Here is a 72,089-nt window from a genome sequence, read left to right on the forward strand (position 1 = left end):
CAAAACATACCTCCACAAAATTAAGAAGAGAGAGATTGTATCAACAATCTTCTCAGACCATGATGTGCTGAAATTAGAAGTAAATCACACACAAAAACAGAAAACTAAATCAAACACCTGGAAACTAAACAGTGCTCTATTGAACAACGAGTGGCTTAGAAAGGACATCAAAGAGGAAATCAAAAGATTCCTAGAAACTAATGAAAATGAGGACACGAGTTACCAAAACTTATGGGACACAGAAAAAGCTGTGTTAAGAGGAAAGTTTATAGCTCAACAACATTCCTCAGGAAGGAGGAGCAAGCACACATAAATAACTTAACCTCACAACTTAAGAGCTTAGAGAAGGACCAACAAAAGGAGCACAATCCGAACAGGACAAAGGAGATAATAAGAGTCAGAGCAGAGATTAACAAGATGGAAACACAAAAAACAATCCGAAAGATCAATGAAACCAAGAGCTGGTTCTTCGAGAAAATTAACAAGATCAATAAGCGTCTAGCAAAACTCACAAAGAAAGGGAGAGAGAAAACTCTAATAAACCGAATCAGAAATGAAAAGAGGGTCATTACAACAGAAACTACAGAAATTCAAAGGATCCTCAGGGAGTACTTTGAGAAGCGTTATGCCACGGAACATCAAAACCTCAAGGAAATGGATAAATTCCTAGACTCCTACAGACTCCAAGGCTGAACCAAGAAGACCTGGAATACCTGAACAGACCTATCACCATCAAGGAAATTGAAATGGCAATAAAAAGTCTACCCAAGCACAAAAGTCCTGGCCCGGATGGATTCACTAGTGAATTCTTCCAAATCTTTAAAGAGGACTTACTCCCAGTCCTCTTTAAGCTTTTCCACAAAATTGAAATATCAAAAACACTTCCAAACAGTTTCTACGAAGCAAATATCACACTGATACCAAAAGCAGACAGAGATACCACAAAGAAAGAGAATTACAGGCCGATATCCCTGATGAACACAGATGCAAAGATCCTCAACAAACTACTAGCAAATAGAATCCAACTACTCATCAAAAAGATCATACACCATGACCAAGTAGGATTCATCCCAGGGATGCAAGGATGGTTTAATGTTCGGAAATCAATCAACATAATCCATCATATCAACAAAAGAAAAGATAAAAAGCATATGATTATATCAATAGATGCAGAGAAAGCATTTGACAAGATCCAGCACTCCTTTATGATGATAACCCTAGCCAAAATGAGTATAGAGAGGACTTTCCTCAACATAATTAAAGCCATCTACCACAGCCTACAGCAAGCATCATCCTCAATGGGGAAAAACTGAGAGCCTTCCCTCTAAGATCACGGACGAGACAAGGATGCCCACTCTCTCCACTGCTGTTCAATATAGTACTGGAAGTACTTGCAATAGCGATTAGGCAAGAAAAAGATATTAAGAGCATTCAGGTAGGAAAGGAAGAAATCAAGCTCTCACTATCGCAGATGATATGATACTATACTTAGAGAACTCAATAACCTCCACCAAAAAAACTCCTAGAAACAATAGACTTATATAGTAAAATTGCAGGCTATAAAATCAATACCCAAAAGTCCATGGCTTTCCTATATGCAAACAGTGAGAGAGAAGAAAGCTACATGAAAAAAACAATCCCGTTCACAATTGTGCCCCAGAAAATCAAGTACTTAGGAATCAGCTTAACTAGGGAAGTAAAGGACCCGTACAAAGAAAACTACAAAACGCCACTTCAGGAAATAAAAGAGGACATGAGGAAATGGAAAGATACCCCCTGCTCATGGGTCGGGAGACTTAACATTGTCAAAATGGCAATACTACCGAAAGCATTATATAAATTCAATGCAATCCCTATAAGGATGCCCATGACATTCTTCAAAGAAATGGAACAAAGACTCCTGAAATTTATATGGAACAATAAGCCCCCACGAATAGCTAAAGCAATTCTTGGGAAAAAGAAAATGGGAGGAATCAACCTCCCTAACTTCAAACTCTACTACAAAGCAGTAATAATTAAAACAGCCTGGTACTGGAACAAAGGCAGAACTGCAGACCAGTGGAACAGGGTTGAATACACTGACATCTCCCCTCAATCATATGATCATCTAATCTTTGATAAAGGTGCAAGAAATATGAAGCTGAGTAAGGAAAGCCTCTTTAACAAATTGTGCTGGCATCACTGGACGGCTACATGCAAAAAAATGGGCTCAGAACTCTGCCTAATACCATGTACAAAAGTAAGATGAAAATGAATTAAAGACCTCAACATCAAACCAGAAACATTGAAGACAAAGTTGGTAAAACCCTCCATGACATTGAAGCTAATGGTATTTTCAAAGATGCCACGCCACTGGCTGAGCAAGTAAAAACAGAGATAGATAAATGGGACTATCTTAAACTAAGAAGCTTCTGCACCTCCAAAGAAACAGTGACCAAAATACAAAGACAGTCTACAGAATGGGAAAGGATATTCGCCGAATACACATCTGATGAGGGATTGATATAAAGGATATACAAAGTACTCGTTGAACTCCACAAGAAGAAAACATCCAACCCCATCAAAAAATGGGGCAATGAAATGAACAGAAACTTTCCCAAAGAAGAAATCCGAATGGCAAAAAAAGCACATGAGAAAATGCTCTACATCATTAATCATCAGGGAGATGCAGATCAAAACCACAATGAGATACATCTCACACCTCAGAGACTGGCCCACATTCAAAAGAACAAAAGCAACCGATGCTGGTGTAGATGTGACGAGAAAGGGACACTTCTTCACTGTTGGTGGGAATGCTGACTGGTTCAGCCCTTTTGGAAAACAGTATGGACGATTCTCAAAAATTTAGAAATCGAGCTCCCATTTGACCCAGCAATACCACTCCTGGAAATATATCCCAGAGAGGCAAAAATGTATAGTCAAAATGACATCTGCACTTGATTGTTCATTGCAGCACTCTTTACAATAGCCAGAAACTGGAAGAAACCTGAATGCCCAAGAACAGATGACTGGTTAAAGAAACTTTGGTACATCTACACAATGGAGTACTATGTAGCTGTTAGAAAAGATGAAGTCATGAAATTTACATACAAGTGGTACAACATGGAAAGTATCATGCTAAGCGAAATGAGTCAGAAAGAGAGGGATAGACATAGAAACATTGCATTCATCTGGGGGATATAAAGTAACAAAATATGATATTAATACCCAAGAATAGCTGAGATTAGCACCAAGAGGATTATGCCATAGCTTAGAGGCCAGCTGGGCATTCTAGGGGAAAGGGCAGCTCAGATAGAAAAGGGAGCACCAAATAAAGGGTGTTTGGAGGATCCTCGCAGGAGGGGAGATGCATGTTGAAAGTAGACTATGGACTGAACATGTTTGCCACTCAATGCCTCTTTTGCAGACCACAACACCCAAAAGGAGAGAGAGAACAAAAGGGAATGCCCTGCCACAGAGGCAGGGTGGGATGGGGGGCATTTGGGTGATAGGCATATTATCCATTGTGGTGGAAAATGGACACTGGTGGAGGGATGGGTATTTTATCATTGTATAATCAAAACCCAAATACAAAAAATTATAAATCTACAACTGTACCTCGTGGTGTTTCACTAATAAAAATAAAATAAAATAAAATAAAAATTTTAAAAAACGGGTTGGAGCAATATCACAGAGGGTAGGGCATTTGCCTTACATGCAGCCAACCTAGCAGACCCAGGTTTGATTCCTCCACCCCTCTCGGAGAGCCTGGCAAGCTACCGAGAGTATCTCGCCCGCACAGCAAAGCCTGGCAAGCTACCCATGACGTATTCGATATGCCAAACACAGTAACAAGTGTCACAGTGGAGACATTACTGGGCCCACTCAAGCAAATTGATGAACAACGGGAGGACAGTGACAGTGATAGAGCAAAAAACATGTAATTAAAATATAGAAATTAATTTTATAGAGTATTGGAATTCACTATGGATTTTTGAAAATATCCCTTTGCTTTTGGAGGCAAAAAGAATTTTAATAGTTTTAGTCAACTTGGATTGAAAAAGCTCAAATCACTTGCCTAGAATTATTCAAAACTAAAAAAATTTAAGTTCAAAAATGTAAGATTTTTACCTTAGAGTGGCCTAGATTTTTACCTTTGGCATTCTTTCATTAAATTAAAAAAATCTAATAGTGCAAAAGCTGGGAATATAGCTCAGAGTAGAGTATTTTCCTTGTGTGTGTGACGTCTTGAGTTCAGTCTGCACTACAAAAAAATATAATTTTTAAATTACATGAAAACTAAACAAAAAGCATAGTTTATCTCGTGTAAAACCAAATACTTTCTTTGACCTGGATGAGACCCACTGTTGATATTTAACAAATACGTAATACATCTTAACATCTAGATCTTTCTGAAAATCTAGGCTACTGTAAGGTAAAAATCTAGGCCACTCTAAGGTAAAAATCTTACATTTATGCAACAGTTGAAGATTTTATCATTTGTAAGATACATCCTTAATAGTATTGCTCCAAGAAAACTGACATGGTAAATATACACCACTTGTCATATATAAAAATAAAACTCAAAATGACTTCTAGAACTACATGTAAGAATTCAAGAAGAAAAGTGGCAAAAATTCTTGAATTAGACATATACTTCTTAAATATTAAATCAATAATTATACAAATGGAAAAACTAATTTTAGGAAGAAGTTTCTAAGGAAATGAGATGATAAGCTACAGAGTAAGGAAAGCTACTTGAAACAAACATTAGAATCTGCCTCCAGGCACCATCTCAGTGCATCAAAGGCCTTGATCCAGGGACACAGCAGTGAGTTCTGGGAGACAGCAGCCCGCTAGAGATCTCTCCAGACCCAGCCGTACCATGTCAATTCCATCAGGGCACCTCAGATGGATCAGGTGTGCCCTCTTCTCCCCCGCCTCCCCCTCCAGATGAAATCCCGATGGCCACAAGCTTCCAGAAGCAAAACTCCAGGTCACATGGCAGGAGCAGAGACCTGTGGTCCCTTCTCATCTCCCTGCCTGCTTGTCACACCCACGATCTGCCTCCAGGCACCATCTCAGAGCATCAACAGTCTTTTTCCAGGGACTCCCAAATGAATCTCAAAATGGATTAGCTCCATACAGAGAAGTCCCTGGACACCAACCATTTACGATTTTAGAATTTTAGAGAGGACACACAATAGTGGCCGCGCAACGTCTCGTGATATTCATAATCACTGTCACTGTCCTCCCATTGTTCATCGATTTGCTCAAGCGGGCCCAGTAACATCTCCATTGGAGACTTTGTTGTTACTGTGTTTGGCATATCGAATACGTCCCGGGTACCTTGCCAGGCTCTGCCGGATATTCATAATATGCAATAGAAAATAAATTGTCTTAGCTCTGCCCCTGGCAGGCAGGCTTGAATGGTGTTTGGAAAATTCAAAATAATGATGGTGGGAAGATATAATGGTGGTGGGAATGATGTTAAAATATTGAATGTAATCAATTAATGTGAACAACCTTATGAAAATAAAATTTTTTAAAAAGAAAGCACTTGAATAAAAAAGAAAACAAACATTAGATTTTTATTAAATATATAGTAAAAATAAAAAATTATTTCAAAGTCACTTTAAAGCAATCAGACAATCCAAGTTAAACAATTTTAGGTTTTGTGTCAAACCCTGCAGTAGTGTCCAGGATCTACTCATAATGTGATACTCAGAGATCCTTTCTGGTGGTGTTCAGGAGGATTGAATACCATTCTCCTGTCCTTTGAACCCTTTCCAAAAATAAATAAAGAATTTTAAACAAACATTACCAAAGTATGTAATTGGACATACTGGCACATGTAAAGATGCTCAGCAGCATTTAACCCAGGGGAAAAAATATTTAAACCACCACGGAATACCAACATACTCTATAAGTTCTTCAAAAAGCTTTCAATTCCCAGATACAAAACTCCCATACATCATACATCACTGGTGGGAGTGCATATTAGTGTTGCAGTTTCCTAAAACATTAGCCATATACTATGACACAGACACATGACTCATTTACCCAGAAGAAATAAAAACATATATTCACAAGGAAATATGAACATTTGTAATGACTTTATTCATGATCACCAAATATTTAACCAAGGCAAATGTTGTATAAGTGATGAATAGATGAATATTTGTGGGACAGTTCTGGAATAGAATACTATTCAGCAAATGAAAGGAACAGACATTAATTTCAAAAGCACTAAATAAGCAAAAAAAGGAATGAAAGGGTTAAATAAATATAATTCCATTTTTTATTACATTCACAAAAACTATATAAATAGAAAATATCTCCAGAGGTACAAAGGAATTTTGAAATGATAGAATAGTTTTGGACACTGATTTTGGTGTTAATTACATGATTTTGTACATCTGTCAAATCTCATTAAAATTAACAACAAAAAAAGAGCAGACTTCAGTTAATATAAATTTAACCTTGATTTTGAGATAACAGATTCCTACAGAGTATAACCAATTATGGCAGGGGGAAAGTACAGGTGACTGCTAAACCATGTCTACTACAGATGGGTAGATTCTATTCACATCTAGTTCACTTATTAGATAACTGGTATTTATGAATAGATTTTAAAATTAATCTAAAATTAAGGAATAATGCAAAAGAGGGGCCAGAGAGAAACTACGGGAGGTCAGGTATGCATGTGGGTGAACTGGTTAGATGCCTACAATACCGGAGGTCACCCCTGAGTCCCAAGCCAATAGTACCCATCACCACCAGAAATATGAAAAAGGAAAATTCAAATAACACAATAGGTAAGTTGATGATACTCCTTAAACATTTTAATTGTGCCAAATTCAGTTTAACAAGATCATTTCTGACCCTGATCCTACATGTTAACTCTTCCTTCGAAGTCAGTATTACAGATAATTGGGTACATCACTCTTGCTGTTTCAGCCAAGAAGAATGTGAAAATATTAAGCAGGACAGAACTCATGAGAGAGTAGAAATATCCATCTATGAAGCTATCTTCAAGTCACCATTCTTCTTCAAAAATTTCCCAATTGATGGAGAATTAGCAGTCTTGATTTCCATTCCCAAAGTTTAGCATCAGATGAAGGGTCTCTCTTGTGTCTAAGTTCTCAGGCTGGAGTGCATAGAAATAAATAGAAAATATTTAGTATTAAATAATCATAATATATATCAGCTGGTAACTGGTTTGGGAAGTATTCTTTTATTGAAAAAACTAATTATTCTATTAAATTGTTATTATTGAAATTATTACTGCTGCTATGAAAGCTATTTTTAAATAAAATATATTTTAAATATAGCTCTTGAAGCATGTTATTTTGAACATACATTTAACACTGTGAGCATCCTTTAATTATAGAAAATGGGGAGGAGGAAGAAAACTGTTTTTCTGAACTCTGTGAAACCCTCTAAAGACTGGATTTTTATGAAAATGTCAGTTTTAAATATCATTTGACAGATGTTTTTTCCAAGGTTTTTATTGGAAAGGAAGTCAGGTGGACTTTCTCCTTTCAACAATGTTTTCTGTGATGTTGTAAAGTCCCTGCAGACAAGTGTCTGCCAATCATTTCCAACACACAATCTCCATTTTCCCCAGGACCCTCCAAAAGGAAATGATTATTTACTGCATTTGAATTTTTTCCTTTCTAGTCTTGGCTTGGCCAAGATCATTCTGGATACAGTCAGTGATCCTATCTGTATACAACTTCAGCAGTCTTTTGATTTTCCTGTTTTCTTTTTCACAATCTTTTCACTTCTCACTTCTATGTATGGTGGTGAGGTTAGGTGCATACATTGTAAAAGGAAAGATGTTAACTTAATTGTTCTATGATATATTTTTAGTCTGATAGAAATGATGTCAACACAGAGAGAGGAATACACTGGCTTAGTTGAAGTTTAAGAATATGTATAGGGCTGGAGTGATAGTACAGCAGGTAGGGCGTTTGCCTTGCACATGGCCAACCGAGGTTTGATTCCCAGCCAGCATCCCACAAGAAGCCAGGGGTAACCCCTGTGCATCACCAGGTGTGACCCAAAAAGCAAAAAAAAAAAAAGAATATATATAAAGTTCTTGTAACCATAACCAAACTCCAGATAATTGATATACTAATCTATGTAAATATGAATTGGGTCTATATGAGCTTTGATCTTCTTCTAAGTGATGTCTCATTAATCCAGTCTCCTTAACTTTCATGTCATTATCATTTTTAACATGTATAGTGCATAGTTGCCGCTGAACAGGGAGATAAAGGGGTGACAAGAGGTTTTTGCATAGGTATAGAAGAGACTTATAGGTATAGAAGCAGTTTATGCATAGACCTCTTAAGTCACATCATACAATTAGCAATCAATCACCAATATCAACATTCCTCTCCTGGGAGCCAGTGCTACCTTGTTCCTCTCTCCCCATGAAACTAGGTAAATCTCCATAACTACTTTAATCAATAGAACATTGGGAAAGTGATACAGCCTGACTTCCAGGTGAAATTATAAAGGTAAAATGGGCAATATGACTTGATATTCTGTCTCTCTCAGATACCACACACACACACATGCACGCATGCACGCACACATGCACACGCACGCACGCATGCACTTTTCTTACCCTTGAACTCCAGCCACTATCATGTATGGAAGCCCAGGTCATATGTACATGTATGTTTCAGCTAACAGTTCCAAGTCTTTTCTCAGCCAGCTCCCAGAATCAATTGCTAGATATGTAAATGAATGACACTTCAATTTGCAAAGAACTAAAGAAGTAGAGACAAATAATCTTGCATGATATCATTGAATTTCTGACCTGCAAAAATAATAGGAAATAATGAGTTATTTTCATTGCTAATAGCTATTAAGTTTGGATGTACCTTGTTATGCAGTAACAGGTAACTACTACAGTTAGCTAGTCTTTATCACAGTACTTTAGTGAAGTTGCTCTTTAGGGTTCTCTGGCTACCAACTGAAAGCTGAGAGAAGGGTCACCATGACTACTTCACAGCCACCTTTGTCACTGTATACATGTATCAGTTTTTTGGGAAAGAAACACATAGAGTATGATTAAAGGGGGAAATTCTGGAGAAATGTTTAAACGATGCTAGGGCTAGCTTAAACATTTATTAGTAACACCCTGGAATTCACAACAGTGGAAAACATTACCATTCCAAACTTGAGGAGCTCAAGTGGAAGTGGGTATGAGATCTCTAACTGTAGGGAAGGAAATTCGTCTTTACAATGCAATCACTCTTAAACTGATATAAAAAAAAGAACTGTGTTTATGAATACTTAAAATCTCCTCCCACTCTCTGATTTTCCATCAATATTTCTTATTAGGGAAACCAAAGAGGAAACCCAAGGACATTGGTGAAGACGTCAACAACTATAGTTGAAAAGAAAAGGAGAGAGCTTCCGTGTTCTGAGAACCACATGAACCGTGTTCTGAACCACATTCTCCTTGCCTATCCCTGATAGAATTCTGTGAACATATCACCCAACAAAATGGCCCTGTATGCAGCTCCTGGTATCTCTGGATGACATCTGTCCTTCATAGTAGCATTATTCACAGAAACCCAGATAAATGCTCTTCCACAGGTGAATGGATAAAAAGTTATGGTATGGGGCCAGAGATATGGTACCAAGGTTAAGATACTTGCTTTATACCCAGTGACTCTTGTTCCATCCCAGACACCACATAGCTTCCCCTGGGCATTGCCCAGAGTAATTCCTGGGCACAATACCTAGAGTAAACCCTGAGAACCGCCCAAGGTGATTCAAAAACAACAAAAAGTGATGGGATATGATTTCAGTGGAATTCTACTCAGTTAAAAAGTAGCACTGTACACCCTCTCTTCTCTGGAAAGAAAGATGGCGGCCGCATGGGAGCCTTGTGGACAGCAGGTATGAGCTGGGGGTGTGGGGGCGACTAAAACCTCATGGGAAGGGGGGCGTTCCGGTCCGTCCTTCACGCCCTACCGAGGCCACCAGTTGCCCCCCACGAGCGGCTCTCCAGCACGGCCACAGCCCCAGAAGCACAAGGACTTAATGCAGAACCCAGCAGCTTGGAGCAGAAAAGTGAAAGGACTATGCGTTAATCCAGGCCATCATGTCTGTCCGGAGGGGAAAGGGTGTTGCCCCATTCGCCCTCTCCTCTCTGGAAAGAAAGATGGCAGCCGCATGGGAGCCTTGTGGACAGCAGGTATGAGCCGGGGGTGTGGGGGCGACTAAAACCTCATGGGAAGGGGGGCGTTCCGGTCCGTCCTTCACGCCCTACCGAGGCCACCAGTTGCCCCCCACAAGCGGCTCTCCAGCACAGCCACAGCCCCAGAAGCACAAGGACTTAAAGCAGAACCCAGGAGCTTGGAGCAGAAAAGTGAACGGACTATGCGTTAATCCAGGCCATCAAGTCTGCCGGAGGGGAAAGGGTGTTGCCCCATTCACCCTCTCTTCTCTGGAAAGAAGGATGGCGGCCGCATGGGAGCCTTGTGGACAGCAGGTATGAGCTGGGGGTGTGGGGGCGACTAAAACCTCATGGGAAGGGGGGCGTTTCGGTCCGCCCTTCACGCCCTACCGAGGCCACCAGTTGCCCCCCATGAGCGGCTCTCCAGCACAGCCACAACTCCGGAACACAGAAACCAATTTCTTAACTATCTGACTTTCAATAGAAATACTTCCAGGGTCAATAGGTAAAATAGCAGAAATCCAAAACCAACATTTAATTCTTGAACCCAGCTGTAGAAAGCAAATCACTTCACAATGCTTTTTCAGCATGTCTGATTGGGGGGGGGGGTAAACTCTAAATAATAGTGGTGAATCTTTTATTGAAACAGTGAATCTAATCAAAGCAGATAGAGTGTTAACTAGAATTCATCTGCCTCACAGGGACTGGGAGGGGTGGGGGGTAGGGTTTTATTGGGGTTCTTCATGGTAAAAAATAAGTATTGGTAAAGGGAAATGTGTTTGATATTTGCATGACTGAGACCTAAACCTGAAAGCTTTGTAACCTTTCCCACAGTGATTCAATTAAATAAATAAATAAATAAATAAAAAGTAGCACTGTAGCACTGTCCTCCTGTTGTTCAACGATTTGCTTGAGCGGGCACCAGTAACGTCTCACAACAAATTGTGAGACTTGTTGTTTCTGTGTTTGGCATATTGAATACGTCATGGGTAGCTTGCCAAGCTTTGCCATGTGGGCGAGATACTCTCAGTAGCTTGCCGGGCTCTCTGAGAGGGGTATAGAAATCGAACCCAGGTTGGCCACTTGCAAGGCAAATGCCCTACCCGTTGTGCTATCATTCCAGCCCAGTTAAAAAGTAAATAAAATAAAATCTTGCCCTTTACCATAATGTGAACATGATTGTTGACAAATAAAAAAACAAACAGAAATTTTCTTATAGTTTCATATATGAAATATAAATAAAATTAAACAAACTAACAAATCATGACAAAAATAACAGACTGAAAAAAAGTGTGATTGCTAGGAGGGCCTAGGGAAGAATAAAGGTAACACTCTGATCATAGAAATGGAACTAGATCTTTGGTTGTGGGTGTGGTGAGGTTTATGCATGTATAGAAATAGACAGCTGTACTTTAGAAATGGATAGATATTGTCCAGTAGATAGCACAATGGTTAAGGTCCATGCTTAGTGTATACCCAACTAGGGCTCAATTCCTGACACCACTTGGTCCCCTGAGCACCACGAGGTACAGCCCTGAGGCCCAGCACAGCAAGGATGGCCACATACCCTGGGAGGGGCAGGAACAAGCCATCCATCTCACCTCTTTAGGCCCTTGCACTGAAGTGCAGGCCAGGATCGGTGAAAATCACAAGTTGGGCTAAGGACCACCTGAATACCAGTCGATCACTGGAGCACTGTCCTCCCATTGTTCATCAGTTTGCTCAAGCGGGCACCGGAACGTCTCACAACAAATTGTGAAACTTGTTGTTTCTGTTTTTGGCATATCAAATACGTCACGGGAAGCTTGCCAGGCTTTGCCTTGTGGGCGAGATACTCTCGGTAGCTTGCTGAGCTCTCCAAGAGGGCGGAGGAATCAAATCCCAGTCCACTACGTACAAGGCAAGAATCCTACCCGCTGTGCTATTGCTCTAGCCCACCATTCAAAAAGAAACATAAAAATAATGCACATAGCATTGTATATGAAATTGTAAATCAATGAAGTTTTTCTTTTACCTTTTTTTATTGAATCACCATGACACACATGACAAAGCATTTATGATTTACTTTCAGTCATAAAATGATTGAGCACCCATCCCTCCACCAGTGTGCATTTTCTACCACCAATGTCCCCAGTATCCCTCCCACTGCCTCACCTGACCCCACCCCTGCCTCTATGGTTTACTTTTTAAAAAATCAATAGATAAAAACCTGGTTCTCAGGTTCCAGGAAAAATTTATAGGCCTGAAGATTAAAACTTCTGTGCCCTCTCCCTCTCAGCTCTTTTTCTACTGTGGGACTTCTAACCCACCCATTTTCCTAAGTCAGTGTATTATTTAGAAAGTACAAGGAAATGAAAATTAAAAGTGTGCCCATAAGTGAGTTTTTTTAAAAACTAATAAATATAAGAAGATAATATGACCATTTATCTTACTGGGGAAATATGTAGGAATATATGAAAATGGGTATCTGCCAGAAAATCTTTTGGCATGCTTAAGCATGTTTGTATATCTGTGACAGAGGAGTATAACTGTCTTTAATTGAAACCAGTGCAGATATCATAAATGATTCATTTACTCAGTCATCTATACAGTGTATCTATACATTGTACAGAGCTATGAGCTAAATGTGACAGACTTAATCCCAAAATGTTTATATTCTCTTATATAAAAGAGAATCTTATCTCCACATGCTCAGATGAGCCTCATGCATGAAGGAACTGGCAGAGGAACACAGGTGTGTGGGACCCGGGGCTGAGATCTCCAAGCCTGCTTGGATTGGGACTGGACCTCCTCCACCCAGGTCCCCCATCTTCCAGTAGCTAGACAGCTGTGCCACCAACTGCCGTGTAATCCCACCAGTGGGCAAGATCCAAAGACTATAAAACCAAGCTCCTGGAAGCGTGTGGCCTTTTATTGTCTAATCTTATCTCTCAGAGAGCCTGGTGGGCTACCAAAAGTATCCTTCCCGCATATATAGGTCTGACTGGGAACACCTGTAAAGGTGATTAGAGGCTACCCCAGAAGAGTCCATCCCTCTCAGGGGGCCTGGCAAGCTACTGAGAGTATCCCGCCTGCACGGCAGAACCTGGCAAGCTACCTGTGGCATACTCCATATGCCAAAAACAGAAACAATGATGGTCCTCATTCCCCTGACCCTGAAAGAGCCCCCAATATGCCATTGGGCTACAATAGCACGTGTCAGGGACAAATGGAAACGTTACTGGTGCCCACTCAAGCAAATCAATGAAGGGAGGACAGTAATATAGTGATATATAAAAGAGAAAAAAATATTCAATAAATGGTATTAACTATTTTATTATGTTGGATTACAGCAGCCCAGGCTACAATGCCTTGCTTTCTCCAGCAAAGGTGGGAGCATCCTGTCAGATGTAGCTTCATTTATAATTGTACAACAGATCAACACTGCTTTAAAGCCACACACTCTAAAGGATTATCTGGCAAGTTAAACTCAGGTTAATCAAAGTAGTACAATTATTTGTTGGAAGTTCCATCTATGTCTTGCAGTAAACTGAATTTTAATAGGTAGTAGGATTTACTTAACCCCAGGAGGAAGGAACCAGAAATATTCAAAACTTAGTGGTGTACTTGCTTTTATTTGTTTCTGTAGTATGAGGCTTCTAACACAGAACTTCTCATATTTGAGGTAAGTGCTTTATCACTAAGCTATATACCTGGTCTCATACTGCAACTTCTTTTAATTTGGATGGGCCTCCCATCTGTGCTCAAATGACCCCTTCTGAGATTATTCCCAGCAATATTCAATTTATATTTCAATGTTCAGACCAATGAGGTGAGACTGATGGATCCCAGATGTTCTTGAGTGCTTCTAGGACCACGCCTGCCTGATGATATCCAGGAGCTCTTAGGTTATTTCTGAATGGGTATGCAATGATAGAGATCAAATTTTGGCCTCATTGGTGGAAGGCAAGCTCTCCAGACAACTGAACTCTTTCCCAAGTTTCAGAACTTTGAAGAAAGCCATTGAAAAGTAATATGGAAGTTATATGGTGACAAGTGAAATTGAAAAAGTAGTTTGAGATCAGATAGAGGATGATAGAAAAGGAAATTTTATAATTGTATCTTGCAAGAAACAGGAAGAATAAGATAAGTAATAGAAAATTCAAAGATACTTTCCCAATGTCAGTGCACAAAGAACTCTGTAAGTGCAGGAAGAAGGTGAAATAGATCACCTAATCCTGTGACTTGGAGGTGAGACTATAATAAGGAGATAACATCAAATTAAAGGGTTTCTGCATGACAAAAGGAAAAGAAACTCTGGGAAAAAATAAAAGACACCCACCTAGATGGAGAAGAATATTTGCACTTAACATATCTGACAAAAGGTTAATATTCAAGATATTAACAAGATTAACAACAAAAAATCCAAAAGCCCTATTAAAAATGGAGAACGGAAATGAACATACACTTCTCTGAAGACAGATGGCAATAGACACATAAGAAAGTGCTCATCACCAATTATTATCAGTAACCAAGTCAAAATGACAATAAGATACCATCTCTCACACTTGTGAGAATGGCACGTACTTTAAAAAATCTCCACTGGAAACAAGTTGCGCTGTTGGGGATATGATAAAAAAGGAACTCTCATCACTGATGGTAGGAATGTCCTCTGATAGAAAACAGTATGGAGATTTTCCATAAATGTAATAATAGCGATAGCACAGCGGTAGGCCTTGCGCGCAGCTGGCCCGGCCAATCTGGGTTCGATTCCTCCACCCCTCTCGGAGAGCCCTGCAAACTACCAAGAGTATCTTGCCTGCACGGCTAAGCCTGGCAAGCTACCCATGACATATTCAATATGCTAAACTCAGTAACAACAAGTCTCATGATGGAGACGTTACTGGGCCCACTCGAGCAAATTGATGAACAATGGGAGGACCGTGACCATGACTGTAATAATAGAAGCTGCATACAACCCAGAAATTCCAGTTATATCTTCAAGATACCAAAACATGAATATAAAATAACATATGAACACCATTATACAGTATAGAATTTAGCACAATAACAAGTATAGGGTCAGAGTTACTAGACATACATTTGGCCCCAGTAGGAAGCAGGCCTAATGTTCAGATAACAAGAAATGATCCAAAGTTGTACCTAAGTTGGTGTTTGCAATTCAGACCAAAAAGAGGAAAAAAGAGGAAGGGGAAAAATGTGTTGGTCAGAACCACGGGTCAACATCGAGATCCCAGCACCTACCACGGCTGCTACTTGCGCCGCACTTGAGACAAATTCTTAAGATAATCATAAAAACCATAGCAACCTTGTTGGTGTTGAGATTTGCACCAAGATTCCAAATGGAGAGGTAGGGCAGGAGAAACAGGTTTATATTTCTTTCACAGAGCAAATGAAAGAATGTGATAACGTCTGAGTGAACAGCTAACCAGTCTCAGGGTTTTCCCATGCTCTGTTCTGCCTAATGTTCAGATACCAAGAAATGATCCAACGTACATTACCAGTATCCTCTATTTATAAGAAACTCAACAGAACAGGCTTTTTTTAAGAAAAAAAAAATGATCTGTGATATTGTATTTTTTTTAATTCTCTAATAGAGAAACTGGGGGGGGAGGGGAAGTGAGTTGGCATTTCCAAGCCTTATATAAACATACTAGAGAACATCAAGGAGAAAATGCAACCATCTTGAGTCAATTCTGCTTCAGTGCATAGTGCAAGTGAGTAGAGAGCAAGTGGTAAGCTGCCTCAGAAACATAGGGTCTCCTGAATTATGATTTAAAGGATAAAATGAAGGAAATAGCTACTGTTCTATTTTGTTCCTCAAATATAAAATGAGTGGCCAGTGCCTATGAACCACAAACAAGTGCAGGAAAATCTCAGCTGGACATAGGAAGGGGCAGGAGTATGGATTCTGGGGAAGACTGCAGGAAAAAGAGGAGATGAGGAAGTAGGAGGAGGAAAGCCAAGTTAAAGACACACAATGTCATATATGTTTTGACATTCTATGTGTCAAAAATGTGTTGAAGGGCTCTTGCTGGCCAGGATCCCTGAGAGGGTTGTCTGTCAGGCTGTCCCCAGAGGTGTACAGATAAAAAGCAGTATGTCGGGCAAGAGTGATAGTATAGCACGTAAAGCACCTGCCTTGCATGTAGCTGACCTGGGTTTTATTCCCCAAAGCCCATATGGGCCCCCAAGCCTGACAGGAATTAATAATCTCTGAATCCAGTAGTAAGCTCTGAGGACAAAAAGTATACTACATCCTAGAACTTGGACGTTACTGTGAGGTGTGACTCTGCCACATGCTGGCCTTCTGTGGCATGTGTGTCAGGGTCCTTGGGAACTGCTCTGCCCTGTCATCTCAGAGATCAGTGTTAAGGTGACATGCTGTGAGACAGAGCCCATGATAGAAACAACTCACAAGTTGCTAAATTACTTTCCTATTTCTTTTGTACTGAAGGACACACTGATACTGCAGATTTGCCCCGCACACGGTGGTCTAGGTGTGTACTCTTGACTTCATGCTCATGGACTAGTCCTGGCATGGCTTGAAGGAACATACGGAGTGCTGGGAATCAAATCTAAACTGCGTCCAAGGCAAGGGCCCTACAAGCTGTACTATCTCTCTCTCTCCATATTAGTATTATTGTTATTATTATTATTCAAGGATAATAATAATAATAATAATAATAGCACAGCGGTAGGGCATTTTCCTTGCATGCAGCCGGCCCGACCTAGCCAGGTTCAATTCCTCCGCCCCTCTCAGAGAGCCTGGCAAGCTACCTGTGATGTATTCAATACGCCAAACACAGTACCAAGAAGTCTTATGATGGAGATGCTACTGGGCCCGCTCAAGCAAATCGATGAATAACGGGAGGACCGTATTATTATTATTATTATTATTATTGTTGTTGTTGGCAGGAGATTGAGCCACACTTTATGATTCTCCAGGGCTATTCCTGGTTTTGTGCTCAGGAGAGACCCCTAGGGGTGCTCAAAGGATCAACTCTGGCTCCAGGGACTTGGACAAGGTTAATCCATTACCACAGCCACATTGAAAGGAAAATTCCTTCCCTCCTGTACTTCTCCCTCCACTGCCCTGTGTATTTTTATCCTCCCACCTGCCTCTTCCCATATCTACTGCCCCCCCAACTTTCTTGTTTTCTTTACTGTACAGAAAGAAATCATGTGGGCTGAGGATATATGATATGTGAGCCTTAACCATCAGGGTTCTGAGGAACCTCTCCAAAGGCCTCCAAAAGAATCTGTCTCATCCCCGACCATGAAGCCCAGTGTGAGGACACCTAACACTCTGTTGGCAATGACAATGACTCCAAACACTCAGAATTTCTCTTATTACAGCTGCGATTCACATAAATGCATTTTCTATTCCTTTTCTCTTACTCTAGAGAGGACAAGACTATCAAAACTCCCCTCCACTCTTGAGTGTATTTGGAGAAAAACTAGAACCATAGGCTTCTGCGTTAAGACCTAGAGTGGCACTTCCTGGCTACAGGAACTAAATCCTGTAGGGCTCAGTATTTTGAATATAAGCCGTAAGCCTGCCAGTGATGCTGGTTAAGGTAAATAAGGAAGGGAGCAGAAAGATAGTTTGGTGGAGAAGGTACTTGCCTGGGGGGTTTTGCTCTCTGGCACCACAAATGGTCCCCCTGAGCACTGCCAGGAGTGATCCCTGAGCACAGAAACAGGAATAAAACCGAATACAGCCGGTGTGACACAAAAATAAACAATTACAAAAAGGTAAGTAAGTGCTGAGTCCAAAGCAGGCATCCTTTCTTGTTTTTTTTTTTATTTCTGCCAAGATTAGTGACAGAATTAAGTTGCTGTTTTATTTTGCATTGTGGAGATGTGTAAATTTGTGCATGTATTCTCCATTTACAAGGATTCCAGGCTCCTTAAAATTAATGCTGTGTTTGGCATTGGAGTGATAGTACAGCCAACAGGGTGTTCATCTTGCACACAACAGTCTCGAATTAGATCCCTGCCATCTTATATGGTTGCCTGAGACTGCCAGGAGTGATTCCTGAGCACAGAGCTAGGAGTAAACCCTGAGCACCGATGGCTATGACCAAAATATATATATATATATATATATATATATATATATATGTGTGTGTGTGTATGTGTTTATTTTAATTAATTTTAGCAATAATGTCTGGGATGACCCTCCGACATACACACACAAAGACTTTTTTAATGTAGGAGTACTGGTATTTATTCAGCCATTGGTTAAACTGATTGAATTGGGCATAAACTCCACATTACTTTTTTAAAGTTTTTTTTTAATTAGATATCTATGAGATGGACCATTACAAAACTATTCATAACTCATACCCAGTCATTCAGGGATCCAGCACCCATCCCTCTACCAGTGTACATTTTCTACCACCAATGTTTCCCGTTTTCCCATCATCATCCCTCAACCCCCCCACGCCCACCCCCAGCCTTCTTCTATGGGAGGCACTTTCCTTCCTGCTCTCTCTCCTTTTCCTTTTGTGCATTATGGTTTGCAATACAGGTGCTAAGATGTCATGGTTTTTGTTCAGGGCATTCAGTATTTTTATTGGGAAGGTAAGGCTGGAGTAGCTTTGCAATTGGGTGGCAGCTTTTGGGTGTGGATGTGACTGCCGAGGCTTCTGAAAGTACAGGGAGGTGGGAGAAGGTAGCCCATCCCAAGCCTGAGAAAGCCTGGAGATTTCAGTCACAAAACCCTCATTCCAACTCCACTGTCCAAGGAAGTGGAAACAGAGATAAACAAATGGGGATATCTTAAACTAAGAAGCTTCTGCACCTCAAAAGATACAGTGACCAAAATATAAAGACAATTTACAAAATGGGAAAGGATATTCACCCAATACCCATATGATAAGGGGTTGATAACAAGGATATACAAGGCACTGGCTGACATATACAAGAAGAAAACATCCAATCCCATCAGAAAATGGGGCAATGAAATGAACAGAAACCTTCTCAAAGAAGAAATCTGAATGGCCAAAAGGCACATGAAAAAATGCACTTCGTCTCTAATCATTAGGGAGATGCAGGTCAAAACAGCAATGAGATATCATCTCACACAACAGAGACTAGCATATATACAAAAGAATAAAAGCAACCGGTGTTGGCGAGGATGTGGGGAGAAAGGGACTCTCCTTCACTGCTGGTGGGAATGCCCACTGGTTCAGCCCTTTTGGAAAATAGTATGGACGCTTCTCAAAAAATTAGAAATCATGCTCCCATTTGACTCAGCAATACCACTTCTGGGAATATATCCTGGAGATGCAAAAAAGTATAGTAGAAATGACATTTCTATGACATTTGTATGTCATAGAAATGACACTTGTATGTTCATTGCAGCACTGTTTACAATAGCCAGAATCTGGGGAAAAAAAACAAGTGCCTAAGAACAGGTGACTGGTGAAAGAAACAGTGATATATCTACCCAATGTAACACTATGCAGCTGTTAGAAATGTCATGAAATTTGCTTATAAGTGGATCAACATGCAAAGTATCATGTTAAGTGAAATGAGTGAGAAAGGGATGGACAGACATAGAAAGATTGCATTCATTTGTGGAATATAAAGTAACAGAATGGGAGACTTACACCCAAGAATAGTAGAGATGAGTACCAGGAGAATTGCTCCTTGGCTTGGAAACTGGCCTCACATGCTGGCGGGGAAAGCAGCTCAGATAGAGAAGGGACCACCAAGTAAAAGGTGCTTGGAGGGCCCACTCAGGATGGGAGATGCGAGCTGAAAGTAGTCTAGAGACCAAACATGATGGCCACTCAATACATATATTGCAAACCACAACACCCAAAAGGAGAGAGAGAGCAAAAGGGAATGCCCTGCCACAAAGGCGGAGTGGGGGCGGTTGGGGTAGGGGTGGTGGGAGGGATACTGGGATCATTAGTGGTGGAGAATGGGCACTGGTGGAGGGATGGGTACTTCAGTCATCATTGTATGACTGAAGCATAAGCACAAACATTTGTAAGTCTGTAACTGTACCTCATGGTGATTCATTTAAAAATAAAAAATTAAATATTAAAAAAAATTTTCACTGGTCAAATAGAAAGATTCCTAGAGCATCTTCTGAGGTATCACAAAAAATACCATTTATAATCAATGATGGGACTGTAGAAAAAAACAGAATTTCAAAAATCTTTTTCCAGTTTAGGAGAAATTTATTCTAAGACTGTTAATTCAATATATTTCATATAAAATAAAATTCCACTTCCAAAAAAAATAAAAACCGCATACCAGAATTTTCAGCAGGTTATATCTTGGTGAGATCCATCCTGGGATGGTGGAGTCAGGCTGGGGGTACGGCAGCGGTTTTGGATTGTGGAAGCAAGTGGCTGCCAAGGGCTCTACTTGGTCAGGCACAGGCCAACCCGCCCTCCTCCGGTTTACCCCAATCTGTTCAGCCATGCACAGGTCCAAGCTTAACTGTGGCTTTTGATCTCTTTTGAGATTTATTTATGGGTCTCTGAAGTAAGGCTGGTAGTAGAACTTACATGGTGGTGCTGGAGGTGGTGCATAGGGGTGACTGCCAGTGCTTCCATGAGTATTGGAAATTGGGGGGAGATAGCCCACCCCAACTCTGAGAAAACCTGGAGATTTCAGTCACAAAACTGGCATATCAGAATTTTTAACAGATTATAAATTATATCTGTGAGGTTTTTCCTGAGACAGTGGAGTCATACTGGAGGTATGGCGATGCAAGAAGCTGCCGGGGGCTTTGCTTGGGCGGGCCACCAGGCCAACTTGCCCCCCTCCGATTTACCCTGGTCTGTTCAGCTATGCGCAAGTCTGAGATTAACTGCGGTTTTTGATCTCTTTCAAGATTGATCTTTGGGTCTCTAAAATAAGGCTGACAAATGAGCATGTATAGCTAAGCCAGAGGTGGTTTGTGGGTGTGGCTCCCACATACCTAACTTTTGGCCATTTCATTTCTTGGTAAACTTGGTCTCAAATTTTAACAGATTATATCTATGGGGTCTGGCCATAGGCACAGCGGCAATTTGGTTGTATCGGAAGCTTGAACTCACCATCAGGCTGCTGATGTACTCGCCCCACAAGTACAGGTTGACCTGCTGGCAGCACCATATTCCCACACAATGATTTTGTAATAAGGGATATCAACCCCAGAAAAAGCCCTTTGGGAAAGCACGTCCGGCCTAGAAGAGCTAGCCTTCAGAATGGGAAGGCAGTTCATTAACCATGTTTGTCTCCACCCCCAATTTTGCAAACTTTTAGTTTAAACAAATTTGTTATGGAAGGGTGGCATTTACTTTTTTAATAAATAAAAAAATACATAAAGATCTAATTAATCACCAGATTTTCTATTTTATAATTACCAGTATCACTTTTATTCTGAAATAAATACTACCAGAAGGCGTTAATCCATAACTTCATATCCACAACAAAAGTTATAAGAAATGCCCAGGCTCCTAGAATTCAGCCTTGAAGTCAATCTTATAACTAAATCAACACGGATATTCCTCTCTTGGGGAAAAATACAGTCACAGTCTCCCCAGAGATATTGTATTTCTTTTTTTCTTTTCTAGTAAATTTCTATTCTTGCCAGACACCCCCACTCCCCACCCCCACACAACCTTCATGGCTTAAGCATTTTATCCAGTTTAAACGATGGGGATTTAAATTGCTATTTTAGTGGAAGAGGCTTGATTAAAACCTGTGTCCTCATCATATTATTGGACAGTGGTTCTTGGGTTCTGTTTACATTAGTGTCAACCTTAATTTAAATTCTGCATAACTATATTTGCTTCACTAAATGCATTCACCAGGAACACACCACAAATTACTTTGCATTATGAGCAGAGTCTCTTTGTCTATTGCAAAGTGTTTTGAAATTAGCACCATAAGTAACTAGCTGTAAGTGTCACTCGATCTCCTTAATGCCTCATTAATCAAACCTAGTGGCAGCTGGTGATGTCCAGGCCTGTCTCATATAAGATCGGAATCACTTGCTCCTTGCTTCTGACCAGTCTTTTGAACTTGATTCATTATTTGTACAATTTGCTCTCCCGGTGGAATTTCTCCTTTCTCAGAAGTCTCTCAACACATTCAGCTTTGAACTGAAACCAGTACACGTGCATTCTAAGCAAAACTGAAGATCAAATTTCATGTGCAAATCCATGATCTTGAATTAAGAATGCTGATTAATTGAGTAGGCCACAATAATACAACATAATTTTCAGATCATTCTTAAGGTGCTAGGTCGGAAAAATTTCCATGAACAATTATTTTTTAAATCAAGAGTCCAAGAAAAAAACATATTCATACAGGCCAGCTGTCATTTCCTGCTTAACCACAGTTATCATGAAGATGGGATCCATTTACCTGAGCACATAATCAAGAAAAGAGAAGTGCTTGGTCCTATATTTTATGAACAATCTCTATACTGAATACAATGTTTACAATTTTATGCTTGCAAAAGAAATGCTTTGGACCCAATGGCTTTATTACAATTCTTAAAGAAAAAAGTCATAATTAATCCAGACCTGCCTATAAAAAAACACATCAAAAGTTACATTTATAATTATATATTTTGTAGCATTTTAAAACATTTTAATTCATAGTGTCCTCAAAAAAATTAAATTTCAATAAAATATCTCCCATGTTCTTTCCTCTTTCTCCTTTGTGTTTCATATATAGGACAGAACACATATCTTCATATACACACTTAACACACAGTCTTTTAGCCAAATGTAATACTTACTGGTACTAAACAACTCAGTGGGTCTACCAGACAATGACCGCATGAAAATAGTCAAGATATTTTCAGCCTGATCTGTGCATGGTGGGCCTTTCTCAGGAGGGACCACTGGGCCAGTGTCAGGGGCAGACATGTGGTTCTGTCAGAACAGAACTGACCAGTGAGTCCTGGAGATGGACAGGTTGCCTGCTTGTCTGCCTCATGTGAGTCAGCGCTCTGGCTCTTAGCAGGCTGTGTTCTGTCTCAAAGGGAGGCCCTTGGCTTCATGGCCCCTCCTGATCAGGTAGCAGGAAGACTAGAGGTAAGGTTTCTTTCTGAGGATTTTAATAGCTGGGAGGTATTGAACAGCACAGAAACTTTGTATTTCCTACAGGTGGGCTTCTGGCCTGTCAATGTTTAATGGAATCATAGTCAACTATTAATTTTCTTTTGATGTTCAACTTTTTGCCTTTTCCCCTTATAAAGTCATTCAGACTAAATCAGTCTTGTTATTATAGAATTAAGCACTGCAGTATTTGAAGGTCTTTAAGTCAACATACCTGGAAAAACCCTTTGAGTCAAAACTCACATCTCACAGTTCACACCTGTGCTGAATTTTGACTTTAAGAGCAATTTAATGCAAATGTACATTGTTTCTTATATTGTTTTCAAGTCTATGTTCACTTACAACATTTAAAATAGACTCTTGGAGCTGGAGTGATAGCACAGCGGGTAGGGCATTTGCCTTGCACGCAGCCGACCCGGGTTTGATTCCCAGCATCCCACATGGACTCCTGAGCACCACCAGAAGTAATTCCTGAGTGAAGAGCCAGGAGTAACCCCTGTGCATCATTAGGTGTGACCCAAAAAGCAAAAAAAAAAAAAAAATAGACTCTTATTTTAAAATAGCAAATGTGAAAGAACATTGCTATTTTAGATGGTATTCATCCTGATTAGGGGCATAATGTTAGACAGGTACAAAAGCCTACTATATGTCCCATCTTTCTTTTCTCTGATCCCACAAAACTTCCATTTAGTCAGATCTTGAACCAAAAAATGGTTGGAAAACAATCCAACATGATTTTCAGAAATGATTTTTAGATGTATTGAACACAGCTTTGGTAATGGCTAATTTTAAACATCTGCTATTTTCAGCAGCCAAAGAAATTTCATTATTGAAACCAAAATTCTGCCTCAATTTCCAAACCCTTTATCAGCCCTGTGCTTTATATATACATGTAAAATCTCTCTCTGTCTCTCTGTCTCTGTCTCTGTTTTTGTCTCTGTTTCTCTCTGTTTCTCTGTTTCTCTTGTGTCTCTCACCTCCCTCCCTCCCTCTCCTTTCCCAAAACATCAAGGCAAATAACTGAACCCTTTGCCTTAAATGCCTGACAAATATTGTATTTGATCACAGCCTAGCTTTTAGAAAGAAAATTACACAATGGCACTCACTCTTTCAGAGACATAGGAAAATCAGAGACATAGGAAATGTCACAGCCCATATCTCCCCTCTCTCCCTATAATTCCTTCTTATCCTTCATTTCTCTTCCCCACCAACCCCCCCTATAGAATAAAGAGAGAAGGCTTAACCTGTTACAGTAAAGACACCCTGAGATTTGGAAGGATAAGTAGGACCTTACTTAGTTGTAACACTGCAGCTGTGCTCTTATCTGGCCAGAGACAGGGGACAACAAAGACCCCCAGGAAGGAACGGAGGCTGCCTGGGAAAAGCACTACCCCAGCATTGTGGTGCCCTTCTGCTGAGCAAATAGTTCAAACTGTTCATTCCCATCTTCTATTCTCTCCCTGGTACATTGTTTGTGCCCTTGCATTTCATTCTGTAAGGAAGGTTGCTCTCTGGGCCTATAAGTAAACAGTCCAGAAAAGAGCTAGCCATCCCCTTCTCTTCCCGGGAGAACTAGCATTTTTATTTCGGCTCCAAGCTGTCAAAGACCAGGAGAGTTTATGTCAGTGTCCTGAATTAATTGCTTTAAGCTGGAGCAAGCTCTATGCGCTACCAAACGTCCAGAAGATGTTTATTAATAACGTTTCCTCCAGGATTCTGGCTCCAAGCTGTCCCTTGGTGGTGAACTTTATCCCGCTGCCACCCTCTCACCCCTGGCCTCTTGACGCTGGGGAGGTTGGGGGTGGGGGTCTTGCCTCTTTCAGTCATTCGTGACAAAATTAAGAATTGCCTGGGATGGGAAAAAAAAAAAAGCTCACGTATGCAACAGAATGTGTATGATTGATATCTTTGTTTGGGCCCAGAAAGGCCTATAGTTACCGGCACTGTGTATGACCCTCAAGTGTGCTGGGGGCCAGGAAGCTCCAAAGACACTCCCTTTTTAAAAGCTCAGTTAGCCAATGCAAGTAGCAAGAGGTGCAGGAGTGAGTGCCCTCCTCTCCTCCCCCCTCTTCCTACTCCCCCAAAGGAAAATTCGGTGAAGCCAACAACATCATGTATTTTGAAGTTTTTCCTGTTCAAAAGGGAAAGAAAGGCCTACTTAATAGAATGAAATAATAAACCAATTTATATACCAATATAAGACTGGGATCGTGAGTGCCATTGTGTAATTTTCCACTTGACTTTTCATTATCTACCTGAACAAAATCAATCTATATGTATGGGATCAACATAGAATTCCAGAGATAAAAGCTGAAAATAAATGTGCTTTGCATATCCTAGAGATAAAAGACACAGTCCTTTGTACTGCCTTTTTTACTCTGGCTGATGCTGATGCATTAAAAAAATAAATTGTGCGTTAAGGAAAAAGTAAGACATAGTGGTATATCTTGAGTGTTGACTCCTTTTGCTGGAAATATTGATCCTGCAATGAGCAGTAGTTAATAAGTATCCTGCCGATAATATCAGACCTTTTGCCCTAGTTTACCAGAGTGCAGTCGGGGTCACTGTTTTGCCCAACCAAACCTCCCTACCTACAAAAAAAAAAAAAAAAAAAAAAAGGAAAGAAAAAAAAACAGAAAAGAAAAACAGTGCCTGCCCCTATTATCTTGGATTTAAGGTTAAGGACTTAAAGGGCTCTCTGAAACCTTTCAACAGAGACAAAACACTGAAAAAAAAATCACATTATGTTATAAATCCCCATATTGTCAGTGATGAACACTCAGTCTACAAAAGAGATATAGAGGAACTCTATGCTTCTTAGGGTTGACATTTTTTCACATTTTACTTTTTGATTTTTTTAAGGGTGCACATCCAGCTATGCTCTGGGATTTCTCCTGGCTCATGCTCTCGTATATCTTCTGGTGGGACTTGGGAGATGGGTGTCAGGGAGTGAGCCCATCATGCAACGTAAATGCCTTATCTGGTATACCATCCCAGAGTTCCTCTAGATTCCCTTCCTTTTAAAATGAGATACCGTCAGCATTGCATGTATGTGATATGGACATTGTTGGTGTGTCCTCTTGTGTTCAGTGATCCTTGGAGGAAAGTTTACCTGATCTTCAAATAAGGGGTTCACAGGGCATGGCCACATACTGACCATCTCCTTTATCATAATGGGGTCATTGTGCATGTCTCACCAGACAACAATATGCTCTATAGGGTTGAGTACCAGATCATCCTGCATTTCCCCAATAATTCCGAGTCTGTGATTTTTTTTTCACTGAAAGTAATATTAAGGTGGGAGGGATAATATAGGGGATAAAGTACATAGCTGATCCGTGTTTGATCCATGACACTGCTTATGGCCCCAGAGCACCCAGGAATGGGCATTGGGCACAGTCAGGAGTAAGGCCTGAGCACCATTAATGTGACCCATAAATGAGAGAAAGAAAGAAAGAAAGAAAGAAAGAAAGAAAGAAAGAAAGAAAGGAAGGAGGGTGAGTAGGAGGGAGGGAGGAAGGGAGGGAGGGGGGTAGGGAAGGAGGGAGGGAGGGAGCAGGAAGGAAGGAAGGAGGAAGGAAGGAAGGAAGGAAGGAAGGAAGGAAGGAAGGAAGGAAGGAAGGAAGGAAGGAAGAAGGAAAGAAAAAGTAAGGTGATACCTTAGATTACACTCTAAGACACAGGATTTATAATAGTTGACTACTCATTTTTTCATTGTAGGCTTTACTAACTTCAGAGGAGATTATATATCTTTGGAGAACCTGACTATTACAACTTCAATTTGACAGCAAAACAAAGCAACTCTTTCATGATTAAAGATCTTTGTGTCGACAAATGCTAATCATTACTGGTCAGTTGGTTTTATCCAAACCTACCTACCAATTCTTATTTTCATGACGCCTTTTGAGGATTACTTATGTATGTACAGCATCAATTTACACTGCCATTCCATTGGCATATTATTTTTAGTTTCACTCAATTCTTTTTATGGAAAAATCAGAGTACAAAACTAAGAAACATGAAAGCAGGGTATGGACTCTAGGAACACATTTTTGTGATGGTCAAAGTTCAGCATGGGAAAAATCTGATGCACTTTCAGTCATATGACCCTTGGGAAGACCAAAATCCTTCCTCTATCCCTTCTTTTTGTTCCAGTTGCTATGAATATATAAATCTAGAGAAAATTTTAAAAATGTATCCAGGGAGAGTCACAACATAATTAACATTTTTCTGAAAAGTATATATTACAAAAAGTCACTATATTCTCATTACAAATGTGATACCTAATTCATCCTGGGGTGACTTCAAGTTCTATTCTTCCATGGTTTAATTACTTTATAATTCGAATCAATAATCCATATCCCTAAAATGTTTTTAAAAGTTATCATAATACATGAGCCTTATTCATCAAACAGAAAAGGCTTTATGATATTTGGACCCACTGAGTTCCACCAAAAAAGAGAGGAGCAGGCTGTTTCCATGGGCAATAGTACAGAAGGCTGATGTTGCCTTGCATGCAGTCAACCCCTGGCACCACATATGGTTTCTGAGCACCACCAGGAGTGATCCCTGAGAGCAGAGCACTGACTACTTTGGCTCACCCACCCCCACACCAAAGAGGAACAGGCTATTTCCATCTCCATAGCCAAACTTTCCCATACAAGAAAATGCCATAAACAAGTGACACTGTCACCAACTTCCTCGATGTTCTTCATCAGTGTTCCATGGATCAGCATGAATAAGCAGACTCTTGACATAACTTCGGACCACAATTTGTATTCCTAAAATAAGTAACATAAGGAATGGGTACTATTTTTTTTTATTTATTTGGGCCACATTGAGACAGTCAAAACTGGCTTGCTGCTTGGTGCTCACTCTCTAGAATCAAATCTAAGGATCAAATCAAAAACATGTACTTAGTTATCAAGTTTTGATACTGCTGGCATTGAGAAAAAGAAACAGGGGCTGGAGCAATAGCACAGTGGGTAGGGCATTTGCCTTGCATGTGGCTGACCTGGGTTCGATTCCCAGCATCCCATATGGTCCTCCAAGCACTGCCAGGAGTGGTTCCTGAGTGCAGAGCCAGGAGCATCAGATGGGTATGACCCAAAAAGCAAAAAAAAAAAAAACACCACATTGCAAGGCCAGAGAGAGAGTACACAAGATAAATCCTTGCATTCCGTTTTCCTGAAACCCTCATTGTACAGTCTCCCCAAGGACTACCAGGAATGACCGCTGAACACAGAAGCAAGAATAGACCCTGACCACTGCAAAGTGTGGTCCAACTCCCCAAATTAAAATACATAAAAACCATGAAGTTGGAATGTTTTTTAAAAGACACCAAAAATGTGAACAAATACAGGAATGAGGACATACATATTGTGGTTTTCCTATTTATAGGTAAGTTATGAACAAAGTCAAGACATCCAAGCTCTTTATCTACTGCAATGGCTAAATATGTTAAGGTAAAGGTAAAGGCCCTCCCGTTGATCGTCGATTTGCTCGAGCGGGCCCAGTAACGTCTCCATTGGAGACTTTGTTGTTACTGTGTCTGGCATATCGAATACTCTCGGTAGCTTGCCGGGCTCTCCGAGAGGGGCGGAGGAATCGAACTCGGGTCGGCCATGTTGGCCGCTTGTAAGGCAAACGCCCTACCCGCTGTGGCTAAATATGTTAGAACTTTGAAAATTTAAGAAATTTTATCCGGGCAAAGAAAGGCTAGCTTGATAATATATCTGCTTGTAAGTTTTAAACTAACTTGTTTCCCATAATAGACTCCTTCTCTCATTCTTCCCTTCCAGGTTGTGCAAATATCACCATTAAAAATAGTCAAAGGTGCAATTCAATTCAGTGGTAGAGGATTTGCCTTGTATGTGTTTGATCCCTGGCACCACAAAATAATTAATAGTAATAATAATAATAATGACCAAATCACAAAAGAGCACCCTGAACTCCTGTTATATTAAGGAATATTCCCACAAAGCCCCAGTGTGGTCCTAAACAGGCTCAATAGACATATTTAGTGTATAAAAAATAGAATGTCTTTCCTGTCTACAAAAGAAGCATTTGGTTTACCCTTTTTGAAAGGTCAAAAAGGAATGTTTCTTCAAAAATGTTTCTGTCCTGGTTTTTTCATTTTTTGAGTCTTCGGGGGTGGGGCTGAAGAGGCAGAACTGAAACTAAATGAATAATGACTCTAAATCAGACTCTCTAGTATATCTGTCTAAATCATTCACTCAACTCAAGAAAAATAAAATTCCCCCTCCTTGTTCTCCGAATTGTCAACACAGAAGTCCATTTAGAAGAGAAAGAGGTCTAGAAAAAAAAGCCAGAAGAGGGTTTTGCTATGCCCTAAAGATGCCCCAAAATCTCCTTGGTACTTAAAATGTCCTTCAAGTGTCATTTTTTAGATGAAAATTAAAATAGCTGTGATTTCTTCACAGTGGCAGTTTGAAAGGTATGGAAAATTGTTTCGATCTCATGCTGATCCTATAGAAAAATTACTGGATCTGAACCAGCAAGATGCTAGAGGTAGTAGAGACATGCTGTGAGAGACATATAGAATTTCTTCTGTATCTTAGAGATGGTTAAAATGCTGTTATTGTTTTTTTAACACAAAAAATTAAATAAAATTTTCTGAAACTAAACATTTGACTTATAATATTTTGCTTTTATCTCAAGAAACATGAAGAGAGTGAACTGCCTCTTATTCCATGCAAGCTCATACTTTCAAATTAGAGTTCCAAAACATAAGTCTTATTTAACTAGAACAATGTATCCTTGTTTAATTTTTTTGTCATGATGCTGTAGACAATGCACATAAATACCAAGGAGGGAAACTGTGTTCCTTTAAAGAAATGCGAACACAGTTCTGTTACTCAACAGCAGCAGGTAGTCATGGTTTATGACAACCTTTAAAAGAGCATTTAATGCACTTCCACAGACAAGAGTGTTTTGCATAGCTCCCAGAATGTCATAGTCTGAAAGAACAGCAATTGTGTCAAAGAGGACACATTCATTAGAATCAAGTTAGATGTCCAAAGGTACTTTCTATTCTTTTCAAGATATACTACAAGATAGAGATCTGGATTTACAACCTAATACAGAATATTTAGTTCTCAGTGAAGTTAGGGTGTGTTTAGTTTAAAAGAATTGTCTATTCCCTGTAGAACTGATTCTTTATTTCAAGCATCACTCGAAAAACAAATCGTGCAAAAAACAAAAAGTCTAGTACAGTAGAACACAGCGCAGAAATATGTTTTTCTTAACAACTTACAAATTCCATCTCATTTTTAAAATAATTAGGCCTGTGAGTTAGACAAATGAAGAATAACATTGAAGAGTTTTTATACTAGTCTATGAATTTATGAAGACAAGAACATTGGCAGAAGTCCTTTTTCTCTCCTTTGGCTCTCCTCCTTTGGGTAAGGGAGTATAGGGATGCTAAAGCATACACTGTAAGCCCTTGAAGAAAGCAAGCATTCATTTTCAAGTAATTTGAAGACCGAGAATTCTGGCACTGAAGAACATCAGTGTCAACATTTCTTAGAAACTCGAACTGCAAATGCTGATGTACAGTTTCTTTACAGTTGCTGAATTCCTTTTTCCTTTTGGATAGGAAAGTAACTTAGCTGAGAAAAAGCCAAAGAAGGAGCAAAGGTGCTTATTACACAATTTGTTAAAATCATTTCATGTAATTTTCCATTAATGGAGATTAGATTTTCAAAATGTAAATGTCTCTATCTCAGCTAAAAAGTCATGCCTTGTTCTCAACTCAGGCCTGGTCTAATGAGATGTCTGATACAGAACTTAAGTCAGTTTTGTATTCTGTGAAGTTATTCCTTAGGGTCTGAAGTGAAATTAAAAGAACAGACTTGAGTCAGTGACTACGTCAGGCTCATTTACGTTTGCATCTTTCTTCTAATTTTTCTGTAGTTCTGAAGCTCCAGTATCCCCATACAGATGGTTACATTCTCATACTCGAACCCAGGGAAAGTCACATGCTTTATATCAATGGCAATTAGTTTCCTTTTCAAAATGGAAAATGTCATTAAGTTCTTGAATAATTCAAGAGTAGAGGTCACAATACAGTGTCCCTTTTGGGGGTCTTTATGGTGCAAATGGCAAAACAAGGCGATCCTATCAGTAAGAGTAGATCTAAGGTTTACAATGTAGCTCTATTTAGTGTGACAGGAAAATTAAATTACGCGAGACACTCATTCATTGTCACCCGTTAACAGGCTTGGGAAAATTGTGGTTCCCCGGGGGCAAATCACTGACAACGTTCAAGGTAAATAAAAATATTTCATTTTAATTGCCTGCGGTTTCCTTTGCCTCGTTCGGAAAATAACAAGCATAAGCATGTCCCCCAGAACTCTCTTCGGAAAGTGTCCCGAATCCCCCAAACAAGACCACAATTTATGGATCGGTCATGAGGCGCTCTGGGGAGCGGGGATCTGTTTTCTCATACAGTTGAACTGGTCCTGATCCAAGCAAGGGGTTCTGGAAAGCAAATCTACGGGCAGGTTTTTTTCAAACTAGAAATTGGCTGCGGTACTCCCCACCCCGCCCCTACATGCGTTCGCCGTAGGGGTACACTAGCGTTTCCGCCAGCGGGGCATCTCTCCTCTCTGCTCGGACGCGCGAGGCGGCCAGGAGGGTGGGCGAGCTCGGCGCCCGCGGAGCGAGCCGGGTGCCCGCACCGAGGGGCCGGGGCGTGCGGGGGCCAGGGAGGCGGCTAGGTCCGGGGCATGCGGGCCGGAGAGGCTGCTGGGGGCCGGGGGCGTGCGGGGCCTGGGACGTGCTAGGGGTCGGGGAGGCGACTGGGGCCCGGGAGTGCGGGGGCCGGGGGCGTGCGGGCCGGGGAGACGGATGGGGGCCGGGGAGACTGACGGGGGCCGGGGCGTGCGGGGACCTAGGAGGCGGGTGCGGGCCGGGAGGGTGCGGGCCGCAGGAAAAGAGCGAATCTCCCGCGGGCCGCGCCGGGGCGGGGGCGTGGTTGCGGGGTGGGCTCCCCCTGGGCCGGGCCGCCCACCTGTGCTCCTGCTGGGCGCGCCCACCCCCGCTAGAGGCTGGGGTGGCTGAAGGGAACCGACAACCGCGCGGCGCTGGCGCTGGTGCGGAGCCCGTCGGGGCGGGGGCGACCCGGGCCCGTCCCTGTCCCAAGAGCCTTCGGACCCGGAGGCGATGCCTCCCCCCGCCCCTCGCCCCCCGCCCGCCGCCGCCTCGCCCCTCCGCCGCGCGCGGGTCCGGGTCTGCCCTCTCGGCCTAGGCCCCGCGTCCCCGGGAACTGAGTCAGCGTCGTGAGCGGGGAGGGGTCCGCGGGGCGCTGGTCGGCGGAGTCGAGGGGCCGGGGGGTGCCCCGGGCCCCGCGCCCGCCCGCCCGCAGGGCCGGTCCCGGGGCCGTCGCCGGCCGACGCGGGAGGAGAGCGGGCGCCGGTCCGCCCGCCCGACAGACTTCAGGCGTGTGGGGTGCAGGATGACATTCCGTTTCATGGATTATTCTTGTAAAATTATATTCCAACTTGATTGCTGTCTACAGCGAGTGATTTAATGTGGAAGTCTTTGTGCGTTTCTCGAAGAATTGAAGAACTGTACAGCCGAAGGGGTGAGGGGTGTGGAACCAAAAAGGGAGCTAATCTGAAGGTTTTTCATGTTCTAAATGCCTCAATTTAAACAAACACTTGGGGGTAGGGGAGAGTTACAACCCGCTGTAATTCCAGAGACAATTTTCCCTGGTTTATAATTTGATTTGCATTTTTCAACTTTAATAATATTCAATTTCATGGCTGAATTCACGTGTAAACATTGTTAGGTCGTATATTTCGCCCCTTGCACCAAACAGAATGTCACCTGTCTCAGGGTGCCGGGAGATTACACCCGGTGTTCCAGTATCTGCAAATTTCTACTTTTTCAAAACGTAGCGCCTCTTTGCCTGGGTTTCAAAGGTGGGGAACAAAATATTTAAAGTTCTTTCCAGGTGCGGGCAAACCTGCACAAATATTGTGTAAAGAATGAGATAGAAATGGCAAATTCCTCTTCCACTTATAATTAATTCTGTTCAGGCCAGAAACAGTTTCTTGTTTTATCAATAGTTTAAAATTTTTTTAATTATCAATATAGCTTCTCAAAATGTTTTTAGTGTAAATTTCATAGGTAAAAACAGAAACCCTGATAAACATAAAGAAATGACTTTCGTAAGGGGCAGGAGTGAGCTATTTTATCAAAAATAAAAGCTAGAGAAAATAGAAAAAGAAATTAGATAATTACCTTTAGATCTATGAAAGCTGACATTTAACAAAATAGTTCTGCCAGTAACAATGGACAGAGATCATATGAGCTGTCTCTGAATGGCCTGACCAAAGGCTGTAACTAGAAAGAAGGAACATACACACACACAATATGTATACACACACACACACACATGTACACACACACATAGTCTATACTTTGTGCAAAGAAATCTTAGAACCGTATCAAAAACGCAGATACATTAGTTCACAATAAATATGCTTTTTATACTCCTTCACAAAATTGTACAGGAAAACAGAAGGAACAAAGAAAAAAATACTGTATTGGCTTGGCCAGGGGTAGCTTATATTAGAAAATAAATAATTTCTGAAACTATCCCTCATTTTAAACATAACTTGTATTTATTGATGTTCATCACTGAACAATACTCAAAAGTGTGAATAAAATGTGTTTCTTAAGTCTGAAGAATTTGCTAATTTAAATTCATTTCAGTTTTAGAATTTCTAAGTTGGAGAACTCAGAGACAGATTGAAAACATTTCTTTTCAACATTCAGATTTTATTATCTTGGGGGTAGACCCAGAAATTAGATTTGGAAACATTTTAAAAGAGTAAGGATGTCTTGTATCAGATAACTATTTTACGATAAGGTGATCTAATTTGAAAAATATGTTTTTATCATGTGAAAGACAAATGTAAACAAGAAAAGAATTCTATTTGTTATAGTACTGACTTTGGCAAAGAACATCCCTTAATTAAAAATAAAACAATAACAAATTGATTGGATTGTGTGGAATCAGCATTGTGTGGAATGTCTTTAGGAAAACTCTTCTTTATCATTTAATTTCTTGGACTTTGTTGTTGTTTTATGTTTACCATTCCTAAATTATTGTTTAGGATTTATACTAATATTTTACATTGTTGTAGACTGCTTGCATCTATTTTACACAAATAGATGGAGGAGTGTGTACTTTCAACAAGATCACTTGAGAGCAAAGCTAGCAGGAGAGATGGTGCCAAGTGATGGGGGTTGGAAGGGGGCAAGAAAAACTCTGAGTATGGGGTTTTTTTCCAGTAAACTGGAAATTGCAGACAATATGAAACTTTCTTTTTTTCTACCATTAACTGAAGAGCATTTGAAGAGCTTGCTAAAAAAATTAAAAGCTAAAAATTGGATCATGACATTAAGTTAGCCCATTTAATTTTCCACAAAAGATACATAATATGTATCCAGGACCATGTTTGCAGTCCAGGACCATGTTTGCAGTTCTCTGTGAAAGAAAATCTAACCACCCCTCACACCCCTCCACTCACTCCCCCACCCCTCAACTCCACCACACACACACCAACTTTGTACAACTGTGCCAAACTGCAACAGGCTTATCAAACCTGGCCAGAGGAACTGAAGGGCAGGTTGAAGTGGAGGAAGGGAGGTATGGTAGGAAGGAACTGGGCAATTAAGTCTCTAACATGCATTTTAGTCATATGGTGTCTTTCAGGGGTGGTTAGGTAGAAGGCTCAAAGGCACAATCCTTTTTTTTTTTTTTTAGGAGCTTTATCTACTGATTTAACAATTTGAGAAGGTATGTCCTTTTGGTGAGAGCAGAACCCTTAAAGGAAAACCTACTACCTCCCCCCAAATATCCAGTTGCTAGGGTTTGGGGTGGGGGAGCTAGGGAGGGTGATGAGATATGGTCTTCAGCTCAGGAACTGTGATATGAAGGTTCCTTTTTGATGTCATAGGAGCCTAGAGGAGGGAAGGGGTGTGTGTGTGTGTGTGTGTGTGTGTGTGTGTGTGTGTGTGTGTGTGTGTGTGTGTGTGTGTGAAAGAGATTCCGCTAAATGTGAGGGAGAAATCCTGCAGTTACTTTTAGTTGTTTACTGAGCTAGGGCAAAATCTAAACAGCGCTTTTCACAATCAATGAAAGGATCGACTCTGGTTCCAGAGTTGAGCTCCCTAAATGAGTCTGGCATTCTGATAACTGCAGGTTAGCACCTGAGATCAACTCCTTCCTACTGTTTGATGCTGACAAAAGATAGGGAGGCATCTTGTTCATGAGCTCTCAGAAGGGAGAGGCAAGAGGGGGATTTAATTGTCTGCCTGGGTGAATCTAAATGTCCTTTTAAAGCAAAGAAATCAAGAGAGATTGGCCTTTAATTGGCAAACTCAGATGGTGGGAGGGAAATAGTAATTAAAAGGGAGGGAAAGTGGACAAGACATAGTTGGATATCTGCCTCCCCCTTCTCTTCTTCCTACACAAATAGTCTTGCAATTACATTCTCCTTTTCTTTTGCACTCTTTAGAAGTCTCAGTGCCCAACCTGATTGTGGGTAATTGACCAATTCTCCCTGCGTACTTTCCATCTGAGTCTAACACCTCAATTATCAAGTCTGAAGTAGGGAGAATTACTCACTTAACTCAAAATGAGTTCAGTTCCAAGTGTTGGTCATTCTTATACCCTCGATATCTCTCTGTACAGAGCTGGACTTAGAATTTGGTTATCCAGAGCTACCCCCAAATATGAAAATGAATGAGTCTAATTTGGCTGGAAAACCACACACTAAAAATGTACAGCCTAGATAAGTCATCTTCCAGAATCTATACAGAGAAAAAGACCTCTGCACCAAGCCTGCACCCTTGTTTCCAGAAAAACAAGCTCTTAGTTCCATGGTATTTCCATATTACCTGTTGTAAGCAGGTGCATTATACCAATATCTACCTGTAGTTAAGCAGTGAGTACTAGGCTAGGGTGCAATTCTTATTCCAGATTATAGGCTCTAAGTGCTAAGCCACATTCCTACTCTGTGACAACCAGCCTGACTGGCCAGCAGGGTCCAGGGGCAAAACACAGAGGCAGGTATTTATCCAGATCTACATTTGCGTTTGGAGTGGGGAGAGTCAGATGGAGAAGAGAAGCTAAGGTCCCCTTCCCAAGCCTTCTTCAGCTGTGGCAGAGGCAAGGAAACACTGGGACCCAGCTACAGATGTTGGGTGCATTCACCTCTACTGTCAAACCCCGAGTTTGGTTCAGGGAAGTCAGTCAAGAGTCACTCTGGATGCTCTTGATAACTGCTCCAGAAACTCCAGGAAAAAATAAATCAGTCACAGGTCCAGAAAGATAGTACAGCAGGTAGTGGGGTTGTCTTGTTCTATCTCCAGTACCAAATAAATTCCCTGGTGATCCAGAAGTGACTTCTGAGTGTAGAGCCAAGAGTAAGCCCAGAGCACTGCCAGGTTAACTAGAAAGAAAAAATAAGAAAGAAAGAAAGAAAGAAAGAAAGAAAGAAAGAAAGAAAGAAAGAAAGGAAGGAAGAAAGGAAGGAAGGAAGGAGGAAGGAGGAAGGAAGGAAGGAAGGAAGGAAGGAAGGAAGGAAGGAAGGAAGGAAGGAAGGAAAAAAGAAAGGAAAATTTCTTTCTATGAACATAAAAATTTCTGAATTAAACCTGAACGATAGTACAACAGGTAAGGCACTTGCTATGCACAAGACAGAACCAGGTTCAATCTAAACACAGAGTCAGAAGTAAGCCTCTAGAGCACAGCCATGTGTGGCCCTAAAATAAAACAAATAAAATATGAAAAACTTCTGAATTCTGGCAAAGATAGGCTTCCCATGCACTAGTATGGGAGAGATATATACATAGCATCATAAGAAGTCAAGAGAAATTGGAAGAACATAGACTTGAAAGAGTTGAAGTCAGTGCTAAACTGTGAGGTTGGAGCACATTATCTAATTTCTTTCTTTCCCAGGCCTATCACCCATCAGTTCTGATATCTACCAGTGGAATGTAACCTAAAAATATTACATTCATAAAGATGACTGGTGTAGAGGGCTGTCTACTGTATGTGACTGGACTGAATGAAGTCATAATGAAGGAATGGAGTGGTCCCAATGGGTCATGAGAATGAAAAACACTAACTTGGTAGAAAAAGAAGTTCAAACGTTTTGCCAAGAATTTAACTCAATTTGGGGGGGGGGGCTGGAGGGATAGCACAGTGGATAAGGATTTGCCTTGCACGCAGAACCGACCCAGGTTCGATTCCCAGCATCCCCCTGTACAATGCAGGGTATGACCCAAAGAGAAAAAAAAAAAAAAAAAAACTCTAACTCAATTTTCAGTGGAGGGTGAATTTTCTTTTCTTTTTTTTTTTTTTTTGCTTTTTGCTTTTTGGGTCACACCTGGCAATGCACGGGGGTCAGGGGTTACTCCTGACTCTGCACTCAGGAATTACTCCTGGTGGTGCTCAGGGGACCATGTGGGATTCTGGAAATCGAACCTGGATTGGCCGCATGCAAGGCAACCACCCTACTGGCTGTGCTATTGCTACAGCCCTGAGGATGAATTTTCTTAGCCAGCAAGTGTTTGAAACAACTTCCTTGTATAAACAGTTCAAGTTAATGTAACTCAGAATTGGATGCTAAATTAAACTATATATATATATATATATATATAGTGGAATTTGTTTTATTAAAGATATTTACATTTATTTTCAATTTTTTAAATGGGGTTTTGAAAATAAGGCTTCAAAAGGCTGGAGCTGTAGACACATAGGTTGTTGACATACAAATTTCTTTTTTCAAAAATAATTTTAAAGCTTTAATGAAAGAATTTGCTCGAGCGGGCCCAGTAACGTCTCCATTGGAGACTTTGTTGTTACTGTGTCTGGCATATTGAATACTCTCGGTAGCTTGCCGGGCTCTCCGAGAGGGGCGGAGGAATCGAACTCGGGTCGGCCATGTTGGCCGCTTGTAAGGCAAACGCCCTACCCGCTGTGCTATGATTTAAAAAATTATTGGTAGCTGAGTTTTAGGTATATAATATTTCAACACCAATTCCACTACCAGTGTCAACTTCCCTCAACCAGTGTTCCCATATTCTGTTCCCCACTCCATGCCTTGCCCCACTTGTCATCTTGACAAGCACATTGCAAAGTTTTGGTAGTGACAGACTGATTTCTGTCCTAAAGGTCCTTCTGGCCTTCATACAGAGCTAGCTTGACACATCACCCTATTCCTTCACAGAAAATATAGAATTGCCACCTGTGCTTCTTCCAGCTACTCACTTCAAACCATTGCTCCCCCAAGTCTTTTATTCCAAATACACCCTGAGAGTATATTTTCTATTTATAGGCAAGGTACTTTTTATATTCTTTTTTCTCTTATTTTATTCTTTTGTTTTGTTTTTGGGATCACACTCAGCTGTGCTTAGGACTTACTCCTGCCTCTGTGCTCAGGAATTATTCATGACTGAACTCAGGGGACTACATGGGGTGCTGGGGATCAAACCCAGCTAAGTGCATGTAAGACAAGTGCCCTACCCACTATACTATAAATCCAGCCCCCATTTTTTCATATTCTACCTTCAAGTTAGGAATTGTATACTTTTCTTTCTCAGGGAAAAAAGTTTTCTAACAAAATCCATTTTACAATAGTCTGCTCTGGATTCACAGGAAGAAATAATGAATTAAGAGCATATTTCTAATGTAATAGTAAATCAAAACTGAATGCATCCAAATTCTATTTTGATTTGTTGGGGACTGATCCAAAACAATTCTCCTTATTCTTAAATTCTTTTGTTGTATTCTTTACAAATAAAAAGACAATGGGAAAACAGTTTTGCCTATGAAGATAATCTAGTCTAAGTCATTCAGGAAAGAAGAAACAGAGCACATAAAACAGCTAAGACTAAATCAACAGCAGCAACAACAAAAAACAATTCAAAATTTGGAAGTTTGAAGTGAAATGAGTGTAGTCCTGTTTCACCTTCATAAAATGAGTGTGATGATGAAATTATGCACATCTTTAATTTGATATGTTTATATTAAATAAATATTGTTAGCATTAGACATTTGAGGGAATAATGATATTGCATGCAATTAGCTTCAGGAAAGAATCACAAGGGGCCTCCAGAGAAAGGAGACCTCTGGCTTTGCATGAATGAATGCAACTTAATTTGTGTTGCTTCTTTCAGCACTCCCTGCTAACATTTATATTGTTGAACAGTAAAATACCCACATCCAAAGAGGAAAGGAGTTAAAGAGTAAAAAGAAAGAGAGAAAGGAAGGAAGGAAAGAAGGAAGGAAGGAAGGAAGGAAGGAAGGAAGGAAGGAAGGAAGGAAGGAAGATAGGTCAATGCCTTTTAATGGGAAACTAATATGGATGAGGCAAATGCGACAAGACATCTGACCAATCCATGTCTTGTTGGCAGTTAGCTCTAAGCTCTGAGAAATGGTCACTAAAGTGAATGATAAATATGATGAAAATGGTTGTGAAGATGTGTAAAAATAACACTGTCCTCTCCACCTGTGCATAAGGGGACTTGAGAACATCTTCTATACAAAGCAGCATGCAAAGAGTAAGTCCCAAGGGTACAGGAGCTAAGGGGGGGAGGGAGAATAAGAATCACCTCCAGTCTGGCAATAGGGACCGTGAAGGAATGACAGCTTGTAAAATAAGCCTCCATCAGTCTCCCAGGAGACAGCCGACCTCAACTTGGGTGTTCCCTGCTTGTTAGCCTCAATCATAATTGGTCTCTCCTCCCATCCCACGTTGTTGGTTTTCTGTGTGTGGCTTTTGGTATGAGCGTGTTAGGTCATCAACAGATACAATGGCAAGAGGGGGCAAGTGGGGACACACATGATTGTTTTAAAGAAGAAAGGAGAAAAAAGGATAAGAGAGAGGGCAGGAAGGCTGCTAACAGAATGGGGAAGATGCCCCAGGATTTAGGCTTCCTCTGAGGCAACCCGTGGAGTGTTGTGGGGGTAGGGAGCAGCTCCCTGGGAGTTTTGTTAAAGAGAGAAGCCCACCTCAAGCTGGGGATCCTGCTGAGCACCACTGGGATACTCATCTACTCCATACAATTTTTGTTTGCTTGTCTCTGGAGGTGCCTGTAACATCCTGCCTCTATCTGACAAGCTCATCAAAAAGGATGTATGTGTAGCTGTGTGTGTGAACACGTGTGGATGTACGCGCCACACACACACACACACACACACACACACACACACAGCAAGAGAGAGAGAGAAAGAAAAAGAGAGAAATTCTTGTAAGTTTAGTATATCCTCAAAGAATGCATATTTGGAGTCACCAAAGGCTCAAAGAGCATTCAGTAATCCCACTGGGCTGTTCAAGCACACAAATTTATTCCAGGAGCCTACTTCATCCATTCTAAAAGTAGTTTTTCTTTCCTCCTTATCTTTTTCTGCATTCCATTCCCCCCTTCCTCCCCCCCCCCCCCCCCCCCGCTGTTTTCCCCTCTTCTTTTTCAAAGAAAAACCACTCCTTAGGGGAGATGTTATAAGAAAATCATGATCTGGGATGCCAGAACTATCTTAAAGGGTTGATCCCTGGCATCACACCTGCTAACATCCTAAGAGCAGGCTGAGCACAGGGTGTGGCAAAAAACAAAGCAAGAAAGTTAACAAGAATACGGAAGGAAGGAAGGAAGGAAGGAAGGAAGGAAGGAAGGAAGGAAGGAAGGAAGGAGTGGTGGGAAGGAAACAAGGAAGAGAAAGACAAACAAAAAGGAAGAAGGAAAGAAAGAAAGAAAGAAAGAAAGAAAGAAAGAAAGAAAGAAAGGAAAGAAAGAAAAAGGAAGGAGGGAAGGAAGGAAGGAAGGAAGGAAGGAAGGAAGGAGAAAGAAATTGTGATCTGAAGTCAATTATAAAGGTGAAAGGAGACTTGCCCGAAGTCAAGGACTTGTAGATACAGGGCATTGTTTTTGCTCAAAGGGCTGAGGCACAAAACATCTGAAACCCTCAGATATTTATTTTCTTTAAAAAGAACATTTGATGGGGAAAGGGGGCAGTGAAATCATAATTACAGCAAGTTGCAAACTTTGGAACTAGTTTTAATTTTTGTTTTATTTGTATTAAATAATGTTACAGGCAAGTCCTCTCTGACTGGCTTATGGCGCCACTTTAGCAATCAGCTAAGGTATTTAGGGTCTGTACCCCAGGAAAATTGTGCTACAGAGGAGAGAGCAAATTGGGGCCAGGGCACCAAGGAATGAGGTGCGAACATCTTTTCTGAGTGATAGGATTTGCAATCTAAACATGTGCACAGTTGTTTTGCCAGGCTAGGTCCCTGGTAGGGTCTAGGAAGACGTTCAGTTCCCTAGGACAAATGTATGGCAGGAGTCTGTGTGTCTAGGAGAAAAATAAATGTCCTTGATGCTTTTTTCTAGCTACTTCTCATCTACCCATTCCAGAAGATTTTGTTTCTGTGTCCTTCTCCCCAATGGGAGGACCTCCATAACCCTAATGTTCAGAAGGATGTGCTAACCATCTGAGGAAATTAGTTTTTAGGAGGGAGTGACCGGTATCTCACTGAAGATACACCAGTCCTGTACCAGATTAAAACTTAGCTTCTGTCCACTGGAACCCTCACATTAAAAGGCTCCCAAAGCACTGAGGATTGGAATAAATACATGAAGCTAGGTGATAAAGATCAGGCGTTTAATTTGACCATTGGGAAAGATTACATCTCTTCAGCTAGGTCCTTTCTTTCAAAATTCGCATTGAATTAGGAGCAGTGCTACCAGACAACCGCTCTCAAAGGCCTGACACCTTTTAATTCGTTCCTGAAGTGGGTTGGGCTAGGTGACCAGGCGCCATCAAAGGCCCGAGGGAAGGCCGTAGGGCAACACTCGTTTAATGACAAGTAATTGACGGATTCGAGGCCCCGCATTACCAGCAGAATCTAGAGGCATTAATTATTTAAAAACGATTAGCCTCGCCATGTGTCCTGCAAGCTTTCTATCTTGTTCTAGGAAGATAGAACCACGCGAGCCGGGAGGCCGGGCTTGGCGGGCAGCGGGTGAGGCGGCCAAAGGTGCGCCAGGGACGGACGACTTGGGAAGCAGGAGCGCCAACATATGGGTCCCCACCCGAGGAACTGCCCATCACCTGCATTGATATTTTGCCCATTTGGAATCGGGAGCAAGTGAGTGCAGCGCAGAAGAAAAACGCTTTCCGCGTGATGTGGCGGACAATTTGCTGAGTCGGGTACCTGAAGAATCTCAGTACATTGCAAAATATCCAGAATCGTTGAGTCACTTTGGCCTATACAGGAGCAAATATCCAATGATTTCAAAGAAAAACTCCCAGGAGTAGTAGGGAAGTAGGGTAGTAGTCTTTTTCCCGGGAGTGGAGGGCACCTGTAGACCCCAGGAGGAAAGACGCCCTTTCCCAGTGCCCTCAAAAGCCAACGGTAGCATCAGCACTGATTGGGTTTCCCGAACCTGCGCCCTGTCACGGGCGGCAGAAACGTGCGGTCGTTTCTGCACAGCCGCTGGACACCACGGCGCGCGCCTGCAGTGTCCGCGACTAGAGGACCCGCAGATAAACTCCCGGCAGCCGCTTTCTAGCTTCTCCTCCTGGTCGTCCTGGCTGGTAATCCCGAGGATCAAATTCTGAATGTACTCTCAGTGAAACTGTCAGCTATTTGCAGCAAGAACGAAAGTGCCCCCGATTCCCTAAAAGTCGTTTTCTCCCGCCCTGCTCCCGCGTGGCCACTGTCCCTCCTCTGCCCACCTCGACCCCTCGCTTCTCAGAACGCCTAGACGAGACCCGAACCTCGCGCGCCGCGGCGGGAAGGCGGCGCCTGGCGCTCCGGCCTCTGCAGCCCGACAGCGGGGCCTTCCCGCGGACCCCTCCCTCGCTCTAGGGCCAAGGGCATCCCCAGGCTCCTGCCCCGAGTCGGGGCGGGGTGCGGCTAGGACTCACGCCCAGGATCGAATTCCCGAACCCAGAGAGGTTTAGGGACCTGTCTTGGTTTCCAGTGGCTTAGGGGGCCCTCGCAAGCCCTGCGCTGAGTCCAAATTCAGTTGAGAGTTTACATCTTTCACCCCCTCACCACCCTCCTGCCCCGGGCTTCCTCAGAAACATGCCCCCACCACCAGAAGGAAAAAAAGGCCACATTTCAAATCCTGGGGTCATCGTGGATTTAGCTTCTCTCCCTACCCCGACTCCCACCTCCAGGTGTCAGAGCCCCAGAACTGGAGGACCGGCTGGGGGAGGGGAGGCGTTCGGACCCGAGTGGGGGGCGGGCGTTGCGGCCCGCGTGGGCGCGCTCCTACCTGCGGCGGCGGCGGCGGGTCCGGCGCGCGGGAGGCGGCCGACTGCTCCAGCCCAGGCATCCCCGCATTTATTTGAGCTCAAACCGAGCGACTGTTGACTTTAGCACACAAAGCAAAGATTTCACTGCCCGCTAGTTTAAAAATGAATATTTTACCAAGATATCGATCAGCATTATAAAATTCAGTTAAGTACAATGGAATCCTGGCAAAAAAAAAAGAATAATAAAGGAGGGGGAGGCAATATAATATCTGTGCAAATTTGCTGAAGTGTGACGTGGCATGGAAAGTTTACCCTCCTGGAATTCGGATCTAGAATGTTTTTTTCGGTTATTTACTGACTTTGTTTATTCACCGATCATGGTTGCTTAAACCGGCGCGGAAGGCACAGGGAAAAGGGAAGAAAGAGGGAGGGAGGGAGTGAGAAAGGCCGCACCCTCCGAAGGCAGAGTTGGGGGAGCGGCGCGGGCCGCGCGGGGAGCCCGGCTGGGGGAGGGGTCGGGGCGGGGCTGTGCGGGAGACCCCAAAGCGCAGGGACGCCTCCCAAGGCGCCCCGACCCCCGACATCCTTTTCATGTATTCGGACAGAACTGTATCTTATCGGCTGGGATCAGTGGAGGGGGCCACGCTAAGTAGTTTAAAACGACCCTCGCACAATGGGCGTGCGATAGGAAACATAGCAGGTTAGGGCCGCGCTTTCAGCCCCATTGTCCCCCACCGGCCCCCGGCCCTGCCTCTGGGCTCCTTCGCCACGGGAGCCTTTTATGTGATAATGAAACACATTTCAGGCCGGGCTCCCGACGACGTGTGTGTCCTCGCCAGGGAAGAGGCCGCGCTGATTGCAGCCCTCGGCCTCCGGGTCCACCCTCGCTCCCCACCCCACCCCCACCCCCACCCCGCCCCAATTTTTCGTCCCTGTGTTCTTTAGGACAATGTAGCGTGTTAAAAGGGGATTTAGGGGACGGAGGTGGGGGCGGAGGCAAGGGAAAACCCCCCTCAAGCGCGTGGGAAGGCCCGGATCTGATAGGGCAGAGGTCCATAAGGTGGTCGAGAGGGACACGGTTTCGCTGTCCGCGACTGGGGGAAGACGGGACACTCCAAGTCTTTATGACCCACAAGCTCGAAGATTTCGTTTCAAAAACTGGGCTTGGAACCTCAAAGCCTGATGCCAGAAATCTTCCTAGAGTCCCTATCCATGGGAGCCAGCTGCCCTGTGGACGTCCCCAAGTGTACCAGGGCCCAACGGGACACTGGCTTCTGCCCTTATATTACAGACTTCCTAGGAAAAGCTCAGGAATGAGCCCCTAGGTGGGCTGGCAGGGGCTCTGTGGGAAGCGGTGGTGAAAGTGGATTCTGCCAATGTCAGGCCGCTGTGAGAGAAGCAGTTTAGTTTCTAAGAATTTATTGGGGGTCTAAATACATTTGGAATTTCTCTGTTAAGCTCACACATTTCTTCAGTCCTGCTGCAATCCTGACTAGCCACGCTGAGCTAACAGAACACGACCTTTTTGCAAGGACATCGGTATTTAAGATGCAGGGCGGAGGAAGCATATCTGTAAACCCTGGTCTTTCAGTTCACTTGACCTCACTTGGAGGAACTGTGACCAGACTCTTACCTCTGCTTCGTCCCTGGACTGCACTTCAGTGTTTAAAAGGACCCATAAATGAGTACCCCTTTAAAATCATTCCCGGAGATAATCTTGTTAGTGGTGGGGGTGGTCGTATAGTGTACAATTTTCAAGGGGTGGTGCCAAAATTTTCACTACTCTGGGACCATGGAAAGAACTCTTGAAGTTGTGCAGAATACGTAAGTGAAAGAGAGTAGGTTGAGTAAATGTAAACCTGAGAATGTAGGGGTGTAGGTGGGTAAAGGGGCACCAGAGAGGCAATGTCGAAGGGGCATGGTGATCCTCCAGGTATCTGCAAACTTAGTATGCTATCCTCTCACTTGAAGGGAAGCGATTAGAAATATAACCAAAACATGCAAAATCCAGACTTTTCTCCATATAAGTCAGTTCTGAGGCCTAAAATAGAATTTTCAATACACTGTATCTTCACTTAGCCCAGTCATAAAATTAAGATGTGTGATTTTTCTTTTGACTTTAAAGATAAACCTGCATTGAATCCAGAGCAATGCTCCTTTGAGATCTGTGTAAAAGCAAACTACACACACACACACATATGTATGTATTTAAAGCATTAACAATATTGAGGGGCCTGAGATATGGTACAGTGGGTTGGGTGTTTGCCTTGCACGCAGCTGACCTGGGTTCAACCTCTGGCATCCTACATGGTCCCCCAAGCACCGCCAGGAACAACCCCTGAGCTTTGCCAGGTGTGACCCAAAAAGCTAAATAAATAAATAAACCTAACACTGAATTCTATTTTATGATGTTCCTGTGTTTAGAAGTAAGTGTACTGGTATCTGAAATTTACTTGGAATTATTTTGAAAATATTTACTTTGAAATGCTGAGAAAAACAAGATGAATTAACCAGTGGTGATAACATATGAGATGTGACACAATAACTATAGGATCTGGGCAATGGGCAATGGGGGCATTTTCTGTAAAATTTATTCAACCTCAATATACCTGGAAAAAATTAATAATAAAAGGGTTGGTAAAACAGGAACCACCAGTCACTCATATAAAATAAACCTTCAACCAGCTAGCTTCCCTCAAATTTTAAATAATTTCCAGACTTGTTTAAGTCAGGCAAGGAAAAAAAATCTTAAAGATTCAAAGAATTAAACCGGCAATAACACTTTAATATAGTTTGTGGAACTCTGGTCTTTGAAGCCAGACACACATTTATAAGCCATAAATAAAGCACGCAGAAACCATAAATTAATCAAACCCAAACCTGGATTTCACTGTGTCAAGAATGGGAATGCATTTTTTTTCTTTTTCTTGGTCATTTACAAGAGCCTTACATCACTGTTTTCTCTTTTCAAACAATAGGTACAACTCTGTTTCTGTTAAAACTACATGGTTTTACACTGAGCCACTCACAAAAGGGGTTTTTTTTTTTTTGTTTTTTTTTGGGGGGGTATATAAAGTGTGACTTCCCTGCAACACAGTAATGGAGGAGGATAACAACAATAACAACAACAACAAAATCAGAATTTTCGGGTGCTTAGAGAAGCAGGCATCTACATCGTAGTGGAAACTGGAGGCCTTTTTTTCTCTTTTGGGCTGTTCACCGGCCGCTTCTTTCCCTCCTGACATAGAAGACCTATGGGTGTGGCCCAAGTGTTCCGGAGGGCAGAGCAGGGGGGAGGGGTACGCTGTCCTGGGTCCGAGCTGGAAAGGATCCCTTCTGCTAATTCCCTCAGTTACCCTTCTCCAAAGTTTCCATGCCCCTCGTCTCTTTCTCCTTGTCAGAGCTGGCCAGAACGGCGGCTGGCTTAAGAGGAGTTCATGATGGGCCGGGAGTACACCCCCTGGTAGTAGGAGGTGTCCGCGGCTAGGGGCGAGGCGTCCAGGCCAGCTTTGTTCGTGACCGGGCCCATGGCCAGGCTTCCCGGCATAGGCGAGCCGTAGCCAGGGTAGTGCATCACCTGTTCGTAGGCCTTGAGGTCCATTTTGTGGGGCTGGTGGTGGTGGTGGCTGTGGTGGTGCTGCTGCTCGGAGGACATGAGGTTGTTGATGGAGAAGGGGTGGTTGAAGGCGTAGTGGTGCTCGGGCTTCAGGTGGGCCTCTGGCGGCAGGCCCGGGTGGTGCGGCCCCAACAGGTGGGCCGCGGCCTGCTGCTGCTGCTGCCCGGGCGAGGGCGCCGGCTCCGGGGGGCTCAGCGCCGCGGCGGGCGTCCCCTTCAGCTCTCCCAGGCCCCCCCGCTTGTGCTCCTGACAGGGCGAGGAGCTCGAGTGCGGTGACTCGGTGCCCCCCGGAGTCTCGGCCGCCGGGCCGGCCGCCTCCCCCAGCGGGCCCTGCGCGGCCGACGCGCCCGCCGCGGCCTTCTTGCCGGCCCCCGGGGCCCCCGCGGCGTCCTTCAGGGCCAGCTGCTTCTCGCACTTGAAGCGCTTCTGGCGGCGCAGGTAGCAGCCGTTCTCGAACATGTTGCCCGAGTCCGGGTGCAGGGTCCAGAAGGAGCCCTTGCCGGGCTTGTCCGGGGAGCGCGGCACCTTGAGGAAGCAGTCGTTGAAGGAGAGCGAGTGGCGGATGGAGTTCTGCCAGCGCTGCTGGTTCTGCCGGTAGAAGGGGAAGAGGTCCATGATCCACTGGTAGATCTCGCTCAGCGTCAGCATCTTGTTGGGGCTCTGCTGGATGGCCATGGTGATGAGCGAGATGTACGAGTAGGGCGGCTTGGCGTGCGTGTAGCTGCGCCGGTAGGTCTTGGGGTCGCGCGCGCGGCTCAGGCCCGCCTGCCCGTACACGGGGCTCATGGCATTCATGTTGGCGTAGGGGGCCAGGCCCCCCATGGCTCCGGCCGCCTGGCCCCCGAGGGGGCTCAGGCTGGGACTCAGGTGCGGCCCCATGCCGGCCACTCCGGCCGCGCCGGCCGCGCCGCCCATCCCGGCCATGGCCCCGGCCCCGGGGGACACGCCGGCCAGAGACGGGCTCATGCCCGCGCCCACGTACGAGGACATGTTCATGGAGCCGGCGCTCATGTTGCCCGAACCGCTGCCCATGGCCGCCGACATGCTCATGTACGTGTTCATGCCGTTCATGCCCAGGCCGGCGTTCATGTTGCTCACCGAGGAGTAGCCCTGCGGACAGAGTCCGGGGAGGGAGGGCACAGCGTTAGCACCGCGGCTGGAGCGCGGCCGGCCCGCCCGCCCCCCCCCAACCCGCCCGGGAGGCCCGCGCGGGGCACCAGCGCCGAGTCTGGCGCATCCCCGGGGGCGGCGGCGGGGGGCCGCGGAGCTGGGCCTGGGCCCGGCGCCTCGCCCCTGCTCCTGGGACCCCTAGAGCGCTCCACGCGCTTTCCCCAGCCGCAGCCTCCCTAAGTCTCCTGCTGGCTTCTGGAACCGGGTGTCACAGCCCAGAACTTCACTTGCGAGCGAGCAACCTGTGGGACACGGAGCAGCGCGCCCCTGGCCACTCCAGAGAAGCGCCCAGGGTCCCTTCTGCTCGATCTTCCTCTTTGGACCCCTGTGCTGGTTCCAAGAGAACAGAAACACTGGGTCCGCTTAAGTCTGGGGCCGGCTGGACACGCGGACGAACGGGAAGGGCGGAGACCACGAACTGAGCGAACTGAACCGAACTGTGCGTCAGTCCGGAGTTTGCAGCCGCAAACTTTCTTTCTCTTTGTCCGCTAGTCCTGACTCTTAGCTTCTACCTCGGCCCTCAGCTCCTACCCATCTCCTCCTCTCCGCTCCCCACCCCCGCGCTGCCGGCCGACCTCCCAGCCCTCCCCAGCCGCGCGCTGCCAAACATAACTCTGTTAGGATAGTGCGTGGCTCGGCCACGAAGAGGATTTGGAGGCGCCGCAAGTCAATATTTGATCACAAAGTTAATATTATCTCAAGGCTAACAGTGTGTCGTATAAAAAAGAGACCCATTTGAGTCGAAGGAGGGTGGAAAAGGCGGCTGCCCAGAGCGGCTGCGATGGGGGTGGGGGGCGGGTGCCAGCGAAGAAAGCGGTCCTGAGGTTGCAGGGAAAGATCGAACGCTGCCACCCCACGTCCCCCTGCAGAGCGAGAGTTCCTACCTCGGGTTCGGCATAGTAGCTGCTCCAGTCGGACTGCTCGTGCCCTTCCATCTTCACCGCTCCCAGCATACTGGAAGCCGAGTGCATGGCAGTTTAAAATTTAACAGCCACAACAAACGACCAGCGATCACCCCCACCCCCACCCTCTTAAAAAAAAAGTCGGCCAAGGCACCGTCCCCTCCCTCCCTCTCCCTCTCCCTCGCTCCCTCCTTCTCTCTCTCTCTCTCTCTCTCTCTCTCTCTCTCTCTCTCTCTCTCTCTCTCTCTCTCTCTCTCTCTCTCCCCTCTCCCTCGGACGGCTGGAGGCGGTAGTTGGAAGTGGGAGGGAGGGGGTTGAGTCGCGGGAGGAGGGGGCCGAGGATGGGAGGAGGTCACACCCGACAGACCCGAGCCCCTCGGTGTGGAGCGCCCGCCGCTGCAGCTGCGCTCGCGGGCTGCCGGATGGAGGCCGAGGTTGGCAGTGCCGAGATGCCAGGGGGCGGCGGGAAGCGCGCGGCGCGGGGGTGGAGGACAGCAGGAGGAGGAGGAGGAGGAGGAGGAGGAGGAGGAGGAGGAGGAGGAGGAGGAGGAGGAGGAGGAGAAGGAGGAGGAGGAGGAGGAGGAGGAGTGGATCGCGGAGCGGACAAGTGCCGCAGTGACGTGGGCGGCTGGTGATATAGCGCGGCACGCTGACGCGGCCTCCAATCCCCAGACCCCGGACAGCGCATTTGAATAATCAGCTCACACCTAGCCAGCGCCCCGCACCTGCCCTTGGCACCCAGAGCCCGCCAGGCCACCCCGCGCCCGGCAGGGCACGCCGAACCAGAACCGGCAAAGCAGGTGCGAGCGAGCTCCGCGGGCTCCGGGTCGAGCCCCCTCTCCTCCCGCCCAGCAGAGCGGCCGGGGCGGTGCTGGGGGCCGTCCCGCGGGCGCGGACCCCCGCTCTGCCCTCGGCGCGGGGCCCAGCGCCCTTTCTTCCGAGGGCGCGTGCAGCGCGGGCGCACCGTCTTCCCGTTCACTGCGGGGCATTTATTCGTCGCGGGTCTAACTCCCCTCGGCGCTCCTTCCTCCGCACCAACCGCTGCCGGGGGCCATCTGCAAAGCGCGGTCGGACCAGGAACGCGCACACACCTTCCAGGGGCCGGCGGCCGCTCCGAGGCCCCTCCCCGTTACGGCTGGGACCCGCGGTTCCGGGAGGCGCGCACGGCGCTCCCGCCCGGCCCGGCCGCGCTCCCGAGCGGGCCCCGCGGCCCCGCGCCCCGCCGGCCGAGCACCGCAGGGCGCCTTCGGCCCCGCCAGCAGCAGCGGCGGTTGGGCGACTATTTGTCTCTGACATTCAGGCTGGCGTGTTTCAAGGTTACTTCTCAGTCACAACCGAGGTGCCCACAGAATTTCGTAACTAAAACAAACAGGGCAGGAGCTGGAGGTGGAGAAGGGCGGGAGCAGGAGGCGAAGTGAAGGGATCGATAACGGGGCACAGAGATTCCACCTCACGGGGGTCTCCGCCCTCCCGAATTTCGGGGGTGAAGTGTCGTGATTTCATTCAAGTTAGGAAGTCTGACCACCCGACAACTCTTTCTTATTTTCGCTTCAGCCCCAGGGTCAAACGCTGCTTTTCCTTCACCAGCACCTCCGTGAAGCCAGACTTGGGGCTGGGGGGCGGGGGGGAGGGGGCGGTCCAGGTGTTAGCTGTGATGCCTTTCTTGGTGTGAGGATCCAGGCGCAGCCCTCCGCCCAGAGAGCACCAACATAGGAGGGTCTCTTGGGTATTCAGCCCAGAGGCCTATGTAGTCACTAATGGTGGTGGAGAACAGAGGGGAGGGGCAGACATGGAGCTGAGCTCTGAGAACTGAAGGGTGAAGTTCGGGCTGCAGGTGACCCTCCCCCCGTGTCCCCCCCCCCCCCCCCCCCCCGCAGCTGGAGGCGCAAGGGAGTCCTTCACCTACCCTTTACCTATGGGTCTGCAGTGTTTTGAAAATAAGCCTGCGGCTGCAGGTAGCACTGTCTGGAGAAGCTCTATGCACCCCCAACACTAGGGCAGTAAGAAGCCCCTCGTGGGAAAGCCAGCCAACGCGGGATTCCTAAGGCCCAAATTTGCTCCCTTCAAAAGACAGGCCCTTCGCTGGGGAGCCCGGCCGGTCCAGCCTTTCCAGGAAATGTGTCCTGGGGTCTACACATGGAGCAGGCATTCACAGGGGGGGGGCAGAAAGATCCTCAGCACCTCCCACCACATTTCACAACATAGAGGGGAGCAATTGAACATGAGGGCTTGAGGAAGAGGAGTGCACGAGGAAGAAGAGCACACAGGACTTGGAGCAGAGGCCCTCAGAATAGGAGTCGCGGTCTCGGAGCTTCCAATACAGGCCCAGAGGAAAGGCCAGGGCTCCGTGCTTGCATGCAGAATGCAGCCGCTGCTATCCCTCTCGGCCCCTCTCTCCGTCTCTCTTTCTCCCTCTCTCTCTTCCCCTCTTTTCTCTCTCTCCCCCCTCTAACTTTTCTCTCTCTCTCCCTCTCCATTCTCCCTTCTCTCTCTGTGTCTCTCAAGCTCTGTGTCTCTCTGTGTCTCTCTGTGTCTCTCTCTGTCTCTGTCTCTCTCCCCCACAACCCCGCAGAAAAAAAACCTCCCAAACAGGCAGAACAAGGACCACAGACCTATTTTTCTAGAATGAAAAGCTTCCTTTGAGTACAGTTTCGAAGAACATTCTGGTTGACCAATGTGTGCGCGTGCCCCTTTCCCTGTCCCACCCCCCACCTCCTGGTTTCTAGAAACCACCCCTTACCCCTCCCCCGAGTCAAAGGTGCTAAGGAGTAGAGTGGAGGGGAAAGGGCTCGACCTCCCAGAGCCCCGCGAGGCCCCTGCCGCGTGGGCAGCGGGATCCCAGCCCCAGGCCCGCTCGGGCTCCCGCGGGGACAGGCCGCCTCCTGCCGGGCGCGCGCGAGCCCCGCCGCGCTCCTCCACCTCCCCGCGCCTCCCCGACAGCGCCCACGGGTTCTGGGGCGCCCTCGCCACGCCCAGACGCAAGGAGAGTAGAAAACGCACCCCCACCTCGCCCCCCGCCGGGTGGGATACCCTGCGGTCCCTCGCGCCCCGCGCCGGAGCTGGCAGGGACACGCCACCCGGGCCTGGGAGCGCCCGCGCCGCACCCGCCAGCCCCCGGCGCGCTGACCCTCCCGGCGGCTTAGGTTTCTAAAGGTTTATTCAGAGCGTCTGGCACGAAAGCCTTGGCTGGAATGCTGTAAATTGCTCCCGGAGCTTCTCTCCAGGAAAAAGTTCGCGGGCCACTAGAGCTGAAAACAGATGTTTCTCCAGCGCCCGCGTCCCCCGCCGGGGTGACCCCGCGCAGCACTGACCTAGGACGCGTTCCTTCGCCGTTTCCCTCCGTCTTTTCCTTTCTTTCTGTCCGCTGTCCGCTGCTGCTCGGTCGCAGTGGTCAAGCCTCCTGAAAAGTAGCCGCCAGACTCGGGTTGGCACTCTGTTTTTCTTCTGGACGCTACTCTAACGGATTCCACTCGGCCTTGGATCTGGGCCGCCCATACTCTGCATTGGGGGGAACGTGCCACCGCTTGTCCCGAAGCCGGCGCCCTCCACTGAGCTCCCTTTGTCCTGCGAAACTACCCCAGGGGGAAGGGGGCAGCAATAAACAGAAATCAACTCCCCCAAGTGATAACACCTAAAATAGCTAAGACTGGGGTCGGGTGGGGGAGGGGAAAGAGTGCTTTGGCCTATCCAAACTCCAGTTCCTAAAGCCCAAGGGAAACTAAATACCAGAACTTGCTTGAGAACTTCAAGAGCCTAGTGCTCTGGAAAGAATAAAACAGAGGGGAGAGAAAAGCGATCCAAACAAGCCTTGTAAAAACAGACGTTTTACTTTGGATTGGCAAAAATCAGACATCCACACCTCCCTAATCCATAGGGTGAAATTCTTAGGGTGAACGTTGCACTTTGTTTTGGGGGCCGCATTGAGCAGTGCTCAGGGTTTACTCGTGCTTCTGTGCTCAGGGGTTACTCCTGGTTGGACCGGGGAAGGAAGCATATGGGGTGAAGGGGATCAAACCACTGTTGGGCACGTTCAAGGCAAGAACCTTACCCTTTGTACCATGCCCATAATGCTCTCTTTCTTAAAAGACAAAGGTACACAGTTGTGTTAAATTAATCAACATTTCACATTCAGTGTATGGGTTATCAATTTACTTTAAAAATATTCAGATCTTCAAAATTAATTTCTTAACATTGAACACACCTTCAGATACACTTTTGCTGGTTTTCACATTTTATGGTGCTTGAAGGTAGGTCATATGAGAAGTCCTTGGGAATGGACTTCATGTCCAAGGATTACTATGTGAAAGTCTGAAGAAGAGTCAACAATTGCAGTTTACTGCAAGGATCCAGGAAAAGTTTGAAAAAAGTGTCAAGAACAACATTTAAGTTTAACATATAATTCATCTATATACAATCTCTTCTCCCAGGCAAGATCCCAAAAAAAGAATGATCATAAAATAAGAGGGAATAAATGTTATATAATATTCCTGATTTTATGATGGAATTATATCTTCAATTAACGTTTTTCTCCAGGATAGATATATTATTTCATATTACTACATTATTTAAAATATATTAGTGTGAAATATATAAAAGAACATTAGTTATGGAAACTTTGGCAAAATAGCATCTACAGTTATTCACTCACTTCTTTTTTATTTATTTATTTATTTATTTTTTTATTAGTGAAACACCATGAGGTACAGTTGTAGATTTACAAATTTTTGTGCTTGGGTTTCTTTTATACATTGATCAAATACCCACCCCTCCACCAGTGCCCATTTTCCGCCACCATGGATAATATCCCTCCCCCCCATCCCCCCCATCCCACCCTGCCACTGTGGCAGGACATTCCCCCCTGTTCTCTCTCTCCTTTTGGGTGTCGTATTCACTCACTTCTGACACTTGAAAGAACAGGAAAGTCACCCTTCAAATAGACATAGGGTTGAATTCTGAAAAATAAACAGATATTATATACCTGTGTATATTGTGCTTCTCCTTGAGTTGTGGGAGGAAGAGAAATACTATTCATGACAACCACAAATGGTGAGATTCAATGTGGGACAGGACAGGAAGAAGACTGGGATACTGTTAGGATGAATCTGGGAATTTAATATCTTTAATTTAATTGTTGTTTGGAAGGCAGAGTTTAATTATGAATTGTTCATATTTTATGGGCTTTCTCCATGGCTGAGTTGAGCCATGGTTGACTCTACTCCCATCTGGGGCCTGTGGAAGGTCTGTGGCATCATGTCCACCATTCTTGAGTTTTCAGTTTTTCTGGTATGTGGGACTATTATAGCAGGTAATTAAAATAATTGGAAGAGATAAAAATAAATAAATGACAACTTTTAGTAGCAATAATAACATGTCAAGGTGAGGGAGAATAAACTCCTCTTTGAGAGATGCCTAAATTAGATGCATCTGCATTTGTAGCCCTATGAGTTCTTTCATACATTTGGATGTTATTCTTGGAAGAAAACTTGGTGATTCCTTCCAAAATGGCAAGCCATGAGCTTCATTAAGCACAGGAATCATAGGGAATCAGTCAAAGACTTGAAAATAAGACTTGGTCATTTCTTCTTATGAAAATTTTGCTTTACATTAGGGAAGTAATTAACCCCATTAGATCTCTGAGTTAATGGCTGTTTAATTAATTAGCAAATATATGTTCAATAAGGGTGAATCATAAGACACATATCTAGATCTAAAAGAGGATAACAAGACCTGATTTTCTAGTCTTATGCTTTGAAAGCAGTTGTTTGCTTCTTGATTTCATCTCTAAGTGAAACAGGGATTCTGTGTAAACATAAAAGAACTAAACATAATCCTCTCTAATATTAAGCAGTGGCAATGAAGAGGAATTTACATACTTTTGGTCTATTTCAATAAATATTTAATGTGTACTTACGATATCGCATATGGTGAGATACAGCCCTGAACCAAGTAGAGAAAGCCAAGCTTAAGGAGATAAAGTCTGTTTCCATTTTGGCTTCTTCCTATTTTACTCTTCTAATACAGGTTCCAGTTTCCCTATGTTTATAGTTTCCCTCATGCCAAAACTCAGGAACTTTCAAGTGTCAAAAATACCATTCCAAAGAGAAATCTCCATTGAACCACTCAAAAAGAGTCTGTCTGACGGGAGAGGGACTAAATCCCTGAGGTGAAATGTTCGTCCATTACTAGTCCAGAATAAACAGGAAAATGAAGGCCATTGACTTGGTGGGAACACTGAGGTGGCCCATTTTGTCTGACTACGATGTGTGATCTTTCTAGAGACAATTTTTCATCAGATGAGGTCTAGGCTTTGGAAAGAAGGAATAAAGTGGCATGGAAGTACAGTTGGATGCTGGCTTAAAACCTTGGTCACCACGCAGTGAGAGCTCTGTCCTTAGTCTTTTCTTATATTCGTCTGTGTCTGAGCTGTTCACTCTTTGTAGGTGGTACTTCTGTAAGTAATTCCAGAGGGAGGGCAATAGAGCTTCCTGAATGATAGAGCTTTGTTGCCCCTGGGCTTGCCAGGTAATTAAGTAGACCAAGAATGCCCCTCATTTTTTTAAATATGCATAGGAATCTCCTAGGGATCATGTTAAAAATGCAGATTCTGAGTCAGAGGTCTGGGGGCAGCTTGAAAGTTTGTCTACCAGCTTCCAGGTGACACTGACCTTACTAAATGGATCCTGTAGAGCCAACCTCCAAAAACCTTCTCTCACTCCCTTTACAATCCGTCCTTAGAAGCTGGATGGTGAGATGTGACATGATAAAATAGGAAGCACAAAGTTCTCCTCCCCTTCTCTAGCCATACTGGCCCTCCCCTCAGACAAGACTCACCTTTCCATTCTGTAGGACCCAGAACCATTCTGTAAAGACTATGGCTCAAGCAGTTGGTATCTAAGCCACAAATGAGTCACGTCCCTCACCCTACTTCACCAGCTCCAACACCGATTTCCCTCAGTTGTGGTTTCTGGGTCTTCCCTTGAGTTGACTGGGGAAGAAAAATTCCTGTGGGCCATGATTTTGCAACTTGGAAACTGCTGTCATTCAGTCATAGAAAAGAAATCTGAGGAGCTTTTCAGCTAGAATTGCACTGTATCAGCAAATACCTCTGGATATCCCTTTAACTGTCTCCATATAATCCTTTGAGACCTGCTAGGAGTGATTACTGAGCACAGAGCCAGGAGTAAACCCTGAGCACTGCCGGGTGAGGCCTCAAAAGAACAAAAAAGGAGGGGGGGAAGAATGTGACCAACTCTCTCTTACCCACCTCAGTCTCCCTATTGTTACAATATTCATTAAAGAAACAAAATAAACCAGAAAAGGGAAGTGACAAGTGAATGGGGGTTGCATAGCAGCTTTTACTCTTTTTGTGATGGCAGCTGTCTTGGGAAACTTCTTCCATAGAATGTGACCTGATGTGAGTTGGCACTACCTAATGATGCCAGAAAGACCCTGATCAAGAGAAATGAAAACTGAACTCACAGAGAGTACCACAATTACACTCCAAATTTCCACCCCATTTAGAAGTCCAGCTCTTTTTCTTGCTGTGCATCCTATATGTTGTCTCATGTACATAATTGGAAACATTTAAAAATTAAAACTTGAGTATCAGATGTGAGAAATTTTTTTAAATCCTGGATTTTTTTTTAACAATGTATATTCATTATGAGTACCGAGACTGTCTTTTCCTTGTGGAAACTTTAAAAAGGCATTTATTCTAAAGAGGGTTCCTTCTTTCTAGGTAAGAAATGCTAAATGGGAGGGGACTTTCATTTGGGATTGGTCAACTCTTCATATTTATACAGCGATTATAAAAGCATACAGTTCATCTAAAAACAAGAGTTGTAAATTAAGTACTTAATATATTTTATTTGTTTTTTGCTTTTTGGGTCACACCCAGCGATACTCAGGGGTTACTCCTGGCTTTGCTTTCAGGAATCACTCCTGGCGGTCTCGGGGAACCATATGGGATGCTGGGAATCGAACCCGGGTCAGCCGTGTGCAAGGCAAACACCCTGCTCGCTGTGCTATCCCTCCAGCCCCCTTAATATATTTTAAATTTTTTAAACTTAGGGCCAGAGCAATAGTACAGCAGATAGGGTATTTGCCTTTGCATGTGGCTGACCTGGATTCAATCCCCAACAACTCATGATCCTACGAGCACCACCAGGAGTAATTCCTGAGTACAGAGCCAGGAATTAACTAAAGCATCTAACTAAATGGACTAAACCCTGAGCATCTCCAGTGTGACCCAAAAAACTTTAAACATTTTAAAGGTTTTAATTAAATTAAATTCCTTTTATTTCTTGTGGAACCATACAGTGTCAGGATGGAGCTTAGGCCTCCTATATTGCAAAACAAGCACTTAGCTGGTTCAGCTGTCACTATGGTCTATGTATTTTTTTTTTAAGCAGTGAAACTTGGCATCATAAAACTGGTGAAGAATTTGTATTAAAATGTTTTGAGATCCCTGGTTGGAAATGGATATAAAATACAAATTATTTTTCATTTATTTCTTTCACACCCAGCCACTAAATCACTCCATACATTGCCTCTGACAGATTAAAGGATTGAAATAGATGTTACTAATTTCAAATACAGTGCTTTATAGTACATGGAAGTTGTGATATGAGGTATATAATATTTTTCAGAGAAATCTATATCTATTGGTCAGTACTTTTCAAATACTTGAGTTTAGTTGTTTTCTTTATGAATTAAACCTGATAAATTCATTCCCCTAAGTCTTTATAATAATTGCTAAGTAGATGTTAATGAGGAGGTATCTCTGTGCCTTGAATCTAAGATCTGTTTTTCAATCATTTGAGTTCTCAAGAAATTGGAAGGAGATTCCTTCCTCTTTATATTTTTTCTCTTTTAACATGTTCAATTTAAAAATACATTTTTTCCTATTTATTTCTCAGTATTTTTACTTTTATTTATTTCTTATATTCTCCGGAGTTACTTGGTTCTTAGAGAATAAATAGATGTGGTTCAAGGGACCGATGATTTTCATTAGACTCCCTGGTTCAGTCAGGTCTTTATCTTTTGTGATCTTTCTCATCACAGTAATAGGAAGGCATATTGCTAAGAGCCTACATTGCTTCGCCCACATCTTCTTACCAAATTCTTGACTTATTTTTACTGTTTTTTCCTTTCTAATTACATTCCTTTAACTGAAATGAAGATGTTATCAAAAGCACGTGAAGAGAAAATGCTTACAAGTTAAATTTTCAGTTACTGATATCTTGTGTGTGTGTGTGCTTGCATATAGTTTACTTACAACAAAAGGAAGATTGTTAAATATTAGAAATAATTCAGGGTCCAGTAAGACAATACAATAGGAAAGGCACTTACCTTGCATATGACAGATCAAGGTCTGTCCTGGCACAGCAGGTGGTCCCTTCCATCCTCCCTTTCCTCCCAGCACTTGCAGGAGTGATCCCTGAGTGCAGAACTAGAAGTAATCCCTAAGCACAGCTGAGCATAACCCTAACCCTCCCCCCAACCAACTTTTTATGTGAAATATCGTTCAAGTTTTATAAAAAAAAAAAAGAATCATGCAAATCTCCAAGAAATCATCAAGAAAGTATACCCATTTTCTGATTAATTTTTATTTATTTATTTATTTTTAAAATTTTATTGGATCACCATGAGATAGTAACAGGCTTTCATGTTTGGGTTACAATCACAAAATGATCAAACACCCATCCCTCCACCAGTGCATGTTACCCACCACCAATCTCCCCAGTATACCCCCCTTTCCTCACCGAGTAATTTTATTTAATTGCTATAAAATTAAGCCTTCACCCTACTTGAATATGCACAGAAAAGAAGATTACATATAATACCATTAATAATGATACTCCCCACCTCAGAACTTGAAGAAGCTGGTAGGGGACTTTCACTCCTTCCTTCCTTCCTTCCTTCCTTCCTTCCTTCCTTCCTTCCTTCCTTCTTTTTTACAGTTGTTGCATCCATTTTCATTGTTAAGCAAACTTTAATCAGCAAGTCTGAAAAGCATCACCTTTTCCACTAGGAAACTGGAAGGCCAGACACAAATATTTCTTGTTTTCATTATTTAAAACATACACTTTTCTGCATAAAAAAATGAACAAGTTCTTTGGAAAAACATAGATCATGGTTAAGAAGAGAATCAAATTTGAATACTCACAGGTTAGGAGAGGTTTGGTAGAAAAAATAAACCACTAAGATTTAATAAATCTGACCTAATTAAAAAATAAAAAGTGGATGTCATAGGGCAGACTTAAAGAACCAGTTACTACTTAAATTTCTGTGGGTCTTAATTGCTTATGGTCCTCAGGAAGTAAAGGGATTGAAATGCAGGCTCTCTGTGGTTTACTTAATTAATATTTATGACTGTAGAAGAAAATTAAATAAGGTAAATGGTGTACTTTTAAACAGCCTGTGGTCATGGTTAGCAGGACTCACAGTAATTCAGAAGCAAAAGTAAGAGAGCTGTGGGAATGACATGAACATGGTTTCTTCATTCCCCAGATTTATTTTTATGTTGCAAAAGCTAGAATGTTATAGTGATAGACTAATTTCACTTTTCTTTGTTATTCATGTTTTGATTGAATTAATAAATAGATAGATAAAGGGACAGATGGATGGATGAAAAGATAAATGGACGAATAAAAGGATAGATTATTGAATGATTAATAGCAATTGGGAAGATAGATGCATGGATGGATAGACAAGCAGAGTGCAGATGTCACGCCACTCTGGTTTAAGGACTCCTATTTTACCTGTGAGTATAAATTTAATTTTATGACAAATAAATTAACATATCTATTTTTAAAATAAATTTGCATCATTAAAAATTATCACTAAGCAGCAGCCGGAGAGTTGGTATAGAGAGTAGGGCATTTTGTCTTCACATGACCTAGCTAGGTTCCATCCCTGATACATTATATAGTCCCCTGAGCACCACCAGGAGTGATCCCTGAGCACAGAGCCAGATGTAAGCCCTGAGCACCACTGGGTATTGCAAAAATCCGCCCAAAAATATCTTTAAAGAAAGGAAAGGAATGGAATAAACACTCTCATAAGTAAAGGCATGTGTAGTTCTGAGGGTCTATGTTTCTATTATTATTGTGCATATATCTTCATCTGAATAAAAATTAGATTCCTCACTGTGAGTTATTGTATAAAAAGCTTGAGAAACTGCATACTTGGATCTGTGGGTTTATTCTTTTTCCTTATAAATTAACATCATATTTCTCATCCAGAAAATGGAATAATAGCAATAATCTCTGTTACAGAGAAGGTGAGAATGAAATTAGTGGATGCAAGCATAGTAGAAATGACTGAATGTCTGCACTTGTATGTTCATTGTAGCACTGTTCACCATACCCAGAATCTGGAAACAACCTGAATGCCTGAGGACAGATGACTGGTTAAAGAAACTTTGGTACATCTACAAAATGGAATAATATGCAGCTGTTAGGAAAGATGAAGTCATGACATTTGTTTATAAGTGAATTGTCATGGAGAGTATCATGCTAAGTGAAATGAGTCAGAAAGAGAAGGACATATTTTTTGTGGAATATAAAATAACATAATATGAGACTGACACCCAAGGACAGTAGACACAAGGGCCAGGAATATTGTCCCACAGTTGGAAGCCTGTGTTATAAACTAGAGGAGAAGGCAGGTGGAATAGAGAAGGAATCACTAAGTCAATGATGGTTGGAGGAATCGTTCGGGATGGGAGATGTGTGCTGAAAGTAGATAAAGGACCAAACGTGATAGCCTCTTAGTATTTATATTGCAAACCATAATGCCCAAAAGTAGAGAGAGAGTATGAGGGAAATTGTCTGCCATAGAGGCGGGGGAGGGTTGTAATCAGGGAGGGGGGCGATATATTGGAGACATTTTTGGTAGAAACTGCACTGGTGGAGGGATAGGTGTTCAATCATTGTATGACTGAAACTCAAGTATGAAAGCTTTGTAACTGTCTCACAGTGATTCAATAAAAAAAAAGAAATCAGTGGATGCAGATGATATTACTAAAAAAAGATTACTTTTTTTTATATTCAGAACCCTGGGAAATTTCTCAGCATTGAACAAAAGGACATTTGAAACATTTTACATACAAGAATGCATTGTATCATGTTCTACACTGTATTTTCTCATCTATTACTCAAAACACTTGCTCAAAATGTTGACACCCCATATGAAAAAATCATTCTGATGTATGAGCTATGCTGCAATAAGGGCAGGGAATTCTCCAGGATTGACAAACATGTCCTATTCATTTGGGATCTTTTCCCGTTTGTTCTGTTTTTGAAACACACCTGGGAGAGCTCTGGGATTACTTCTGGCTCTGTGTTCAGAGTTTACTCATGGCAGTATGCGTAGGGGACCATATTTGGTACAGAGGTTAGAACCAGGGATAGCTGCAAGCAAGACAAATGCACTACCTCCTGTATTATCCCTCTAATCCAATTTTTTAACCCACATCTTATTTTATTAAAGCCCGTAAATGGCAAAGTTATTCACAGCTTGGTTTTGGACATGCAATATCCTTTCACCAGTTCAGCAACCAATGCCAATTTTCCTCTACCATTGTTCCTAGATTCTGTCTCCTAATATCACCACCCTAACTTCGGCCTCACCTTGCCATATTGACAGGCACCTTTTAAGTCTGGTTATTAAAGATCCTCCAAATTCCAGCAGGCGGGGATCACACCCACCACCTGGCCCCCTGGCGCCGTGTAATCCCATCAACGGCCAAGACTCAGAGACTACAAAATGCAGCTCCCGGACGAGACCAGTGCAGTCAGTCTCCTGCCCCTGCGCCTGGCTGTTCCTCGCCGGGGTCCCTTGGAGGAGAGCGGGTTGAGCTTTCCTCCCCACCCCGACCAGGGCTCCGGCAGCCGAAGACCTCCAGGACCAGCCACCACCATGCTGAGACCACTCTCCGCTCACATGAAGGTACTGGCAGAGGGACCAAGCCACGCAGGTTCCGGGGCCGAGATCTCCAAGCCTACTCGAATTGGAGTCGAGCATCCTCCACCCAGATCCTCCAAATTCCAGCAGGCGGGGATCACACCCACCACCTGGCCCCCTGGCGCCGTGTAATCCCATCAACGGCCAAGACTCAGAGACTACAAAATGCAGCTCCCGGAACCGCGACATCTTATCAGGACATCTTTTTATGATATCTCATTATCTCATTCCTACTCTGGACAAACTTGCAGGCTATCGAATACAGCCTGCCCACAGGGCAGAGTCTGGCAAACTGCCTGTGGCACACCAAATATGCCAAATACCAGTAACAATGATGGGTCTCATTCTCCTAAAGAGCCTTGAATATAATCTCAGGGCTAGGATGAAAGAGACGTTACTGGGGCCTGCTCGAGCCAATCGACGAATAACAGGATGATGAATGAATGAATGAATTAAAGTTTGAGTCTCACAAATTAGTGTTATTGACTCTGTGGTTTGGATATTTAGCTCTATCATTACTTAACACCACCAATGTCCCCTTGACTCCTGCCTCCATTGCTTCTCATCTGTCTCTTCTCTCCTTCCCCTTCACTATATTTCTTTCCTTCTCTTCCTAAAATTTTGGGGTCAAGTGTGATCTTAGGCATTGTCTTTTAAACCATTGCACTTCTTTCACCCACAACTAAGTGTTATCCTGAGTTTTTCCCTCTTCTGACTTTATTTAATGTGATATCTTTCAGTTTTTACCATATTACAGTGAATTGCATGATTTAATCATTCATTATGACTGTGTAGTTTTCCATTGTGTATATCTACCACATTTTCAGAATACTCTGATCTGTTGTTGGATATCTACACTGATTCCAAATAATAGCTATTGTACTCAGTGTTGCAATGAATAGTGGTACACATTTGTCCTTTTGAATGAATATTTTTCTGTCCTGGGTGTATGTACTCTATAGTGAAATTGCTGGATCACAGGATAGCTCAATTTTAAGTTTATTGAGAACTCTCTGTATTGTTTTCCACAGGGATTCTGGTTCAACCCTTAAAAGCAAAGAACTCTACCTTGTATTCAATCTCAAAATTACATTCTCTTTGAAGTCTAAATTGAATTTTATTTCTCATGTTGGTGATAACCAATAGCTCCTCTCTATTTATAGTTCTTTCTAAATTAAAAGTTATCACTGGTGAGGACATTGTAATCTTCCTGAAGTCAGTTGGCCCAGAAATTCTCAGCTTCCAAATATGTTTGCAACTCTCCTCTTCCCTGTTCCTAGTAATATTTTTCTCATCATTTTTGTGACTTCTATCTTGTTCTCCATACAATCTCTACACTTCCATACCCATTAAACTGTATGCAACCCAAATGATATTCTCTAGGTCACTTAAATCTAGTAGAAACTTCTTTCATCCCTCTCTTAATTGTCTGAGATGTCTTCCATCCTTCTCAGACTGACTTCTTCAGATCAGTGTGAGAGTCCTTACCCGGATGGAACATTTCTAAGTTTCAGTCAAACAAAGGAACATGCAAATAGCTAGTGAAACAAACTCTTCCATTTGGATTTACTTTAAGTAACATGAAATATCATGTTAGTTGACTAGCAAAACCACTAGGTAAAAAAAAACCTGGAAGCCTGGAGAGATAGCTCAACAAGTTCAGTATATATTTTGCATGCAAGAGGCAAAGTTTGACTCCCAAACCCACATGATTCTCTGAACTAGAAGTAGTCCTTAGAAGTAGCTGGGTGTAGCCCATCCTCCCCCAAAGAAAATAAAATGGAAACCTGGCTTTTAGTGATGGAAAATTCCATTCTTTTCTATGGGACCCAGTTGGTGGTTAGTGGGGGAGCTCAGATTCTTTTGATCTGCAAATTATTAGAAGTCAGGTTGGTTAGAAAGAAACAAGTAGAACCAGGAGTAGGCAGGAGCATGTCAGAGGAGTATGCATTTCTGAACTTTCCAGTCGCATTGAAGTATGTAAATTTTTAATGACATGGTATTTTAATATATATATATACACACACACATACATGTATATATATATACATAAATCATGTTTCAACTTACCACACAAAATTATGGGATTATTCCTATGTCAATCTATAACAGAATAACCTCTCAGTATCATTGCATTTTAATAAGCATTGCCTATTGGTCTTAGTTCTGTTGTGGTTTCATGTGATCCTCAAAAGCACACCCTAGCGATGCAGGGGCTCATATTCATGTGGTTTATTAAACTAGTGGTCCCATAAGAAATCAGTAAGGAATTGGGGAGAGGGGAATGTAGTGAAGCTAAGCAACATGCTATCTTGGCAGAAGTTCCACAAAGAAGAGCTGCATCCTGACCCCACCGGGACTCCGGAGTAAGTAACACCACCTTTCTGGGCCCATCATGGCCTAAAGGTCTTTCTGGGGCAAGTGATGTATGGTGTATGCTAAGTGATACCTAAAGTATAAGGGCTGTTTGATAGAGCAGTTGGTATAATAATTCACAGTAAATCTTACACCAAATGGCAGAAGTGGAATCGAGGGAAACTCAGTGGCAAACCTATATTATAATCATTGGGGATTGTACATATTAGTGTTTAAGGAGTACAGAAATGAGTATTTTGTACAAGCATATACCATAATGTGTCAGAAAATTCTGAAAAGATCTATTATATGTAATGGTAATCCGTGGAAAGAAAAAAGAGCACATTGGGGTGAATATGTATTAAAAGAAACTTGGCACTTATCTATATGTTTTCTTTTCTTTTTAATATTCTTCATACACACTTTTAAAATTTGTTACGGTGAAATTTTTTTCATTGCTTTGGGGTGACATCCAGCAGATGTGATGATTGGATATGATTTTCTCCTCTAAGGGAGGATTAGGAATTAGGAATTCTATGATACTTCAGCTCTTATGGTATCCCTAATTCTTTCTGTGTAGAATCTGTGACAAGAATTGTACACTAATGTTCATCTTAGCCCTCACTTAAAATCGCTTGTATTCATGCTCCTGGAGCAGCTCAATTACTATTCACTCAACAAATACTGAATCCCTCATATACCTCATGGGTTCATGGCTCATGGACTACAGATGTCCGAGTTTACAGCACTGAGCACATAACATAAACAAACTGGATATAAGGCAATATGTTACTGTAGCAACAGATACCACACCCCTGAAATCAATGCAATTTTCCTTATATGGGCAGCCTTGTGGATTTTTTTCTTAAGTCAATCCCTGAAAGAGTCATCAGGCTGAAAAGGACCAAAGGCTCCTGTAGCGGTATAGGTGGGCTCAGCATCAGAGAGTTGAAATAGAGGAAGAACCCTGAAAGTAGAGGAGCATACACTGAAGGAGTTTGGTCTCTGCTCTTCAGGATATACAATCACAGAGGTTCTGGAATAGTTGTTCTTTCAGCAATGTGAAGGGGAGCGAGAATAAACCCAGGGTCACCTGCCAGTGTACTCTTGTCAAGGAGTATACTGTGAATTCCTTTAAAAAAAAAACCAAATTGCTTGCATCATAGATTACCATCAATGTAATTCCCTATGGGGTTACTTTAACTGCACAGAGCACCTTACTTGAGGTTATTTCTTTGTGGTTGACCACATCCAATACTGATGAAATATTCACGGGCATACAACGCTTCTCCACACAATTCCAAGGGCCACACTAGTTCTAGGACTCCTCAGTGGGTCCACCAATGCTACTTTGAACCGATGTGAAAGTTGGAATTCACCCTCTGCCTACTGCTGCCTCCTCCCACTATTCTGCCACACCCTCTTTCAGGAATTGAACCTCATATACTTGATGAACACATGGTGAATACTAACCTCTGACTTCGAGGCTGCCTTAAAATAAACACCCAGCTGAGATCAACACCATGAGACTACAGAACTAACCTGGGTACTTCTGGAGCCAGTTTCCACTCAGTATTAATGGGGAAAACTCAGCTCCCATTGATGTGATATGTGATATGATGTGATATGCGATATATGTGATATGATGTGATATGTGATATATGTCTGCCTTTGTCTTCTGATAGTCTCTCCAGAATACTCCCAAATTATATGATAGTAAGCATCAGGTGAAATGAAAATTTTGAACTACAGACTAAAAAGTCTATCGTCCTCTAAAAGTGGATCCAAGGACCTCAATGCAAGCAGGAAATTTGACCCAGAAAAACATTGAGAAGTGATACCAGGAAGGTAAGGCAACCTCAATGAGGAGATGCCATCAAGCTATGGGCAACTGAGGGTTAATCATGAGACAAAGTAGAAAGCACTTTAGTGGTGTCTGGATGAAGGAAAGAAGGGCAGAGGTATTTTTGCATAGATTCTTCCCAGTTGCAGATTGATGGCTTCTGGTGGCAATCAGCTCGCTGTCCAGCCCTGCACAGAGAGGAAAATATTCTGTTGAAAATAGAAAACAGCAAGAGAAAAGATGCTAAATATGGAAGTTGAGCCTTAGTATCATATATTTAAACTTTAATGTCTACATTTCCTAATGAAAAGAGCTTAGAGACTCATATCTTAAGGTTTTTCAGCTGCTTGGTAATAAAATAAAGATTAGTGAAAGTGCCTCATAATAATAAAGTTTTAAACGTGGTTTTGCTTCAGTTCTTGAACAATATATTTTTCAAGGACTGCCATAGAGGGGATATAAATTACATTAATGGATATCATTTGCTCAAAACCCAGAACTTTACTTTCAAGTGTGGAAAGACCATGAGTCCCTCCAATTCTTTTAATATAGAATCATTCTTCCAAATTGTGAATTTTAAATTTGTATGTAGTGAACTACCTGGAATTATTAAAAAAAGTTATAGTTTGCCAGTAATCTCTAAACTGGCCAGTAATCTTTAATAACTAAACCTTTTGGAAAAATGCCCTATAATTCATCAATATTATTTCCCAATTTTTTCGGGGTAGAATTTAGAAAAAGTGTGGCAAACATAAACTAGAGATTTAACAATTTTGAGAGTTCTCCTGTTTTTCCTGCAACATTACTTGAAATGTTCTGCTTGTGCAGAAACTCAAATCTATGTGTTTCTCATACTCAGTGGTAAGCATTAGAAGTATTCCGTAATGGTGAACTTTGTTCCCTATTGAATAATTCGAAGGTAAACTACTGCCTTGGTTCCAGTTTCCTGATGATTCACTTGCAGTGAATGGATATTCACAAGGAAATTATGTAATCATGGAAAATTCTTATACTAAAGACTGGGTCACTAGTTGTTCCCTAGAGTCCAGAAAGCACAATATAATGAGATTCTCAAAGGTGTATAGACCAGAGAGTAAAGCTCTTATAATATAACCCTCTTGTGCAAGAACGAGACTGTGATAACTCCCACTATGTGTGAGAAGGCGCATCCTCTTTTCCGGGCTTTTTCTACAAAGTACTGATGGAATTTCTCCCATCCCTGTAAGAACTCTCACTCCCTGAGACTAAGATTTACTTTTAACAGAAAAGCTTTGATTAGATCCCCATGAGGTTAATGGGACCTTAAATCAGTCACAAGATTCTTCAGAATTTATCTGGATTTCCGCCTTCTATTTTTATCACCATCTCAACGGTCTTCCTATAATTGAGTTTTACATTCCAGACATTAATCATTTTGATTTTTAAATCTAGATTCAACATCCAAAGGACTACTTCCCATTACCTAATCTCATTTTGGACACTACTGGATAATATGTAATGTTTTAACTTTCTCCTGTTTAAAAAAATTCATCACAAACTTGAGATGTTTCAGACTTTATGATCTAAACATTAAAGAAAGAGCTGAGCCTTTTATTCATATTCTATTCAATCACAAGTACAGCAGTGCTGAAGGGATTTGCATGTTTAAAGGAGTGTTCAGAAGAACAACTCACATAATGAATTCTCTAGGGGTCTTGGCAGAGGCATTGGTATTCATCCCAATGGCTTGTGTCTGTTGCAGGGTCTGTGTTCTTTGGGTATGTTCATTGGACTCTGGGGCTCAGTAGCAGCCAATCACAGTGCAGAGAGAGAGAGGCTCCATCTTGGATTTGGGAGGGAAGGAAAAGATAAACTGAAAGACCAGCTGGGCTGCACCAACTGATGTACTGTGTGTGTGTGTGTGTGTGTGTGTGTGTGTGTGTGTGTGTGTGTGCGCACGCGCATACACAGTACTTGGAGTTGAGGGATAGATTGACTTCTTTCCTTGAATGTGTCTAAAGGAACACCTTTCTGAGGTGTTGAAAACTGAGAGATACCACTTTCTTGATTTTATTCAAGCAGTTACATGATTCACCTTTACTCTTGTGCTGTAAAAATGGACTGGGAAGGAAGTTTTGGCCATCCAATTGGTAAAATATCTTTATCAAAATTGCTCCAGGGTCTGTGCTAAAACTGTGGAATACTCTCAGTTTCTGGAACAGAAATGGCTGAGTTTATTGAAAACTTTACAAGAAAGGGTAAAGACACACCAGTGCACATTGAAACCACTGTTTCTCAAAAGGTTGTGTGAGGAATTGGAATGGGGGCTGGGATAAACCTCAGTTTTGCTTTAACCTAGTTTTACTCATCAGCACCACCTTGTTTCTGCAACTGTGTCAACATGGGATGCAGGACTTTCTTTGTTAGTCACCTTCTTTGATGTCTGGGGATCCCTGTCTTTCTATCTGCACAGATCACTTCTTAAGTCCCCCACTGGCAGGTTCTCTTTTTCCTAATGGTTCTGCCAGTGATTAATCTCCTCCCTTAGATTTATCATTTAGTCTAACAGGTAGTCTATATTTAAGGTTTTCTTTGGTTGAGAAGATAAATCAGTGATAGTGTTTGTCAGTGATAAAGAGCATGAACTTTAGAACCAAGACCTTTACTTGAGAGTCTCTGATTCTACATTGTATTAGTTACATTACTTTGGTAGCCTCCTTAAAATTTAGTTTTGGGGGCAGGAGAGACAGTATAGGGGTGAAGGCATATGTAACTAACCCTACTTTGATGCCTGGCACTGCATGGTGTCCTGATAATTGCTGGTTGCAGCCCTGGAGACGCTGGAGATCTTCTGGGTGGTCTGGGTAACCCCTGATACTTCCAGGCCTGAGTAGCACAAGGACTGCAAGCTCTCTGCTACCTTGAGATGCTGGCTTACCTCCTAGAGAACCTGAGAGGAGGTCTTTGGGCCACCTCAGTATTGTTTGAGAGGAGCCTTCCTAAATTCCCTAAATAAAAAGATTCAGTTTCTATTTTCTAAAATAAGTGAATGGTTATTTCTTCCTCTGAGCATTGTGGAGATCAAATACCCTGTGAGTTTACAGTGAAGCCACTGTAGGTTATTAATCATAATAAAATTGAAATATTTCTCTAAACCAAGGCTATTTAAGGTTACAGAAACAACTAAATGTACTTTCACTGCAATCAGAATTGATTCAAATTAAAGTACTACATGGTTTGAGGATTACAAATGTCTTTTGAGGAGAAACTCCTTTGGGGGAGCACTGAGTGGCAATATACCTAAAGCCATTTCCCAACTGTTGAGTCAAGCTGCAGAAGGAGAAGAGGGTGACAATATTTCTTTGATACTTCATTTTTTGGTGGAGGTCAGTACTTCAAAATAAAGCTAGTTAGCTAGTTGTCATGATCTACCCCCCTAAATTCTCCTTTTCCTCCTTTCTTTCTCATTTTCACAATTGTCAAAATCATCATCATCATCATTCTCCTTCTTAGATAGAGGAAATACTAATGTTTGAGGATAATATACTGAAGGCAGTCCTATTTTACCACAGGTTTATGTAGTGGACTTAATTATTCTGACTCAAGGCAAGCGTGCTTTTGAAATTTTCTCAGTTATTTTTAAAACCAGATAAATAAGCTTTTTTTTATTGGCACTCTCCTTGACATCTTTGTACAGGCTTTGGATCCTCTACAATAATAACAAGCTTTGCCCCCACCTCTGTGCTTTTGGGGACTGAATGACCCCAAATGAGTTGCTTAACTTCAATAAGGTTCAGTAAGGACTTCTTTAAAACAGGGCAAGGACTCACATGGGGTCAGAGACTATGAAGGTGTCATGATAATGGTTTTGCCCTTTAACCTGATGCTCAGGGTCATTGGAGTGACTATAAGGTGAAAGGAACTGAAAACTCCCCCAAACCAATGGACATTTTTTATGACTTAGAATGTCCTTGATTTTTCATAAGGGTTGCTTTGCTTTGTTCGTTTGCTTTGGTTTTGGGCCCACACCCAGTGCTGCTTAGGGTTTACTCCTGACTCTGAACTCAGGCTCAGGGATCTTGCAGGCTCAGGGGACCACATGAAATGGCTGGGGATTGAGAAAACGTTGGTATGTGCAAGGCAAGCTCCCAACACATTTGTCGTATCTTTCTAACCCAATAAGGATTGATTTGTTTACAAAGACAGACATCAATTCATAATGAATAGAAGTCTTTATTATCACAATTGTAAACCAGTGTTTTCTTTGTCCTCTTATAAATTATGTTCTCTTTCAACCTATCCATTGTAAAACTGAATCTCTGAGGGAAAAGTTCAGACATTTTTGTGAGATCACTTAATCACTTAATCACTTAATCCCCGTTATTCATCGATTTATTCGAGCGGGTGCCAGTAACGTCTCCATTCATCCCGGTTGCGTGCTAGCGTAGCCCAATGGTATCTGTTCGTTTTAGGAACATGTAGAGCCTCAAACCGATCATTTAGGGTCTTGACGAAGAAGTCTGACCATCTTATAGGTGGGCGTCCACGTGATCTTTTGATGTCTCGTGGAATCCAATCAGTAATGGCTCTAGTCCAGCGGTTGTCTGTAAACCTCATTACGTGTCCAGCCCATCTGATTTTTGATGTCTTGGCAAATGAGACAGCGTCCCTGATTCTTGAGCGTTGACGAAGATCAGAACTCCGGATTCTATCTCTCATTTGAGTGAATCGTGATATTCCAAGCATAGTTCTTTCGATTCCTCTTTGAGAGACCCGAATAGTGTTCTCATCCTGTTTTCGTAGGGTCCAGGTCTCTGAGGCATGTTAATGCAGGAAGAATAGTGGAATCAAAGAGATGTGCTCGTAGCTGGAGGTTCTTTGTCCTTTTAGTTATTTCTTCAATGCTCTTGAAGGCATTCCAAGCCGCTCTCTTCCTCCTGCGCAACTCAGATGCCAGGTCATTCATCATGTTGATTTCTCGACCTAGGTATATATAACCGTTGCATTCGGAGATGGTGGTTCCGTTGAGAGCGAATGGAGCGTCAGGAACAAGGCTGTTTCTCAAAAACATTGTCTTCGCAAGATTCAGCTGTAGTCCGACCTTTCCACATTCACGGTCAAAGTCGTTCAGCATTTGTGCCGCTTGGTTGATGTTTGGTGTTATTAGAACGATGTCATCAGCAAAGCGGAGGTGGTGTAATTGCGACCATCTATCTTCACTCCCATGTTTTCCCATTCCAGCCGTCGCATGATGTTCTCGAGGGTGGCACTGAAGAGTTTTGGTGAAATGGTATCACCCTGCCGAACCCCTCTCTTGATATGGATGATTACTTCTTTGTAGAATGGTGAGATCTTGGTAGTGAATCCGCAATAGAGCTCACGAAGGATCCTGATGTATTGAGTTTGTACGCCCTGATTGGCTAGGGCTTCTATGACTGCTTCCGTCTCAACAGAATCAAAGGCCTTCTTTAAATCAATGAACGTTAGACAGAGCGGCATCTTGAACTCCCGAGATACCTCAATGAGCTTGGTTACTGTGTGGATATGGTCGATGGTACTGAATCCTTTTCGGAATCCAGCTTGTTCACATGGTTGTCCTTCATCTAGTGTTCTGCTAATCCTATTCAGGATGACTCGAGTGAATAGTTTGTAGATGACAGACAATAGGCAGATTGGGCGATA

The 72,089-nt window shown here is 43.1% G+C and overlaps 1 protein-coding gene and 1 long non-coding RNA gene across 6 annotated transcripts; both read right to left on the reverse strand.

Annotated features, from left to right (window-relative positions):
• Positions 1-6,085: 6,085 nt before the first annotated feature.
• Positions 6,086-43,754, reverse strand: LOC130030749 (uncharacterized). The gene is made up of 3 exons (XR_008793472.1): positions 43,594-43,754; positions 8,618-8,812; positions 6,086-7,129 (listed from the first exon to the last, which is right to left on the reverse strand). It is a non-coding gene; the product is annotated as an uncharacterized LOC130030749 (long non-coding RNA).
• Positions 43,755-46,892: 3,138 nt separating this feature from the next.
• On the reverse strand, positions 46,893-50,281 carry FOXA2 (forkhead box A2). Of its 5 annotated transcripts, none has more exons than XM_056121664.1 (3): positions 50,226-50,281; positions 49,244-49,313; positions 46,893-48,299 (listed from the first exon to the last, which is right to left on the reverse strand). In XM_056121664.1, exons 2-3 carry the CDS (start codon positions 49,310-49,312, stop codon positions 46,998-47,000), a joined length of 1,371 nt encoding a protein of 456 aa, XP_055977639.1. In that variant the 5' UTR covers position 49,313; positions 50,226-50,281; the 3' UTR covers positions 46,893-46,997. The 5 variants fall into 5 exon arrangements, with proteins under 5 accessions (XP_055977639.1, XP_055977640.1, XP_055977637.1 ...); XM_056121665.1 differs by lacking the exon at positions 50,226-50,281 and adding an exon at positions 49,987-50,078; XM_056121662.1 differs by lacking the exon at positions 50,226-50,281 and adding an exon at positions 49,629-49,739.
• Positions 50,282-72,089: the final 21,808 nt, after the last annotated feature.

This window comes from Sorex fumeus, unplaced genomic scaffold (genome assembly GCF_029834395.1).
Source record: "Sorex fumeus unplaced genomic scaffold, SorFum_2.1 ptg000044l, whole genome shotgun sequence".
Taxonomy (NCBI): domain Eukaryota; kingdom Metazoa; phylum Chordata; class Mammalia; order Eulipotyphla; family Soricidae; genus Sorex; species Sorex fumeus.

Excerpts from the sequence above, each read along its gene's own strand:
- FOXA2 (XM_056121661.1), bottom strand. The coding sequence starts at position 49,330 with ATGCACTCGGCTTCCAGTATGCTGGGAGCGGTGAAGATGGAAGGGCAC. Across the intron at positions 48,300-49,243 it reads GCTACTATGCCGAACCCGAG|GGCTACTCCTCGGTGAGCAA; the intron begins GTAGGAACTCTC and ends CTCTGTCCGCAG.